This window comes from Leptidea sinapis, chromosome 45, assembly GCF_905404315.1.
Source record: "Leptidea sinapis chromosome 45, ilLepSina1.1, whole genome shotgun sequence".
Classification (NCBI taxonomy): domain Eukaryota; kingdom Metazoa; phylum Arthropoda; class Insecta; order Lepidoptera; family Pieridae; genus Leptidea; species Leptidea sinapis.
Genome location: NC_066309.1, coordinates 6,240,630 through 6,304,127, shown reverse-complemented (window position 1 = coordinate 6,304,127; position 63,498 = coordinate 6,240,630). Strand labels below are relative to the sequence as shown.

The 63,498-nt window shown below is 35.0% G+C and overlaps 2 protein-coding genes and 1 pseudogene across 2 annotated transcripts; 2 read left to right on the top strand and 1 right to left on the bottom strand.

Annotated features, from left to right (window-relative positions):
- Positions 1-3,055: 3,055 nt before the first annotated feature.
- On the bottom strand, positions 3,056-33,402 carry LOC126977361 (UDP-glycosyltransferase UGT5-like). The gene is made up of 4 exons (XM_050826127.1): positions 33,381-33,402; positions 7,584-8,182; positions 5,188-5,410; positions 3,056-4,112 (listed from the first exon to the last, which is right to left on the bottom strand). The coding sequence occupies exons 1-4, from the start codon at positions 33,400-33,402 to the stop codon at positions 3,604-3,606; spliced, it is 1,353 nt and encodes a 450-aa protein (XP_050682084.1). The 3' UTR covers positions 3,056-3,603.
- Positions 33,403-43,871: 10,469 nt separating this feature from the next.
- On the top strand, positions 43,872-44,214 carry LOC126977360 (histone H2B-like; annotated as a pseudogene).
- A 2,992-nt stretch (positions 44,215-47,206) lies between these two features.
- Positions 47,207-48,468, top strand: LOC126977420 (N-terminal Xaa-Pro-Lys N-methyltransferase 1-like). The gene has a single exon (XM_050826221.1). The coding sequence runs from the start codon at positions 47,270-47,272 to the stop codon at positions 47,930-47,932; it is 663 nt and encodes a 220-aa protein (XP_050682178.1). The 5' UTR covers positions 47,207-47,269; the 3' UTR covers positions 47,933-48,468.
- The last annotated feature ends 15,030 nt before the right edge of the window (positions 48,469-63,498 follow it).

Sequence of the window (63,498 nt, the reverse complement as noted above, 5' to 3'; positions counted from 1 at the left end):
CCTAGTTTGTTTCAACCTTTCTTGCTTGCTCCTGCTATCAACTTAAGTTAATATTACACCACTTCTTCATCTCGTATACTTCTAACCGTAAACATAACATAACTTGTCCAAGTTTAATTTTATTGGTAAGTAAAAACTTCAATAGATCAGTAAAATGCAAGAATAATAAGCTGTATATGTCTACATAAAATTAGTTCAAGTACCTTTCTGAGGCTATATATATTACCCATGGCATTCATTGACCTAATGGAAAGTTACCACGCTTATGAATTCTCGGATTTGTAATGAATGTAAATATATATGTATTATGTATTTTAAAGAACGTAATGGAATAGCTAATATAACTAAAGGAGGCAAAATGCCTGTCTGTTGGTAATGGCAGTTATATGTACAATAGACCTATAGGTAAGTAAATTAATATTACCTTTGATAGTAGGTACATAATATATTATTAGAATAAGTAGAGGCATTTAAAGTCAATTTATGAATAGTATAAAATATAGCCTATCCGAAAACATTAATTAGTCTTAAAATCTCCAGTGGGAGGCATCTTTGCACCGGATGCCGGCTAGATTATGGGTACCGCAACGGCGCCTATTTCTGCCGTGAAGCAGTAATGGGTAATGTGTAAGCATTACTGTGTTTCGGTCTGAAGGGCGCCGTAGCTAGTGAAATTACTGGGCAAATGAGACTTAACCTCTTATGTCTCAAGGTAACGAGCGCAATTGTAGTGCCGCTCAGAATATTTGGGTTTATCAATCCCGTATATTACTAGTCCCGTATTTTCATTAAAAAAAAAAACAATACGGAAAATTTAGGCGTAATCATCAGAGATTCTGATGATATCACCAATGCCGAACGGTGATTTAGATAGTCAAGTTTGATAGTTTTTCAGCACCAGCTGAAGTGGTATCATAGACGAGTTTCTTGGTTCAAATGTTTCTGTACTTGACTTTTGCTTTGGGCTGTCTTAGCTTAAGTTATACATGGAGTCCATTTTACTGCGTGCTACGCAGAGGAGCTTGAATTGTCGGGGACCCAGTGCTCTGTGAACGGCTGCATCACAGGGCGTTGCTTAAAGACGTCGCTTCATGGTATGTCTTCTACCGCATTTATCACGGGGAGTGTTCCAAAGAGCTCTTTCACCTGATTCCTGCCTCCAAATTCCACCTTCACGCCACGCCACAAATTAGTATATTATCTCCACCATGTGGATGTGTGGCGGTCCTCCACAGTGCGGTTTTCAAGGAGCTTTCTTTTTCACAAAGCTGTGGAATGAAGTGTTTCCGGGACGATATGACATGGGTAGCTTCAAAAAAGCGCGTACACCTTCCTTGTGGGCCGGCAACGCTCCAGTGATTCCTCTGTTGTTGAAAGAAAATGTGGGCGACGGTGATCACTTAACACCAGGTGATCACTTAACACAAGGTCTCGCATAATTTAAGATGTCAATTGACCATAAAATCGTAATCGAAGATAACTTTAACATGAGTAAAGTCTGAGCAAAGTGTAAATACGCTCTTTAGATCTAGGCCTAAGACTCTAGGAAAGTGAATCATAGTCCTTATTTCTTATTAATGACTAGAAACACTGACGTAGAAGTCAGTGTATTTATACCCCTGGACTGGTGGCTGTCAAAGTGCTTTTGTGCCTGTTTGATATTCGCCATTTTGGCGTTGTTGGCCATGTAGCGAGAGTCTGCGGTACTAAAACTAGTGATGACAACCTTAGCAAACATCGATAAATGGTGGGAAACTATTTACAAAAAAAAAATTGTAAATAGTAAATAATAATCTAATAATACGGAAAACGAACGAAAATAATTCAAAAAAATTCTGTCAATCATAAGGAACAGCCTGTACAGTGGTATTTCTACAGGTCAGTGGACTAGAAATGTAAAATGTACCCAAAGTATGAGTTTCTTCTGTATCTACGAATGCGGTAAATATGAATCCACTAAAATAAGAGATACAAACACAGTAATGCATCTAAAACTGAACAATCGTTGCAAAAAAAAACATACAAAGTTAGTTAATTGAAAGTCGCAGGCGTACGCTTGTATAGCCTCTAATACAGTTGCAACTTATTAAGACACAAATGGCATGAGTACATTGTGCAATTAAATAAACGTTTGTTGAATATGACAGAAGATTAATATGTTTCTGGATTGAGTATACCTACTAACAGTGTACAAACTGCTCATGTCGTCTATGTGAGTAGGAAATATCAATGTCGCCTACATTCAGGGGCGTGCATTGATTTTCTAACAAGGTAGGCACTGTGGATCTAAGTAGTCGTGGTTGAGTTTTGGAATATGAAAACATTACTTACCGTAAGCATCTATAATCAAGGCGAAATTTTATTAGTATATGTTTAAAAGAAGTTCGGTTATAACATAACCGAACCAAATGAAACCATTTACCAGTGGGAGGCTCCTATTTCTGCCGTGAAGCAGTAATGTGTAAACATTACTGTGTTTCGGTCTGAAGGGCGCATTAGCTAGTAAAATTACTGAGACTTAACATCTTATGTCTTAAGGTGACGAGCGCAGTTGTAGTGCCGCTCAGCCTTAGGGGTTTTTCAAGAATCCTGAGCGGCACTGCATTGTAATGGGTAGGGCGTATCAATTACCATCTGAGCTGAACGTCCTGCTCGTATCGTTCCTTATTTTCATAAAAAAAAAAAAACAATTTAACACTAGTGGTATATTTATTTCGGTGTGTAACGAGGTAGTCACTGCTTAATTGCCTATATACGCTCCTGCCTACATTTAATTAAACATTCCCACATTTGGAGTCCTTTTTTATAATTTGATCGAATGGGGTGTTAATTACATATGTTTCGAAGGTTATAACCGTAGATATTTATTTACATAATTGTCATTAAATTATGAATAAAAAAACATTATTATGTTAAAGATTATTATATTTACTATTTTGTACAGACTAATTATTAAATCAATTATATTATTGCAATTATTAAATTTTACTGAATACAGAATCCACCTTAGAACGCGATCGAGCCGCGTTATAGGAATACGTATTACCCCCTGTAAAATCATTATAAATTTTACACTATCGAAATATGTATGCGGGAAATTATGGCGTTATATGGTATGCCCGCGTTATAAGAGTTGCAATTGCGTAATATGAACACGCTTCATAAGGATACCACGTTAATAGAGTGGATTACTGTAATTACATATGGTACATAGGGAGTCATCTGTCGTTAAATCTCTTGGCATAAATTTACAATATAATTTTTATAGCTTGTACCTTCCGCCACTAAACTTTCGTCTCATATGAAAACTCTAAAATAATATTATTATAAGAATCGACATCCTAACGTCATAACGAAACAAAATATACAATATAAATTGTATCATTTTAAGTGATTTGACCTTTTCCATCTTATTTAGGCGAATCTATTTATAAATGAATAATTATATTCAAGATCACCCGTTCACTGAATGTGTATCTCGTTTTGTTTGTCTTTTGAAACAAGTTTTGCGCTCCAAAAAAGTTGTTTCTACTAAATATACTTACATACCATAAAATATATTGACAAATTTTAACTTTTTAATGTTAGTAATAGAATGCCAGGTTAAGATATTTTTTGTTTTGTATTACATCTTTTTTTGTTTAACTCTTTATAAAACAATAACTTAAAGCCTTTTATCAATATCCATAGTATAACAGACATCATGACAAAAGTTAATATATAAATGTCTATCATGTAATATGCCAGCCATGACATTCTCAATCCTGGGCTTTTCATAAATTCTGCTCCATTATTTCTTAGAACATATTCAATCCAATATATTGCTAAATTTAGAGGAGTCATTGGCCTATCCTTGAATCTATATGAAACCTCTATTGCTCGCTGTTTATAGCTTTCGTTTCTCAATACTTCATTAATTACTCTATCCACGTTTTTGTCATTTAGCTGTTCATACTGAAGTACACGTCCAAATCCTGCCTGTTCTGCCAGCAAAATATTGTTAAACTGGTCAGCAAATATAGGAACGCCAACCAAAGGTACTCCGTGGTAAATTGCCTCTTGAGTACTCATTAAGCCTCCATGCGTAATAAATAATTTTACATTGGGATGAGCTGAAATTTTGCACACTATAAATAACCAAATTACTTCATGAACTATTGTTTTACAGTTTTATATTTTCGTTATTCGAGTTTTATTTAAAAAAATATTAATAAAAAGCAACATAACCTTCACAAAATAACCTTAATATCAGTATAAAAAAAAATAAAGATTATACTTTACATATTCATAAGATAAAACAAACAAAATAGCGTGGAGCACTGGCACAAATGACCATCACGCGACATGCAACACACAGACGAAAAATTTTGAGACGATGTAATAAAAGTTTCACTTTAATAAGTTTCAACCATCGATCTTATAGCCAGTGAAAGCTATCAGATCCAACATTAGAACTCATCACCGGCTTAACTTACCTTATTATTGCCGACCTTTTAGAAAGGTTTACGTGCTCTTTTTTAAGGTACCCATGTGGTATATACCACAGTGGAAACCCTAAGATGTTGTCTCTGGATAAATGTTAAAGTGTTATTAAAAAACCCTTGCAGTAAATCGTATTACTCAATTACAGTTTATCCCAACGATTGGCATTCTGAGACTAGATTATAATTGTTCTTAACAATAACTTATATATTATAATTATTGTGAGAGTATTAAAAGAGCGAATTTGAAGAAAACTGTGAGGGTCTTTTGCACTAACACGACACTATGATAGTGATTTAAGTAATTGACATCAAATATAATTGTCATTTTATAAAATATTTAAAATTAAATGGAAACTTGTTAGCTAACGCGACTATGGAACATTGGCTAGAATTGTTAATAAAATAATAATAAGAAATAAAATGAAAATAATAAACATGTTTTACCACACACAAATTGTCAATTTCCTAATATGCGAATATGGGGGTTGAGTAGGCTATCAACTGTAAAGTAGATCCTGTAGATGAAGCCACAACCTGAGAGTTGAACAAAGCATACAAGATTTATCAACAATACGTCACTAAACGGTTGGCTTATTTGGAAGAGCCCTTTCACGGAACACGAGAATAAATTTTGTTTTCAAATAGATTAAAATAGTAATACTACGACTAAAAAACAATAAGTAATAAAATTATTTGACATTACCCAATACAGCGCTTTGTGGAAACCATTTTCTAATAATAACATTATTTGGTTTATCTTCCATGTAATCCTCCTCCCATTTCCACAGAACGGTATGTTGAAGTTTGTTAAATGTATTAAGAAGAGCTCTTTTCTTATCTCCTGGCAGTTCCGAGCTCTTCACATTGGAGCCAAAATTTACATAAATAACTCCATGCTTTGATTCACTTAGTATGCGTTTAAGATCCTAAATAGAGAATAAATTATATAATTAGTATCTATTAACTTATTTCAGATATTTTTATTACAGCTACTAGGTACGGCTGTATTGCCTTGTATAGTGTCCAGTCGTTCACTCTTGGCTTGTCCTCAGTGATGGCTGCTCCTATAATTATGTTTTACATAGTATTAAGATTTTATTGTTATTACTTGGCCATACGTGTCTGTGGCATGGTGTTTACAATCATTTTTTATGTCAATCACCAACCGAAGGGGATGATCTTTTCTTTTCTCTTACAAATCTAGTACTTTTTATGTTACTAACAAATAAATTAATTTCAATATTGTCACTATTATACAAAATATTGTCTAAATTAGAATTTCTAAAGAAAAATCTATTTGGTCGATACTGCGTTTGGTGGTATAGTCCAGTCATTATAGTAAGTTCACCATGGAATTCGAGATACCCAGCTGTAAGTCTGTAAATACTTGTATATTTTATTTTTATTATTTACACCTTAAAAGTTGTCTCAAAACCTCCATATGGTAGGGTGTACGCAACTATTAAATTTCAAGGTCAAAGGTCACAAAAATCGGTTTTTAGGGTATATACAAGTATTTACAGACTTACAGCTGGGTATCTCGGCATTCCGAGATTCTTACCTAATTTAAGCTTAAATGACTGGACTAGTAAGGGATATTATGAAACAGAGGCGGTTTCCTAGACGTGCGGAGTGGGACTTTAACGTGAATTTTCGGGAGACTATCCTTGACTAGACTACCACCTAGCAAATTTTTACTAGAACTTCAAGTCATGGGCATTTTAAGGCTCTATTAGAATGGTTGTTAGGTCCCTCCTCTCAAATTACACTGTATTGCAGATGAAAAGGATCATCGTTTTCATTTGGATGCGTATCATGGAAAAGCTACTGATTAAATTTAAGTAAGGTCTTCTAAGTTTTATTCCTCAGACACTTGGCCCTTATATAAAAGAATATTTCGATATCTTCATTAAATATAAAGTTATTAAAGTTTTAAGAAACATCGATTTTTATACGCACTACGTGCTGAGTCATGTGTGTACGCAGATGAAGTTGAAGTTATCAGCTAGTAATAAATAATATAATATCAACATTCATAAATTGGCGTGATATCGCAGAGGACCGAAATAAGTGGAAGACTCTCGTGTCGGAGGCAAAGTCCCACTTTGCGCCGCAGGAGTAAGTAAGAACAAGTAAACATTCATACATCCAAGAAATATTAAATATGTGAAAATTAAATAATGCAAACAAGGTTCAAGATGAAGGTATTGATGTCATTCGTCTAATTAATATATATATTAATAATAATTCATCACAGATATTTAAACCACAAAGGTGAATTAATAAACACTTGGCAATTAAAATGTTTTGAAGACGAAACAATTTGTAAATAAACCAACCATACATTTGATAGATTTTCCAAACTGCGACAGAATGGTGTCGGCTGCAATGGATGTCCCTCATGAAATAGTTTTTTTTTGTCAATTACAAATTTGCAATTGAACTAGTGACCTTTTTTCGTGTCATAAATTCACATATGCTATTTAATCTTCTTGATGGTGGACGCTATAGTGCCTATTTAATCTCAATTGTTTTTAGACTCTATTTAGGTTTAATTAATGTATTAGAATCGTTTGCTGATAAATAGATTACTTTTTAATTAAATAAAAATTAAAAAAAGATTATTAGTAACTAAATAAATAATTGAAATAAACGAGGAATAAAGCATTAATGTACAGAAAGTATCATTTGCTGAAATGATGACCACAGAATATGGCCACTGAACATTTAACTTTTGTAAGCAATGAACTTTTAAATTTTAAATAACTATAGCATAGTAAATACTATGCTACTTTTTTTTATATAAATGATATCTTGTTGCTATCCATAAATATGGATAGCAACGAGTTTCAGACAAAAAACCGGAAGAATTCCACTGCTGGCCACAGGCCTCCCCCGAAGGTCTCCACGAAGATCAGTCCTGCGCTGCCACATCTCACACTGCCACTGATCACATCGTCGGTCGAAAATCGAAACCAATATATTTAATATTAAAGTTATAATTAGATTTATTCAATTTTAATCAGACACTTTCTAATATAGTTGTTAATAGTTAATAACTATTAACAATTATATATAAAGTGAACATTAATCATTTACCTGTGGTAAAACATCGTCGGAGTGTGCAACATGCAGTCCTCCAACTTCAATAATATTTGGCTGATATGCAACAGGAACATCAAAACTAAAGTGGCTATTTATGAGAAACAAAGATGCATTTTTCTGTATATCATACAAACTTGGAACTGGCTGTGGTAAATTTTTAATATACTTCTTTACCAATTGTTCTTGTTTATCTAGGTATCTGTACCGCCAGAATATAAACTCGTACGCAGATACGTATAGATTCTTTAGTCGTCCTGCAAATGATGTAGGATCTTCTATGGCTACAAATTCGTAAAGAACAGTGGACAACTGAAGTGGGTTGCCCACCATAAACAATTGTTTCATAGAGTTTCCATATGGTGTAACGACTATTAATGGCGCTTGGTACTTATGTGATAACATATAAAAGGCTTCTTGAATAAAATCTTCACATATAACTAGATCAAAATTGTAATCATTTTCCAAAAATTTTTTCATTGTAGTTGAATTTAGAAGGTGTTCTGTAAAAGCCAAACCACCCTTCCATAAGACTTCTTCAATGAATGTTATTTCGGACATTGAATTTGTTGTGAATATGTTAGGTCTTGGTTTTCCTGAAACAAGTTAATAAGAATGAGAAAATAAATGCAATCACCAGTTCACCAGTGGGAGGCTCCTTTGCATAGGAAGCCGGCTAGGTTATGGTTACCACAACGGCGCCTATTGTAATGGGTAGGGCGTATAAATTACCATCAGCTGAACGTCCTGCTCGTCTCGTCCATTATTTTCATAAAAAAAATCAAAATACGACTGTGCTGGTAACGGCTATGAGTCGTGATTTGCTTGATATCCTTTTCATCATCATCATCATCAGCCGGAAAACATCCACTGCTGGACAAAGGCCTCCCACAAAAATTTCCACGACGATCGGTCCTGCGCTGCCCTCATCCAACGTATTCCGGCGATCTTGACCAGATCGTCGGTCCATCTTGTGGGGGGCCTTGGCAACACTGCGTCTTCCGGTACGTGGTCGCCATTCGAGGACTTTACTGCCCCAACGGCCATCTGTCCGTCGAACTATGTGCCCTACCCACTGCCACTTCAGTTTCGCAATCGTTTGGACTATGTCGGTTACTTTGGTTCTCCTACGGATCTCCTCATTTCTGATTCGATCTCGCAGGGAAACTCCGAGCACAGCCCTCTCCATTGCCCTCTGAGCGACCATGAGCTTTCTCATTAGGCCCATAGATAGTGACCACGTCGATATCCTTTTACTAGTTGTAAAATGATATTAAAATGGTTTATATTAAAATGACATTGTTCTAAGAATTTTTAGTTTATAATACCTGTTATTTCCCAGAAGTCTTTCTTTTCAAATAGTACTTCATTGTAATTATGTGGAACAGAGTCTTCCTTGTGTGAAGTTAGCACAGTTACATTGTGCCCTCTACGAGCCAACTCCAGCCCAATAGGTCTAAGAAATATGTTGTGCGATTTTGATATGAAGGGTATTGAATATAGTATATTGGCTCCTTCACAATTCAGAAGATATATTGACCATAGAACTATAAAGGGTAAATTCTGAAATGTATTAATAGAACTTGTCAGTAATAACTATTACATTAATATGTATGGTTCATTGTTTGTGTTTTACAAAACATATAGTTTTTATATGTATTAAGTATGTAATATGTTTTCAATAAAAAAAACACATATAATAATCTAGTAGATTTTAGATAGTATGAATAAGTAAATATTTTTCTTGATCAGTATTTATCTACCAGTAGGAGGTGCACACGATGCCGGCTAGATAATGGGTACCACAACGGGGCCTATTTGTGCCGTGAAGCAGTAATGTGTAAGCATTATTGTGTTTCGATCTGAAGGGCGCCGTAGCTAGTGAAATTACTGGGCAAATGAGACTTAATATCTTATGTTTCAAGGCGACGAGCGCAATTATAGTGCCGCTCAGAATTTTTGGGTTTTTCAAGAATCCTGAGCGGTACGGTATTGTAATGGGCAGGGCGTATCAATTACCATCAGCGTAACGTTCTGCTAATCTCGTCCCTTACTGTCATCTTAATATATATAAATCTCGTGTCACAATGTTTGTCCTCAATGGACTCCTAAACTAATGAACGGATTTCAATGGGGATTACTTCATGGAGTGCAGTTTAGTCCAACTTAAGAGATAGGATAGTTTTTATTTCGATTTGGGACCCATAATTATTTTTATTTCCAATATTTGTTTTGTTTGGACATATTTTCTGTGAGAGTATTTTTGACGCGCGGTTTGACAGTTCTGCTGTGAAACAATTTCATTATAACAACAAGGAGCATATTATTATGTTACAATGAAAAATTATTGACAAATTCATCAAAAACGGTATTTTATTTATTATGTGAAGAACAACGTCTGTCTGGTCAGCTATTATAAAAATAAAAATAGCTTTTTACAGTATATAAAATATTTCCAGCTCTAGCCCAGCTGCATTAAAAACATTTGCTGCAACAAAATTGTATAGCTTGGCAAGTCTGGGTGGTATTGTTGATCCCGGACCTTATTAATTAACGCCTGTTTTACATTCGTGTTGGTGATTAAAATATATTTTATAACTCCAATCATTTCAATTTTTTAGATATAAATATATTAATTTAATATTACAATATATTTCTTAATATAATTTGTAAAAATTTTGATTTAAGAAGCGCATATATATTCGGAGAGATTCTAATATTTGAAAATCACATCCGTTAATCTCACGGTTATTCCGAGCGAATATTAATTGTTTGTTGTTATAAACTAACTTGTACATAACATGAATTACAGCATTAATGCAAGCGTTTTAAGCATCCGCATCGTCTGGATATTTAAATACTTTAAGTAACTTTTTCACCTCTCCAGCACGAAAAGGGCGCTATTGCTACGTGAAAACTCGCAGCAAAAAGCGTGAGGCAAAGTGATTTAAATTTCGAACCCCACGTGAACATACATCCGGGAATTACTCCGCGTTAAAAAAAATTAACAATGCGATCCGGTGCGTTCCGAAACTCATTTTAGCCTAGCGTATTATCTCATTGTCACAAAAATTTATATGTTTCTTATCGAAATTTTGATTTATAAATTTTACTATTGCCTTTTTGAAGACTTAATATTAAAAATAAATACTAGTAATGATGTTTATAATAAATATTGTTAAATATTAAATTAATTGTTTCTCTTACTATAACCTATAAAACTTTTCTCGCTAGTCGAGGTGAAAAGTTGTAGGTTTCACACGAGAGCAAATTTTTTTTTGTCTTGTGCCTTTAAATCATTCCCTACCTCAGTAGTCTATATTAGAATCACTCGCTATTCTCGTGATTCAATTCTAGACTACTTCGCCATTTCGTGATTTAAAGTCAGCACTTGCAGAAAAAAGTAACTTTGCTCACTGGTTGAACAAATAACTATTTAACGATTAATAAGATGTAAAATATACGAGATCGAAACGTGTCGACCTTTCGCTCATCGATGACTAACAAGGGAAATTCGTCTTTGGTTGTAAACGATATGGTCGAATATTGTTTCATACTAATTATGCCTATGTTGTTTACGTTTTACTTGTTTATGACGGCGGATTTTAGTAAATTTTCTTGATGTATTGCAACAGTTTACTGAATATAATTGAATGTACAATAATGAAATGGTACATCTTGGAGTTTTTCGCAACCTGGTACTTATGTTCTATTCTATGTATGTATTCTATGTTAAGGACGCAGCTAAAATACTTAATCAAGTTAGTTGCAAAAATATAGAATGTAAGAAAACAAAGTCAATTAGTAAATCTAATCAATGTCAGCAGTTATTGGGTACAGTAAATACCAAACTCACACACATTAAGATATGATGCGAACATTTTATTAATATGTGAAGAAGTATTGAGAAATACATAACTTCAAAAGATTTTTGGACAAGTTTCTGTTTGATAAAAGCATTGAACTTGTTGCGAGACAAAGTAGCGAGTTAAAATCACTATGTTTAATAAAATGGCTTACCATATTAATGAAACAAGTTTCTTCTGCAACAATATCAGAATGCACGCGTGAACTGCACTTGTTCACTTCCTGTTATTGCCGAAGTTGACTGCAAGTTGATATAGAATTTATTAATTAACCTTGCTATTAATAGCCGCGAATCAACGTAAAGTGCAATATATATTAAGAAACAATAAATTACTCTCATTAATATATGTCCAGTACATTAAGTACTTAATTAAGCACAATCTTTGTAGTTAAAATTATATGTTTAAAAAGAAGGCATATGACTTTGATATGTTAATATATATATATATAAATCCAGTGTCCTGATGTTTGTTTCCAGTGAACTCCTAAACTTATGAACGGATTTTAATGGGGATTACTTCATGGAGTGCAGTTTAGTCCAACTTGAGAGATTTCCTTTCCGATTTGTGACCCATAATTATTTTTATTTCCCACTAGCTGACCTGTCAAACGTTGTTTTGCCATATAAATTATATATGTAAACCTTCCTTGAGATTCAACGAATCTATTACAACAGATTTCATTGAGATCGGTCGAATAGTTTAGGAGTTATTAGGGAACATACAAACATACATTCTCTTTTATATATATACAAGCTGTCCTGACAGACGTTGTTCTGTAGATAAAAAAATACTGTTTTACAGGAATTTGACAATAATATTTCAAAACATCAAGAATTATTTCGTAAAAAATGCTCCCTATCGTTATAATGAAATTGTTTCACAGCGGAACTGTCAAACCGTACGTCACTAAATTCTCTCATAGACAAAATGTCCATACTAAACAAATATTTGGAATAAAAATAATTATGAGTCCCTAATTGAAACAAAATCCATCCTATCTCTCAAGTTGGACTAAACTGCACTCCATGAAGTATTCCCCATTACAATCCGTTTAGGAGTCCATCGCGGAGAAACAACGTGTCAATTTACATATATTAAGATATTTGTTTGTAGAAAATATGTATTTTCTATGAGAGAATTTATTGACGCACGGTTTGACAGTTCTGCTGTGAAACAATTTCATTATAAAAGCAGGGAGCATATTTTACGAAATAATTCTTGATCTTATGAAATATTTTTGACAAATTCATAAAAAACAGTATTTTATTTATTATGTACAGAACAACGTATGTAGGGTCAGCTAGTATAATATATACTATGGATCTTTTCTGATTTGTTTGCTACGAACTTAATTGAACGAAAACTAATCATATAGTTTTTTAAGTTCGGATATGCTGTTGATTTGAACAATTTTTCACTAAACACTTTGTCAAAACACAACGAAAGAACTGCTGTTATGCGGAAAAGCAGTGTTTTCACAAATTATTTAAATGTTCTTTTCTCTTTTTTCACTACAGATATGATGATGATAACTGACTACACATATTATACTACATTATTATATCATGTTTATTAATGATATTTTATATCGTTTGTATTACATTGGTATGCATGAAATTTTTCAACCCTTTATAATAATTTAATAGTATGTCTCGTAATCCTTTCCAGTATCTTCAGGATTACCGATCTATACTTTATTCGATTACCGGTAGTGTCTTTATGTCAAGACCAAAAGGCATGCTAAGACATGCATTATTATTATTGTTTTTTTTTATGGAATAGGAGGACAAATGAGCGTACCTGGTGTTAAGTGATCACCGCCACCCACATTCTCTTGCAACACCAGAGAAATCACAAGAGCGTTGCCGGCCTTTAAGAAAGGTGTACGCGCTTTTTAATTGTAAGACTTGCTTCGTAAAAATGAAAATGTCTCTACGTTAATCAATATCTGACGATAATATTTATAACTAGCGGACTCGACAGACTCCTCGTACTGTCAAAAAGATAATGTGGCAGTTTTTTGTTCCTACCTATTTTATAGTCGGGGCAAAAAAATTTCTCCTGAACAGAACCGTCGCCCTGGTGATAGGTATAAAAATAATTAAATAAAACATAAGTAAGCATGTAAAAGTAAGTAATACCTTTATTGTTAAGCATGTTAATCATAATTATTAACATAGCTTTATACAATAGCAATAAAGCTCAAATTTACTCTACGTTTTAGTTAGAAAACGTTTGTATGGGAAAGAAAAAGGCTGTTTTTAGGATTTTTCCGGCAATTATTCGAATTTTTCTCGCCATAAAAACCATCCTTGAACTTCAACGCACATTTAAAAAAAACAATTGGCCAAATTGGTCCAGGCGTTGTTGAGTTATGCCAACACATTTTGCGTTTCATTTTTATATTATAGATATTGACATCATGCACTCACGCTATTGTAACCGACTTCAAAAAAGGAGGAGTTTTTTTATGTTTGTTACCTCAGAACATTTTGATAATTCTTTTTTTGTTTGAAAGCTGGTGCTTCCCGTGTGGTTGGTCAGCCAAGGTAGGTTTATAACAGCATACATATTATTTATGTATTATACGACATAGGTGATATGTGCTTGAGTAGTACGCGCAACGTGGAGAGGCGAGAGACAAGAGCGGCGCCTCGGCGGGAGGACACCGTTTCCAAAAATAACAATAATCGTATCTAGAATTAGATTAATAAATTAGATTGTATAAAAAAACGCAATTACTTTTATACTTGTTAGTGCATATTATATCTATAGTTTCGGAATCGTGTTTTTGAAGTCGTTTGTTTTTTGTTAAAAGTTTGTTTACAATAAAATACATTAATTTAAATCGCAATATTCTTAATTGAAACTTTATTTTATACTTTTTAGGTTTCTTTTCTTCTGCATTTTAACTATTAATTAATTTTATATCGATTTCAATTGACTTTCTTCTTTTTTTGATGGCAGAAGTACTTATTTATTATGGTTCGGATGATTATTTTACAATTACACCTAGATTAACACTTTGTTAATTATTTCTTATTCATTTATTTAAATTGTATGCAATTTAATCCACCACTATCCATTAAAATTCATCCTACATCTCGTACAGTCAAGCTAAATGTGTGCTCTCCAGACTATCAATGAACCCCTTCAATAATGTTCCCTCTAATACATACCTGCTTTGACTGCGTTATATTTTACAACTCCTAATTAGCCCTTTAATAATCAATGGACAACCACTAGAACCTGTTGAGAAATACATATACTTGGGAAAATTACTAAGTTTTGCCGAAAACAGCGACTAGAATATTAGAAATAGAAAGAAGGGTTCAATCAACATGGAATAAATATTGGAACATTAAAGAAATTTTCTAAAATAATATGTCTTCTGACATCAAAACAAGAGTACGAACTCGAGTCTCTTACTATGCCTGACTTATGGGTGCCAGACTTGTAAGCTCTATAATAATAAAATTAGGACCTGTCAAAGGGGGCTAGAGAGAAGTACGCTCAACATAAGGAATATTGATATAGTAAGACATACTAAGAAAAGAAAAATAACCAATGCGACCGACGCTCTAACATATGCATCAAAACTAAAATGTAAATGGGCTGGCCATGTCACGAGATGTACAGACCAGAGAAGGTTTGCGAGAGTAACATCGTGGAACGGCCCAGCGGGCAAGAGAAGCCGAGGAAGACAACTAACCAGATGTGAAGACGACCTCAGAGGTACAGCTGGCCCTAAATGGATAGACGTAGCACAGGATAGAAACGCGTGGGCATATTTGGAGTACAATATTTAAGAAACTTATTAAGCAAAAAACTGTGGCACTACAATATCGACATTAAATGAACACGGGTAGAGCCATTCTACCGTAATCATAAAAAAAATACATAATTCGCCTTAATAAATCAGTTTTGTATAATATTATAATTTCGGAGCAACCCGTAAGTAGAGACACCTACTTGTTCGTGATTAGCGATTCGGTTCTTTTTATCACCCCACTCCATTTTAAATTCGCAAAATATTGTACAATGTATTGGCGCCAAAATGAGAAAACTCAATGAACAATCATATAAAAAGACAGATTCCAAATTCAAATTTAATATTTCGTTTATTTTTAATTGTAAAAGTATTTATGGCCAGACTAAGTATGTTATATAATAAATCTTTTTATTTAATAAATCTTACAAAAACGTTCATATCTTCTTCAATATTAACACACGTCATGATTATTTTTATAGTAATAAGACCTTGCTACCACAATCTGAAGTACTCTACATGCTATTTTTACGTGCTCAGTCAGAAGATTCTTAATTCAAGCGATTGTTTTCACGGACGAGTAAAAAAAGAAGGACTCCTTGCCGTGATAATAGCAAGTGAAAAACCGTTATGCTAGTATGTGTGCGGTTACGGGGGATACTAGTTACACATTTTTTTCTCCCTTAAATAATCATATATGGCGACAAATACTTATGTAGTATCGTTTTTCACTTTTTCACAACGCACGACGGCATTATTAAAATATTTTATTGAGACGCAAACTGATCTGTCACAGACGATGACAATTCTCATAACGGCTGCCTATCGGCCTATAGTAGTTTAAGTGTGTGCGTGGGGCTATGTATTTACATGTTAATCGGCTTGTTGCACTGTTGTGTAAGGTAACACGGAGTCCTTATTTTTTTACTAATCCGTCAATTGATTTGCTGTTTTTTTGTTTGTTTGATGTTCCTTTCAATATAAGTCGAAATCCCCACACGTTCCAAACGACGACTGATTCTCGCTACATTTCTTAATAATGTAATTATTACTATAAAGTTGTTTATACAATAGTAAAATTCATTTATCTACTTTAGTCAAAGTAGCGGTATAACTTATAACTTACCTCTAATTCTTGGTAGTAGTGTCAAGTCAAAGTAACAAGTCTTTCCATAGTTGACGTATAAAAAAGTGTAATAACCTCAATACTTCTTCTCAATAACTGTCATCATCATTCATTGTTTTACAAATTATCTCAATTACAATCTAAATACAGTGATGCAACAAAAATACTCAAAAGACATGGCTTACTTCGAGTAAGTTAATAAAATGTAAATTAAATAAAAAAACCACAAGGGTTTTTGAGTACCTACAGCAGATGAAGCCACACACATTCTCAGTATAAAGTTGTACAGTTAATTAACTTTCATCCAAACATTACCGAATAAAAATAAAAATATATTTATTACCTAAATCCAACACTAGAATGAACAAAATAACTGTTTTTTTTTTCATTCATTTAAGATATTTTTTCCTCTATGATAGCCAAGACTAATCCAACACCTTTTGAGTTGAAAGAATATTACTATAATAATAGGTTTTATACTGAAAAGTTAAGTTTATTGGTTTAATATTGAATATAGAAGAACGGTTTGCCTACAAAAGTCGTCTGGTTCTCAAGGTATCTTCATCTCTCTACAGACTAGTAAACCTCGGAAAGAAAATTTTGAGGAAGACATGATATGGGTTTCTTAGTATGTTGAAATAATGTTCCCGTTTTCTTCTGGTTTTTCAAGATAACCTGGACCGCGGAGACTTCTTATCACTTCCGACGTTGTCTCGATGGTATTGTACTCCTTAAAAAAAACTTTACATTACAACAATGTAAGGGACACTATATTCTGCTAATAACATTTGAAAGATTGCGCCTCAAATCACATTTGAGCAAACATTGAAGTGCGTACTATTGCTCCATATAACATACATATTGTATTAACGTACAAAAACACCATCATTTCTCAATAAGATATAATATAATAATAATAAAGATATATAAGATAAGATAGAAAAACAAACATAAGGTAGTATTGTTTATGGATGACACTTCACTGATATTGAAAGTAAAAAGAAATCACGATATCGTGTACTGGCTTAGCGCTAATAACCTAATTTTAAATAACAAGAAAACGAAATATATAAAACTTACCGTAACAAATGTCAGAAATGTAAATGCGAGTGTTTTGTTAAACGGAGAGGTGATAAAACCGGTGGAATCTGCTATATTTCTTGGCATTATTCTGGATCACTATGGGGCCCCCATATTGAAGGATTGGCTAATAGACTTAGTTCTGCAGCACACGTGGTCAAAAAGATTAGACAATTATCCGACGTAGATACAGCGCGACTAGTTTACTTTAGTAATTTTCATAGTATTATGTCCCATGGTATATTGCCATGGGGCAATGCTACCGATATCATGATAAAAGATAGTAATCTTTGTACTGCAGAAGAGGGATAAGCGCTATTTATAACCTCCTCTAATGTTGTAGGAGAAACTTGGTGGCTGTGATCACTCAGAAGTCTGTATCAAGAAGTTTTTTTTTTATGAAAAAAGCGACGAGACGAGCATGACGTTCAGCTGATGGAAATTGATACGCCCTGCCCATTACAATGTTGTGCCGCTCAGGATTCATGGAAAACCCAAAAATTCTGAGCTGCACAACAATTGCGCTCGTCACCTTGAGATATAAGATGTTAAGTCTCATTTGCCCAGTAATTTCACTAGCTACGGCACCTTTCAGACCGAAACACAGTAATGTTTACACATTACTGCTTCACGGCAGAAATAGGCGTCGTTGTGGTACCCATAACCTAGCCAGCATCCTGTGCCTCCGACTGGTCTCGAAGAAGTTTCGGGAAAGACATAAAATAAATTAAAAACATTGATGTTCATGCGTGGTGCGAGTGAAATACTTTTAAGAACTTAATGTTACCTACTTTTATAAAATTACACACAACGAAAAACATATCAGTAATATAAATCTAATATATTTACATATAATATATTTATATATACATTTTTGTAATGTTGAGTCAGCCAAATATTTTCTGAAATTACTTTCTTTCATCTCCTAAAAAAACATGTAGCACTCACTAGTCCTAGTGAATCCTAGTAACACCGCGTCCAGAATTGAACTATTGTGTTCGTCACTCTTACATATGAGCTATAGTCGTCAAGCCCTGCCTTTATGAACCGCAGGATCTTCTTAACGCGAGTATTACTGATATCACCTGGGAGCAGGGTGTAGTCGCTAAGGATGGTGTTCAGCTAATGCATTAGTGAGCCGCAATCGAAGAAGAATGAAGAGGCGTTACATCGGCCTCAAGACAAAATCTGCAAGGTTTTTCGTTTTTGATTCCAACCACACTGAGGTGCCTGTTTAGGCGACAGTGCCCGGTTAGCATCCTGGTTAGTTTGCATAGGTTTTTCCTGCTCAGTGGTAGGGTTTCATTCGCTATATATATAGTTTCTATTGTTGAATATCTTTATCAGGGCTTTGGAATGGTTAAATCCAGCTGTTGCGTTGCTCCAGCGTTAAGTGCTTCTTGTTGATATTGGTTCCTCAGGGTGTAATGAATGGCGCTCTTAGGCAGTCCACAAATAGGTACCGGAATATATAGGACTGGACCAGCTCTTGCGAACTCATCGGCCATTTCATTGCCTATGAATTCGGTATGCCCTGGTATCTGAGAATCGCTCTATTTTCATGCCTACTGTGTTTAGGCAGTCTATGCAGTTTTTGACTAATTTTCATGCCGTCAAGTCTGCGTCTAAAGCCAACAATGATGCCTGTCTGTCAGAATGAATATATATGTTTTGGTTGAAGTTACTTTTTTGGATATTGGTTTCCGCGTATTCTATAATAATGGCGCATACCTCTGCTTCAAATATGGAGGCAAAACTCCCCAGGTTTGTACTTGATTAAACCAATATTCTCCATAGACCCCAATGCCATCTTCATTCCCATTTTGGACCTATCGGTGAACCATAAGAGGCTCCCGTCCTTCCACGAGACTTTGTTGTTCATGCAGTCGTCCCTAGAAAGTAGTTCCACAATATATTGTTTGACAGTGATTAATTGTGGAGTCATTTGAACAAGTATCATGCCTTATATGTGGTCTTGCAAAACTGAGACTTCTAAAGTCCATAGAGTTTGTAACATCCAGTTATATCACCCCCTCAGAGCGATTGCCCTCAGCAAGCCGGCTTTTCACCATTTGCTGTAATAACATTGGAAGAGGCGGTAGGCTTAGCATCGTCTCAATGGCCTCCGCACCTGGAGTGGAGGTCATGGCCCCGGCTACCAACATATAAGCAAGTCACTGCAGGCTATTTAACCTGTCTGCAGTTATTTTCTGGCTGGCTTTGTTCCAACAATGATCGATAACCATAACCTTTAATTTAAAAAAAGACCGTTTCATTACGAGATAGGCATAATAATATTCATCTAATTAATGAGATAAAAAGTCTTAGTTATCAAAAACTGGCTCAACTTCTTTTTATATAATCCCCCATAGTTATAAAGACCGCAAGTTTGCGTTTACCACAAAAACTACCCATTTGTCGTACGACAACACCTCCCTTAAAGCTTTGCCTAGTATCAGAATACTGGGTCTCGTAATCTCGAGCGATTTCCAATTCCATGGCCATCTGGAGGGCAAAGCCAAATTGGTTTCGAAGAGCTCCGTTTCTCGTATCGCCGCTCTTCGACAACACCTACCTCCCTTATAGCTTCGCCTACTATTGGAATACTGGGTCTGAAAATCTCAAGCGATTGCCAACTCCGCGGTCATCGAGAACGCAAAGCCAAATTGGTTTCGAAGAAGCTGGACGTCATAAATACAGAACGACAATACTTCAAGCCGGCCCACATTCTAGCGTTCTACAAAGTGAAAATCCGGCCACACATGGAGTATTGCTGTCATCTGTGGTCTGGCATACCTCAGTATCAGCTCAAATCATTTGATCGCGTACAACGCAGAGCTGCTCGAATTCTCGGGACCGGCAAGATCACTTTACGTTGCGTAGAGACATCGTTTCATTGTGTGTCTTCTACCGCATTTATGACGGGGAGTGTTCATAATTCTACCTTCGCACGACACGCCTCAAATTACAATATCATCCCCACCATACACTGTGCAGCTTTCCTCCACAGTATGGGTACCTTCAAAAAAAGCGCCATTCCAAAAGGCCGGTATCACTCCTGTGATTCCTCTGGTATTGCACGAGAATGTGAGCGGCGGTGATCATTTAACATCAGGTGTACGCTCGTTTTGATTTTCATTAATAATATTGATATTTTTGAATTACGTTATACAATTTTAGAGTGTTCCACGTTACAGTTTGACTAAAACTATCGAATCAAATCACGATATCTCTGGAACCATCCTTATGGCGTAGTGGCTTGGTAGGAATAGTCCTTTCACCGAGTAGAGGTAGGCTGCAGATAAGAATTGATTTTACGAAATTCCATGTGCAAGAGATTTTTTTTAACAGAACAACGTCTGTCGGGTCCGCTAGTTTTCTATATTATAAATGTTCATAGATAGATGTCATACATTCATTTTAATTTACTGTTCAATTTCAAGTCTAATTTTAGTGTTCTCTTTGCAATGTAATAAGCATCTAAGGAAAGGATTTGGGTCTTATATATATCACTATGATGATTTATCATATAAGTTGATGATTATTTATGTGAAAAAAGTTAACAAGATCAATTTGTATATTTTAGTTATCATATTACCCTAACAAGGAAGACTTACCTTATTTTATTACCTTTGAAGCCTAATTGATAATTAACAGCACTTAACAATGTTCCTTAATAGTACATAATAAAATCCTAATACTGTGTTATCTATATAAAAGGAGATAAATAATATATATATACGTTCAATTTGTGTTTATTTTTAAATTGAGTTTCATTCACTAAAATATTTAAGTTACTTCCAGGGCAAGTCTATTTTCATTTTGCATAATTTTTTCACTTAATATTTTATTTCTTATTTTGGAATATTTTAAATATTTGTTGAGTGTCATGCGAATATCGTAAGCCATAAATAAAAAAGAAAATAAGAGAGTCGTTAGTGTACATTAACACATTTTATTATAAGATTACATTCTTACATTTATTTTTTTATGTATTTAATTAAATTAAAATACAATCAAAATAAGTCGTTTATTATTTTGGACTATTTTTCTAATCTATAAACAAGTCAATATAATTAACTAATTAATTGTGGACGGATTAGTTCAAGTCAGAATTTGGTCCAAATCATGATTTATACATATTTAAAATAAAGCATTTTTAGTTGCATCTAACAGATATCTATAAGTTAAAAACAATTAAATTAATTATGCACCATTATTCTTTTTATATTGCAACTGCCTAGTCGAAAAATCATATAATAATATGTAATATTATTTTTACATTAGTAAAGCTATACGACTTTTTACAAAAAGCAACTGACTGTTAATTATTAACAAAATTCGTTAATTCCAACACATTATGTGTTACGGTCATAAAACCAACACATGGAATTGATGAGCCTAAAATCAATATTATGGCAAAATGGATCAAAGAAATACACAAATTATTACTTGTTAGTAATCTCTCACTTTTTCGGTGACTTTATAATTACTCCTTCTTCGTTCAGTATACAAAGGCGATACTCCGTTTTTCGTCTCGTACTTGAAAGGTCTAGCTTCGTGTTCAAAGTATTTTATAGTAGTCAGAGGCTCTGCTTTATAGCCTCTACTTTTGGTCACTGAATTGACTTCTCTTGACTCTATGATCTCTTTTGACCGACCATCTCTAGACGGGACTACCTTTTTACTTACAGTCTCGACTGTATCTGTCACACTAGGTCTCTCCGGATCACCGGACCTTGTGGTGTATCTATATGTCTCAGAAAAGTTGTCACTACTGTTACTTTCTCGCCTATTCACCGGCGACTTCATCCTAGCATCTAAGCGGGACGTATATGGACTGCCAGTGTCTCTGTTTATAATAGAGTCCGTTTTATAAATTGGAATTTTACGTTCTTCAGATATACGATCTTTGTAGGGTGATGGGGTGCCGTAACGAGATGATAGCCTGCTTCCGTCTGATTCGTCATCAGCATGTAATGTTTGATAAAGGTCCGGAGCTCGTTCACGTAGTCCTTTAAGGAATATTTTCTTCTTATCTGTTTCATCATGCGACTTGCTGAAACCATTTGTATGACCATTAGTTGCTGGTGTTGTTTTTCCATATCTAGCACCAAATAATCCATCACGCCTTCTTTCAGTCTCACGCGAAACAGCATCAGCGAGATCACGTTGGCTTCGATTTATAATTGAGACAATTCCTGGACTTTTAAGTTGTTCAGGAGTTTCATCAAGCCGACTCAGATGAGGATTCGATTTGTACATAGTTGAGTAATTTCTGCTCATTCCTGTCACGTATCTAGGATGTGTTTCCGGTTCAGGTACGCCCATAGCAAAACTCTTACTCCTGTTGAGACCTTTGTAGGTCCTCGCTGGTTTCACTGGACCGGGCGGGTAGCCGTTTGTCTTACCGTCCGGCGAATTGTTATTGATATTAATGGCACTAGTTGATCTTTTGTTCGAAGTAAGCCGATGCCAGTATTTATTTGAGCTCGGTTTCTCAGTTTTTTCTTTACGTTCGTGTAGTTTCCTTGGCAGAGTCTGGGCACTGCGGGAGTGGTCTTCGCTTTCAGTGTTCGGATTCAAACGACTTGTCGAGTGACTGAACCGTCCGAGAGTACTCGAGAATTGGCCCCTGGAACATAAAAACTGAATGTAAAAACACGTGGAATAAAAACAACAACCCACACACGCTTATTTGTTATCTGATTAGTATCATAAAAACGTAATCGTGTGTTTGGGAACGTAATTGGTTTCAATGGGGAATCTCCGCCTACATAAGTATCAACTATGCTTTGTTCAAATGTTTTCAACTACCTTAATATTATAACAATTCTAAGAATATATTAAGCACCAAACATCGTACATTACATAATATATTGTTCTTCATAATATAAGCTTTGTTACAAGTAATGCTGATATAAATCCTTATTAAACTGGTTTATGTATTGTATATTTTTATTGAAAAGAGCGCAAAAAAAAGAATGCTGGGAGAGTTTCTTGCGCCGCTTCTTCTCTCTCAGAGCGCCATTTGTTTCCGAAGCGGTAGTAGTAGTAGTATCTAGTAGTTATTAGAAATGACACACAAAAAGAATTCTAAAGGAATCAATTTTGAGAAAATAAATGCCTTTTATGCCTTTTATGACATTTAGATGTATACGATGTATATACTTTTACAACAAGATCCCAGAAAATGTTCAAAACAAAAGTATAACGTTATTCAAAAGAATTGTTAAAAAACGTATGTGTGGTAAAGGTTACTTTAACATAAATGACTTTCTTTATGATAGCACAGATTGGGAATGGAGCGACCGCCCTCAGGCTATTAAATAATAATTTTAATGGTACTATATTACTTTGTAAACATATTTTTTCGATGAAAAAAAAAGCGGTGGAGTTAGTTGCGCACATTCTTCTCAGGCTTTCGTTTTGGAAAGGGTGGTACTTTTTGACTTTCAATAAGTGACGTCACATCGTATTTTGAATAGAAATATTTGAATTTGAATTTATTATCATTTAGGCCAGAATATTGATATTTTTATCTTCTGTTTATAGTATAAATTAAAATTATCTCTATTCCATTAAACTAATAGTCAGTATATAATTAATAGAATAATAATTATCAATACAGTTTATTTTTCTGTATTTTGTAATAATTTTTTTGTTATAATAATATTTGGCTGGTATGATAATTTGGGTACATGTATAAGTGAATTATAAATGAATACTATCATAGATACTAGTAAAGATTGACCGTGTCACATTAAAGAAGATGTGAGTATTGAAATGTAATGAGAACAAATGTTTGTTAGGAGAATATGTGACGAGACGTGCAATACTTGCACGTGATAGTAAGTGATACGCCCTGCACAATGTATTGCAGTAGCCGCCCAGGATTCTTGGTTTAGCCCGAAAACTGAGCGACATCGCAATTGTGCTGGTAAATGTGGATCATGTTAAGTCATGCTAAGTCTAATAAGTCCAGTTATTTCACCAGCTCAAACCGAAACACAATAATGCTTGCACATTACTGCTTCACGGCAAAAAAAGTTAGTTTGTATGCAGGCAGGGCGGATAAGATTTGACTATCGAAATAAAGATTTTTCTTGAGTGTTAATTCCGCCAATATTCGTTTTCATACAATTGGAAACGTATTTCTCCTCTACACGAGGCATCCTCAGGAGATGTTGACTCGCCAATCTCCTGAGGATGCCTCGTGTAGAGGCGTAACACATGTCGAATTGTTTGAAGATGAATATTAGCGGAATTAACACTTAAGAAAACTCAAAACATTTCGATACTTATGGATTTCCGCAAAATAACGCCTACTTCAATAAATTTTCTAAGATAAGACTAGCCAATGTAGATTGTTCCATGATGAAACTGAATTAAGAATAATAATTAAAAAGTAGAGTATGAAAATTAAGAGATCCTGAATAAAAGGGTTGTGGCATGTCAAGTTTCATACCCCTCTGAAAGACAGGCGTGATCAAGTGTCGGCAAGTATTTTTATGACAGTAAGGGACGAGACGAGCGGGACGTTCAGCTGATGGTAATTTATACGCCCTGCTATTACAATGCAATGCCGCTCAGGATTCATGAAAAACCCAATAATTCTAAACGGCCCAACAATTGCGTTCGTCACCTTGAGATATAAGATGTTAAGTCTCATTCGCCCAGTAATTTCACTAGCTACGGCGCCCTTCAGACCCAAACACAATAATGCTTACACATTACTGTTTCATGGCAGAAATAGGCGCCGTTGTGGTACCCATAATCTCGGCGGCATCATTTGCGAAGGAGCCTCCCACTGTTAAAAAGATGCAGAAATGTGCAGAAACGGCTAGTAAATGCTTCATCTGGTAAAGTCGGCTCTAGTCGGATAAGGGAACGTCATATTATATATTAATATCTGGACGACCGAGCCTTGCTCGGATTTTTAAGAATGTACAAAACTTGAACAAAAAAAAAACTAATAGGACATCTGGATTCGAACCGGGGTCTTCTGCTTTCCGGATCACCTAATGTCCCAGCTCAGAAGCTATAATAGTCTTGTATATAGTGGCGAAATTTACCTTTGTATTCTAATGTTATTTTAGCTGTTTCTCATTCAAACATGGATAAAACCATTTTTTTAAATTTAAACCTAGCTAGATCGATTTATCACCCCCGAAATCCCCTCCATACTTAATTTTATGAAAATCGTTGGAGCCGTTTCCGAGATTCAGATTATATATATATATATATATATACAAGAATTGCTCGTTTAAAGATATAAAATATCTAATGTGGTTGTAGTTGAAAATATTGTTATATCGTTATTGTTTTTCTATATAACACATTTTTCATATAATTATTTTATATTATTAACAGCAGTAATAATTGTTATATACAGTAAAGTAAAATACAACAAAAATACTATAAAACTAGCTAAATCTATTCAAGGGAATACTTAATTAAAATTAAATAGAATTTCTTACTCTTAACTACTAAATAACATAAATAATTAAGGACATGAACATAAAATCTTATATCTTATATATATATACATATATAATCTGAATCTCGGAAACGGCTCCAACGATTTTCATAAAATTAAGTATGCAGGGGATTTCGGGGGTGATAAATCGATCTAGCTAGGTTTAAATTTAAAAAAAATGGTTTTATCCATGTTTGAATGAGGAACAGCTACAATAACATTAGAATACAAAGGTAAATTTCGCCACTATATACAAGACTATTATGGCTCAGATGGGACATTGAGTGATCCGGAAAGCAGAAGACCCCGGTTTGAATCCAGATGTCCTATTAGTTTTTTTTTTTGTTCAAGTTTTGTACATTCTTAAAAATCCGAGCAAGGCTCGGTCGTCCGGATATTAATATTAATAGTCAGAAGATTGGGTCCAAATTATATTTAATTCAAACTTACATTAAATTTATTACATTTTAATTTACAAAACCAATTTATATTATTATCAGATAAAGTACTAATTTAACTAATTATTCTTGCATACAAATAATCTAATATATAAAATTCTCGTGTCATGGTGTTAAACATTGAACTCCTCCGAAACGGCTTGACCGATTCTCATGAAATTTTGAGTGCATATTGGGTAGGTCTGAGAAACTATTTTTCATCCCCCTAAATGTTAAGGGTGGTCCACACGATTATTTTTTTTTAATTTGTTTGATTATGAGTCAGCATTAAAAATACATACAACTTCAAATTTTCACCCATCTACGATCAACAGTTACTTTTGTATCGCGATTTTAATATCGGCAATACAACGTTTGCTGGGTCAGATAGTAATTTATAATATTTTTTCGCGCGTTCATTAGCGATGTAATTAGACTATAGTTATATGATTAATTACCACGAAAAGAACCAGGAAACGTCGAGTCATACTTTATTCAACTAACATCAAACGCCTATACCTACACCTGTCGCGACATTCTGAGATAATGACTCATGCGTCATTAGCATTGCTACATGGCTCTTTAAATTACCCGACGAACAACACTGACTCAACGTTTGTGGGCTAAATAAGGGCTGTTTTACCGTGAAACCACTAATTTACCCTTACTAGGCAACACTCACGGACAACCGCAGATGAAAATGGCAACCGATGCCGGAACGCACTGGAGTTCTTGATTGAAGTTTGCGAGACTATAATTATTATGACTATTGTTTTACTTTAATTAATATCAATTCTATCTTAGTGTTAGTGACAAATTAACTATATTTACACTTATATAAAACGTAATAGAGTGTCTACCAATAGTACGATTAAACACAATATTAATTGCGTCTTTTTTAATTAATATTTTAATAAAACAGTTTTATAAGACATGGCCTGCTCTCTGCTCTAAGCGACACGCCGACATAGAGTCGCTGAAAATTGAAGAACAATCAGTAACTTAGTTTCCCATGAGAAAAGGGTGAAACTCCATAGATTGATGGCCAGACAGACAAAACGCCTGCATTAAAGATAGCGGTAGTCGTTTTGAATAGAATGCAAAAAATTGCTAATGAAATTACTAGGCAAATGAGACTTAACATTTTATGTATCAATAGTCGTTATCCCAAAATATCTAATAGTGTTGATATAGAACAGATGTTGGCTGTACATTATGTTTGATGATCAAAATGTGTGATCAAACAAAATACTCTTATTGCCTATATAGTTGAGTTAGATTAAGATACATGTATTTTTACGCATACGTAAAAGCAATTGAAAATGTTGTCCACTTTATCAACCGTCGAGTTTTAAACACAAACAATACATCAAGAAATAAATAAAGGATACAATCACACAATCTGTTCCATCTCAAAAGCTCTTTTTCGGCTAAAACTTTCTATTTCAAAAGTTTGGGCAGATAGTAAGTTGTTTTTCCTTATACGACTTAAGAAAACGGATAAAGAACAAATTACTATGCTAATACCACCATTCGCCAGCGTAGGTTCGTTGTGGAGTATTTTGAAAGCGTACAAAATTGCTTTATTACAACACTATTTTGTTACAACAGACCTATGGGACCTATGGTGGCTTATGGGTTCAACTACATACTCGTAGTTCAACACATAATGATAATAACATAATAACATGAGTTCGCTAGCATTAGATTTTGCTTCAACTTTTGAGATTCGGTTTTTTTTATGGAATAGGAGGACAAACGAGCGTACGGGTCACCTGGTGTTAAGTGATCACCGCTGCCCACATTCGCTTGCAACACCAGAGGAATCACAAGAGCCGGCCTTTAAGGAAGGTGTACGCACTTTTTTTGAAGGTACCCATGTCTTATCGTCCTTCCGGGACGATAAGACATACAAGCACAAGCACACCGCACAAGAAAGCTCATTCCACAGCTTAGTAGTACGAGGAAGAAAGCTCCTTGAAAACCGCACTGTGGAGGACCGCCACACATCCAGATGGTGGGGATGATATCCTAATTTGTGGCGTGTCGTGCGAAGGTGGTTTTACAAGACATCACTATATATTATAAAACAAATCCTCCGCTGTCTGTTCGCGATTAACTCAAAAACTACTGCACCGATTTTCATGCCGATTTCACAGATTAATGGACGACCTATATAGCCCAGTGGTTAGTGACCCTGCCTACTGCGCTAGAGGTCTCGGGTTCCGGTAAAATATGGATGTTTGTTTCGGAGTCATGGGTGTTTATTTGTATTTATGTATGTTTATGTAAGTATATTGTGTTAAATATATCGTTGTCTTGTAACCTATAGTACAGGCTATGCCTAGTTTGGGGCAAGATACTTTGTGTCAAAGTGTGTCAATATTATATTATATTATATTACCAATGGATAGGGTGGTGCTCGAAGAAGGTTTTAGTATATAATTCAGATATATTAATATGCCTTGCCTTTATTCAATAAAAATTAAGATAATTTAAGAAACTTCAAAATTTCGAGACTTTCTGAAACTTTTCTGACAGATTCGTTCTCCCAAATTTTACATTAGGCAATAATGTAATTTAGCTGATAAAGATACAATTAGCTTTAGTAATAATAATTGTTATAAGAGTTGAGTTATATTAATAATGTACCGTCGCTAGCCACGTAATAATATGCGAGTACGTTAAGTAATTGAGACTGCAAAGGAATGCGACCACAAGGAAAATAAACCACCTGATCGCAATTATTCCAATGGTTGCGCTTTACATGCGCCGCGTACTTTATCAAGTCGTACATTGTCATAAATATTCGTTTTACATTTAATGTTCAATGTTATATTAAACATTACAATTTTACACAAGTTTACAATAACATTATGTATGGGAATTATTGGCACCAGTTGACTGTATAGCATAGGCGTCTCCCAAACCTTTCCATTTTAATATGGAGACGTTAATCTTGTCTTCGCTAGATTTCTCCATATTCAGTTATGGTGCGGAGACCTTGACACTGAAAAAGGCCGACAGACACTGAATAGACGCCTTTGCAATGTGGTGCTGGAGAAGAACGCTACAGATTCCATGGACCGCCTTTCGCGCCAACGTGTCTATTCTGAGAGAGCTTAATGTCAAAAATAGACTTTCCACTATATGCCTTTGTAGTGTGCTTGAATTCTTCGGACATATTGCTCGTAAAGAGGGTCACAATCTAGAACAGCTGATGGTGACGGGCAACGTCGCAGAGGACGCAGTGCCACGAGATAGTCGGACCAAATACGGTCTTCTCTGAACATGATGCAGCGGGGGAGTCACGACCCTCAGTAATGAGGAAAACGACGCGAGGAGGAAGAGGAATCTTGATATATAATTTAAAGTTAACTATACAAAAAAAAATGTTTGTTTGGTACGCTTTCCCGCCTTAACTACACAACAACACCCAAACGTACAAATCTAAAAACAGTGTCTGTCTAAGATCACTCAAAACTCATCAATTCAAAGCTAATAAAACAAAATAATTATATATTTACCATCATCAGCCGGAAGACGTCCACAGCTGGACGAAGGCTTTTATATTAATAATGTAACACAAAAAGGTGTGTGTGTACTTATGTATGCATGCAATAAGTTATACTTCTTTAGCGTAACAAAGCAAGAATTCTTAAAATTATTTATACCTCCTGCTATTCAACGTTTGTAGAAAGAACAATATTGTAAAAATCTTGCAAAGATGACTTTGACAATTAATTATTAAATAACGAATACGGCTGTATTGGCTTGAACCCTTTGCCTGTCGCAAACGTCAGAAAATTTTAGGAACTAAACCAACTTCACCTTGTTACTTTTGTGTTACAGTATTCCGCGGTCATCTTAAAATTTCACTCTTATCATTTTTTCATAACGCGCCTAAGTAAGTACAACTTCAAAAACAAAACTGTTAACGGCTATATGGCAACGTACAAATTGCTAAGCATTTCAATTGTCTTCATTTTCTATAATATATTAGTTACTTTAAAATGCAAAATTTCTTTGAAATGTGCTTTCAATATTAAATCTCTATCGCCTTACAAATAAACTTGGTATAAAGTTATAACTGATGACAAACAAAGAAAATGCAAAATGTTTACAATATCGTTGACTGTCAATACAATGATAATTCTGAAGTATTCCGAATGACAAGCTGCTTTGCAGATAAACGCGGGAAACGTTATACGTCTGAACAAACCATTCGTAAGCAAAATGTCTATTTGTAAACATTTTACATATTCTTGGTTTATGCCTAGTTATGACTTGCCAATTTTATTTGTAAGGCCGTATAAGTATAAATATCTATATAACGCTCTTTGAAACAAAGCTACAAAACAACTCGAATGAAGAATCTCATTATTATGACAATAACAAGAATATTAATACCAATAAGTATAGTTTGAGAACACGGACTTTAAAACACAAAAAACATCCTATTTCTACCACTCGACAATCGACTGTCGGTACATCACTAGGTACCTATAAGATTTCTCAAATTCGCAATTCCGAAACCGGCTGTAAGAAATGGTTGAACATCATACAACGTTGGCAATTGAATGAGACATTTGTGATGCGTAATAAAAAAAAAAACAAAACAATCTTATTGATATCTTTAGATTGAAATCTCATCAATTCCTTTTATTGAATGAGATAATCGGTAGTGTCGCCAAGTTTACTGCGCATTATTGGTTACCTCTGAGCAATAATCATTAATTAATCTTTATGTCGATATCTACCGTGTAGGAGGCAGACATTATAATAATATAAATCTTTAGTTAACAGTCTATTTAAGGCATGGAAACAGGTGGGCCATATTAATTTAATTTCACGCTTTTTATGACGCTTCGAGGAAAAAATACCTATCGATTGTTATTTTTTTTTACAAAGATGCAATGTTTTCGTGTTTAAGTCTTAATGTCTGACTATGGCAACAATTTGACATTAATTATTGCAGTACTAACATTTTGATTGACCGCGTAATACCCTTCGTTATCTCTGATGACTGTATAATGTGAAATTTTTGTTTATTCTCTCACAGATGGCACATTTGCTTCCGAAGCGGTTCAGATGCTAGCGTTTTAACGAATTCTTATAGATTTAATTTTACAAATAATTATAACATTTATCGCATGATGCGTGTTAATGAGTATATAATTACATAAACTTAAAGCATGTCTTACCTGTCTCGGTGATCGCGGCCATCACCTGCTGCGCCCTGTCTCGCACTGCCCTCGTACTTATGTTCTCGGCCGTAGATGCTGGGCGCGAAGGGGTCCTCCCCGAGGTAGTAGCGGTGCGGGGGGGCGGACGGCGGCGCCAACTCTCCACCGTATTGTTTATAAGTTCGTGACGACTGCTCGGGCGACGGAGTACGTGAGGTACGATGGCGAGGCTTACGCTCAGCAGAAGCCGAACGTATCTTCCCAACTAACTTTCTGATAGAGTTCCCTATTGCTGATCCAACTGACTTCCGAACAGGCGATGCTCGTTTCCCACTGTCTGCAAACCTTGTCTTTTGATTTAGCCTCCGTTCTTCTCTGTCGCGGCGACGCGGCGGTGTCCTGTCTCGATCGTAACTGCCTCGGCGTTCTCTGGGAGGGGAATAGTCTGGAGGCGGTTCTATAGCGCTGTCTTCCCGACTGTCACGTGACCGGCCTGAATTCCCATTTCGCGACGAACTTCTGTAGCCACTGTCGTAACGGTGGTCTTCGGATGACTTTTGTTTTGATAGACGCTTGCGTTCTGGAACAATTGGGGGACGATAGTCTTCTTCAACAGATGGCTCGCGGAATGAACGGTCTGTTTCAAGAGGATGGAATGGGGAACCTCTGGGTGGACTGTGCATTGTGGATGAAGATACGTAGGCGGAATCGTCACGGGAAGGTGGGTGATGTCGACCAATCGGCGAAGTCCTTCCCTGGGGTGAATCCCGTTTTCCATAGACATGCCGTGGAGATCCATTTATTCGGTCATCACTTGTATACGGTATTCTTGTTGCTGGAGGGGAAGGTGAAGAACTACGTGGCTCGGGCATCCTGGGCTTTGACGCCCGTCTCTGGGACCAATCAGCCACTCCCTTAAAATATCCGCCTGTTCTGTTTTCTTGTACAACAGGTCGTTCGTCTGATGGTGTTGATGACTTAGTTTTTCTTAGAAGTCTGTCGGGATACACGGGAGCAGGCACCGAAGATGTTTTACCGTAATATCCTTCGTCTTCAATTTTTTTCGGGAAGTAGATCTTCTCCGGGCGGCGTGCGAGTTCTTCGGCGATCGAGTCGTGTGATGAACGGGACTCACTACCAAAATGACTTTCGAGCCATTTAGACGTCTCCTTTTTGCGAGTTTCCTCCTCGACGTCAAAGTTGAGAGGTCGTTTCGCAAAGTCTTTCTCGAGATCTGCAAAACAGATATAGTGTAAGTATGTTACGAGGAGGACGTGCGCGCGCGCCGGCGACGACCGCGATATGCCGCACCTCGTCGACGAAGCTCGCCCAACACATGTTATGGCGTAATCGTAGAGTCAATAAGTTTGGCAAAACGTTGAAGGTCAATGCAAGATGCAAACAACCAAGGCATTTTTCTTGAGTCTCAGCGCGTCCAATTATTGACTGAATATTAATTTGTAGGTCGACAAGGCTTTTGTAATTATGTAACTGAACTGCCATTACGAGTAACACGCCGGTCTCGAGCATCAAGTTACGAGTATTTAAACTCATGATTTGGCTGTTGCTAAACAGTTTATGTTATTTGATGTGTTTATAAATCACGTTAATAAACCTGATAATGGTTAGGAAATTGTCTCCGAGTTTTACACATAAGTTTTATTTCATAATTTTTATGTTTCCTGTCTTTTGCAATACCTTAGTATTAGAAATTATGTAATGACATTCGGGACAGAATGTAGATTATAATTTTTCTAAATATTAAATGTGTGTTTATCCTTTTATTTTTAATTAATTTGTTAAAAATTCTAACTTATTACGAAAATAAAATTTGTTAATATGAGTAACTTTTGTAGCTCATTTGCTCCATTTCCTCGCCTCCTTTCGGTTGTATTAAGTTTTTATTATATAAACGATTTGATTACTTGTAATTTAGACCGATTTTATAATTAGTGTGAGCATTAATCAAATAGCAATATGTAAAGTTATAAATTAACATATAGAATAATAGATCTGTTCAGTATATTACAGTCCTTCGCACAGGATACCGGCTAGATTATGGGTACCATCTTATTTCTGCCGTGAAGAAGTAATGTGTAATTGTGTTTTGTCTGAAGGGTTTCATCTTCAGTCTCGTGCCAGATTTTGGCGAGACAAAACGTCCTGAAGATGCCTCGTGTAGAGCCGAAGCACGTGTCGAATTGTTTAAAGACCAAATATTGGCGGAATAAACAATAAAGAAAAACTCAAATCATTTGGATAATAAGTAATTAAAAACAAAACGTTTACTGTTTTTTTAAATTTCCGAAAAGACAATGAATCCTACGATATTCAGGCCATATTTGGAATATGATATAAATTGGCATTCAACAAACTAAACATAATTGTAACAGGAACCATGGCGTTTTTATGGATGCGTACATAATCTATTATTTACGGATCGATCGTCTGGATGCGTTATACATAAATTATAATTTGTGGATCGTACAAATTCCACTGTTATTTTTTCGTTATTTTTTGTTAAGTATGTATTTTTTTAAGTTTTATCTGTTTCACGTCAATTGCGTCAAACGAAAAAGTTTCAAATGTTCTTTGAATCATTAATTTGATGAAGAATTGTACAATTTCTCACACTTAGAAAAATAATCTAATATATAAAATTCTCATGTCGCGGTGTTTGTAGTTAAACTCCTTCGAAATGGCTTGACCGATAGGTCATTAGGATCAGGCTTGGTAGGTCTGACAATCGGACAACATCTATTTTCATCCCCCTAAATGTTAAGGGTGGTCCACGCCAAATTTTTATTTTATGTTTTTTGACATTTTTTTTTTAATTTATTTGATTATGAATCAGCATTAAAAAATACATACAACATCAAATTTTCACCCATCTACGGACTACGATCAACAGTTACTTTTGTATCGCGATTTTAATATCGGCAATACAACGTTTGCTGGGTCAGCTAGTATACATATAAAGATGTATTAAAATAAAGCAGGTTAATGAGTAGCGCTCAATGTATGCGTAAATATGCATGCAATGTAACTCAAAAATTTACTGGTTTGTTCCCTATTTCTTTAACATATGTAGCGTGGGACAGGAAGCAACATTCAACAGTGACAAACATAAAACAGCGCACGTTTAACGATTCCATGCCCGAAGGGTCACTAAGTACTCAGAAAAGAAAGCTATTACCTATATAGACTTTGCTACTCGTCCGTACCTCTTTCTGTCAGTCTTTGTCCTTATAGTTACACAATTGACATTTTGACTGAGTGTAGGTATAAGTTAGTCACCAGTAATGACACTTTTTGTGAAAAAAAAACGGATAAGTTAAAATATGACTAAGTATAAAGTTTGCTTAGAACATTCCATTTATTTTTATATAACTAGAAACTGTTTTTTTTTATGAAAATAAGGGACGAGACGAGCAGGAGGTTGAGTTTGTGGTAATTTATACGCCCTGCCCATTACAATGCAGTACCGCTCAGGATTAATAAAAAACCCAAAAATTCTGTGCGGCACTTCAATCGCGCTCATCACCTTGAGACATAAGATTTTAAGTCTCATTTACCCAATAATTTCATTAGCTACGGCTCCCATCAGACAGAAACACAATAATGCTTACACATTACTGCTTCACGGCTGAAATAGGCGCCGTTGTGGTACCCATAATCTAGCCGGCATCCTGTGCAAAGGAGCCCACTGGTTGTTGCCGCTAAGCCAACAAATATTAAAAATTGCCGCTAAATTAAAAAAAATACTTTAAAGTCTAAAAAATTAAACAATGTAATATCTTATGCGAAGGTACTGAACCCTTTCTGCAAGTATGATTCACGACTATATTTTGTAGTAAGAAATGCGAAGTGTTTAGCTTTGAATACACATAGACCTACTCATGTGTAACCTCACTTGTTGCGTAGGCCTAATGATTGTCCAAACATGGCATCAGATGGACATATGACGTAAAAATACCAGTTTATATGATGTGTACCGCAGAACTAGGTCTCAGATACGATTAACATAGATAGTCGTACGTGGAAAATGCCTCGTCTACTCTAAATATGGCGTTGTTAAATAAAAGCTTTTTACAATAATGCTTGGATTTTAAAACGTAGGACGAGACTAGCTTATGGTCAAGAACATGTAAAACTATCTAAGATTTAGCTTTAACTTTCTACAACTTTCTTTCTTGCCCGTCACCCATCAGACTTGTGACAGAATGGCTCCTATCATATACAGAAACATACACAGAAACTGAAGATCTCCTCAAGATATGTAACATATAAAACAAATAATAAAATATTTCATAAGATACATAATAGCTTTAAGGGTAAATGTATACACTTCTATAATAAAGTCCCAGCCACTGTTCAGGCATTATCTATAAATAAATTTAAATGTTTCATAAAAAAATGGCTCTGTCGTAAATCCTATTACTCCACTGCTGAATATCTAAATGATCGGACAGCCTGGGACTAGATTGTGATTATTTTAAAGCGATAGAAATGACTGTACAATATTGAAAAGGGCGCAAAAAAAAGAATGCTGGGAGAGTTTCTTGCGCCGCTTCTTCTCTCTCAGAGTGTCATTTGTTTCCGAAGCCTGAATGACATCAAAAAAAATTCTAAAGGAATTAATTTTGAGAAAATAAATGCCTTTTATGCCTTTATATAAAAGTAAAAAATACAAACGAGCACATACTGTTTACAACATAGGAATATTCTACATATATTATGAACTATTGTATAATGTTGTTAAATTAACTTAGATGGATGCGTGCTCCTTCATTTTTAATGTTATTATAAACCAATATAAATTGATTTACGCGAAAATGGTTACCATAACACAAGTTAGATCTTATCATGGGTATCCGAGTTTCAATTCAACACTGCATTGAAGAAGTGAAAAAAAAATTGTAAGGGACGATGTAAGGGACGAGACGAGCAGGACGTTCAGCTGATGGTAGTTGATACGCCCTCGCCATTACAATGCAGTGCCGCTCAGGATTGTTGAAAAACCCAAAAATTCTGAATGGCACTAGGTACTATTATCTTGAGACATAAGATGTGAAGTCTCATTTGCCCAGTAATTTCACTAGCTACGGCGCCCTTCAGATCGAAACATAATAACGTAACTGCTTCACGGCAGAAATAGGCGCCGTTGTGGTACCCATAATCTAGCCGCATCCTGTGCAAAGGAGCCTCGCACTGGAAAATAAATAAATAATTCATTTATTAAACTATGCCTAGTTATCATACCTAAGTAAAACAAACGGCCGGTTAAATGTATTCAACAATAACAATAATTTGTTTTAGCGTCAAGGTAACGAGTATATAAATGAAGGTGTTTTGTTATTACAATAGACCTATATAAATTATTTGACGTATTCAATTAACAAAGTATCAATATTATTTTACTAAAGTACAGATTGAGATTTTTTTTATGAGAATGGAGGACAAACGAGCGTACGGGTCACCTGTTGTTAAGGGATCACAGCCGCCCACAATCTCTTGCAACACCAGAGGAATCACAGGAGCGTTGCCGGCCTTTATGGAAGGTTTACGCGCTTTTTTTGAGATAATATTGATATTGGTTCGTGTTGGAAGTAATAGAAGTCACATACAAGCGCTGCTCTTATTGAAATGTTAAACCCTTCTAATATTTTAAATGCGAAAGTTTGTGAGTGTGTGTATGTTTGTTACGTCTTCACGCAAAAACTACTGAATGGATTTCAATGAAACCTTACAATAATACTGGGTGGCCGAGAAGTTGACGTCCAAAGCTAAAATTTTAATTTGGATCATTTTATTGGCCAATGTTCTGGGAAGTTTTTAAAAATAGAAGCCATAGGCTCCTTTTATTTTATTTTTGATACCTTGAACATTTTCATGAGTTTAGCTGGAGCAGTTATCTTGAACTTACGACTCAATTCTAAACTAGTTCCGGATTGTCTAAACTATTCATAGTTTCTTATGTGGTTATTGCAACTGTAGTTAATAATTATCAACAATAAAATTAACTAAAAGTGTTCAAAAAAATTAGAAAAAATTCCTAAACCACAATTAGGTGAAAAAAGCGGATAAAAGGGGAATAAAATTATTATCTCCTAAACTACGTAAAATCGTAGAACATACATAGGGGTGATTCGGATACTCATCACCATGAGGCTTTCAAATTTTAGCTTTGGACGTCAACCTCTCGGCCACCCTGTATAGCTTACACATCAGAATAGCACATAGGCTGTAATTTATAAAGCTACAGTGTGAACTATCCAAAATATAACTATAAGTGTCAAGAAGTAGGAAAAAAAACCTGCAATCTGTGAGCTATTTATATGTGCGGCGCAAAGCCAGTAGGAGTTACAAAAATAAAATATTTTCTAATAATGATAATCTCTGGATTTACTGAACCGATTTTAAAATTTCTGTTACCTAACAATAGAAAGCCACAATTTTCCTGAGTGTTATAGGCTATATTCGTCGGCCTTAAAAAATCGCAGGAAAAACGATCGAACACTAAAAATAAATAATATGGCAAAACAACGTTTGCCGGGTCAGCTAGTATCCGAAATAAAAATATAGGATATTAATTGCTTTTTGTAAAAAACTGGTAATATTTTTAAAGGAGTAAGTATTTGGAGTTGTTAGTCATCGAAACAAATATATTTTTGAGGCCAGAAGTTTCGCTTAGCACTTATTTGGCGCTACCTTATCTGCACGCGCCAAGTCGAGCAGAAACAAGCAGTACGGCCGTACCATCCTTTCTCGAAGCAGTTCAGGGAATTTTCGTGTTAGTGTGGATAAAACTAAAAGCCTGTATTTTCAGTAACCAAGTAGGCATTGTATAAAAACGTTACTTTTCAAATTTCATCCAGTTTGAACCATTAGTTTAAGCAAAATTTATTGAATTAATTAAATAATCACAGAAGATCAGCGTTGCAACACACTTGTGTTGGAATACATGCTGAGTGGCCCCTTTTTAAAACAAAACACGTTTTTATATTTTTAAGTTGATTCATTTTGTTATTTGTGTGTGTTGAAATAAATGTTTTTCTTCCATTCTTTCTAAGTAGTGCGGAAATCCATAATCCTGCATTTTTTTAAATTATCTTGAGTGTAAATTCCGCTTGTATTTGTCTTCAATAAATTTGACACGTGTTTCACCTCAACACGAGGCATCCTAAGGAGATGATGATACTCTGAGACGATAACACAAACACATATGCACCAGTAGTTTAAGATTTATAACTGGTAGTAGTAGACTGACTGACCGATCATCAAAACTATAAGGCACTAGCAGACTTAGAAGCTTCAAATTTAGACCACAATTACTGCTTAATGTATAAATCAAGTAAAAACCAAAATATTGTGCAATTTCGGTCCAGTTTTCTAGATACATCAACGGTGATGGTGTTAATGAGAACTTACATCTAATTAATGTCGAATTTGGAAGTTTTGAAGGGCGGGAATTCTCAATTTATGAGTGCAGTAGACTAAAAAGCAGGGCTCAGGCAGCGCTCGCTAAAGGGTAGTGACAGGGGACAGTGGGATTTAAGAAAATCCGTTGTTGGTATTCAAGAAGGACCTACGGGAAATGAAAAAAGTAGGACTTATCTCATAAAAGAAGTGAGATCCCATCAAAAACATAACTTGTAAAAAACCAAGTCTCGCAACTCAATTCTGCTAACGTATTAAGGTGTGTGATCCATGTAATACCAAGTCGGTCAATTTATTCAGTCCTTCTTAAGTGTCCTTCTGTCTTAAGTTATTACGTAATTAACTAACCTAACAACATAGTAATTATAACATAATAATTAACTCACTATATATATTTTATTAATTTGATAATTGATATTTCGATCCAATTGTATGGATCGTGGTCTCGGCGGAACTGCGGAGGCGGCGAGAAACTCTTGACACATTGACACTTGACACTAATAGTACATCAATCATATCAAATCAAATCATTTATTTGCTGAACAAGGTATTTCATCGTTGGTTAATATATATAATATAACTAGCTGACCCGGCAAACGTTGTTTTGCCATATAAAGTATAATTCACGCGATAGTTTTATAAGTAACAAAATATTGCCCATATTATAGCCTGTACATCATTTTGTTCTATTGTCAATAGTTTTCGCAGCGCACGCAAAAATAGGTTTTCGATTTTACACCTTGTGTTACAAAATAGCAATTTTATTACGGATCCCTAATTCTGAAAAAAAACAACATAGCCTATAGACTTCCTCGATAAATGGACTACCCAACACTGAAAGAATCATTCAAATCGGACCAGTAGTACCAGAGATTAGCGCGTTCAAACAAACAAACAAACAAACAAACACTGCAGCTTTATAAAATTAGTATAGATAATAATAGTTCCTCTTATTCAAACCCAAAGGGGTATGCAAATTGTGTAAATTTATTTATTAATTGTGTAGAATTATTTAAATTAATTATAGGTTTTTACAAATGTCAAACAAATATTAAATATTACATGATTTTCTTAATTAAAATTTTCGTTCATACTATAGTACAATGATGTCGTATATCGTGAGTACCCGTCATAATAATTAGTATGTTAAAGTTCCGCGATCATAAAAGTTTAAAAACATAATATTATGTATACTAACAACATCTTATAGTGCACCTATCAATATTAAAAATCTTTTTTTAAAATAAATAGATTGAATTGGCCATCGCACAAAGCAATCTTATTTAATATAATAATATGTATTACTTGTGAATTACAAAGTATTTTAGTTAAAAGAAAGATACATTGTGTTTTCAGGAGTTTTCGATGTTTTCTTTTTTTTTTTGATGGCATAAGTAAATATCTGTCTCTACTCTGTTGCACTGCGAAGCCCTTAACTGTGTTAAAAAATATTCGATTTGATACGATAAGTATTTTTAGCAACTTGACATACAAAGAAACAACATATTGTACGAAAATATATAAGCAATTCTAAGTAATTGTAGTCGTAAGTTATCTTCTGCAAGTACATATTTCTTTACACTTATAATACGATTGTTTAACCTGATTTTATAGGTTATAGGTTTATTACCCAATAAATTATATTTCATTCAAATCCGGCTAAAGTACTAAAAAAGTTGTGACAAAGTTTTATTTTAGTGACATCTACAAAAATATAATGGAACTAAGAAACTTTACTGACATCACCGCCATCTAGTGTCGAGTAGCTAGTGTGTTGAAATAATACTAGATGGCAGATCTATCGAATTTCTTACCAACAATTTGTACCAATCTAGCTAAATTATTCAACTAGATAAGTAAATAATAAAATAGATTCTGTAGCTATTCCCAGTTAACCAAAACAGACGTTTAAAAGTATTGACTTTACCATTTTGGCGGAGGCGGCGTTGTCGTCTCATTCTTATCGAAAGACTGTCCCAATCATCTTCCATATTTGGTTTACCTTCCCTCTCAGCTGCAAAAAAGAAATCCTATAATTTCACTTCAGCACATTTAATTGTATTAAAGTTTATCATATAGTAAGAATTCGAATACAATTAAATAAAAGTTTGACAATGTGTCTTAATAAATATTGTAGTTGTTTTACTTTCGGTTTAGAATAACTTGTTGAAATTTCAAAGTATAAAATATACATTATACTAGATGATTATGAAAGTACCCATACCGTGCATATTCATTGAATAAATACTTGGATATTCAATACTTGTTCTAAGGCTGGATACAAACAAGCGCAGCCGGTTGAACTAACCGTTCTCTCGCTGTCGCACAATAGACACTTAATGGGGCAGCCCTACACAATTACACACTGACGCTGAGATATAAAACGAGGACTTTACTTTTGAATTTGGCTGTCTTAGTTTAAGCTCAGCATAATTTCAGCTGTTAAATGACTAAAAACGAAACCAAAGATTACTAAGCCAAGTTAATTTATACGTCTAGAGTCTCTTGCTATTAGCTACGTCTTACACTCGCGATTTGTATGACACCGTGTGTTAGTTTTTTTATTTTTATGGAATGGGAGGACAAACGAGCGTACGGGTCACCTGGTGTTAAGTGATCATCGCCGCCCACATTCTCTTGCAACACCAGAGGAATCACAAGAGCGTTGCCGGCCGTTAGTGTGCGTGAATTTCTCAAACTAGAGGTTTGTTCTAAAGTCTATGTTTTTTCGACGTTTGTATCTATTTCAGCTATCATAGTCTATCTAGAGTCTAGACCAATGACCTTCTTTTATATAGAACGTCATTGATCTAGACGTATAAATCTAAGACGCTAGGCTTACACTCAGATAAGTTTTATGTAAGTAAATTGTGAGGAAAGTCAAATTTCGCTCTATATATTTACCAGTGGGAGGCTCCTTTGCACAGGATGCCGGCTAGATTATGGGTACGGCGCAACGGCGCCTATTTCGGCCGTGAAGCAGTTATGTGTAAGCATTATTGTGCAGCAAGCCGTAGCAAGTGAAATTACTGGGCTAATGAGACTTAACGTCATATATCTCAAGGTGACGAGCACAATACTAGTGCCGCTCAGAATTATTAGTTTTTTCAAGAATCCCGAGCGGCACTGCATTGTAATGGGCAGGGCGAATCAATTACCATCAGCTGAAGGTCCCTTACTGTCATTAAAAAAAATTAAATAGATTTCAGGCTTTGTGCCATGGAACTGGACTGCCTCTAAACGCGGTATTCAATAAAATGTAAGCGAACCTTCTTCAGTCTTGATCCTAGAGTGCAAGTGCGTGGCGATGCGCACTCCTCCCGCCATCAGATCTGTCGAACGCTCCACCTCCTCTCTCTTTCTGCGCTCCTTGCCGCTTGACTCATGGACCAGGCTCTGGTCGCTTGCGATCGACTTTGCCTGAGCAAAAAATATAAACATTAATGATATATCTCACCCTGTTTGAGAATTTCATATTCAGTAGTTGAAATTTGTAAAACATTTATGGACCTCGATAACAGCGCTACCTACTGAATCAACTATGGTTTAAACTAAAGAACTAAAGAACCAGCGAAGTAGTTATTTAACAAGAGTTGCCCGCAATTACCGCAAAGTGAGTCCCGCGCTTATGTTGCTGGCGTGCCACAAATCACAATGTAAGGTGTAAGCAGGCAGTAGGTCAACTTAATTTAATTTTATAATTTGTTTAAAAAATTAAACACGAAATTTGACTACTTATAAGTTTGTAGTTGATTCGTAGTAATCGCAAAAACCAAAGGCATTCAATATATATGAAAAGAGGGAGACCCCATAAGTAACTTTAACATAAACTATTAAAATTATATGATAATAGTAGTAGGGATATTAAATTTCAGGGCTGAAGACCCGATCAAAACTAAGATACCTACAAACTTTTAGAAAATCTCAATAAATAACGAAAAATTGTGCACACCTGGTAGAAGTGAAACCTTCAAAAAGTTTGGCTTCAATATGGTCAACACTTGTTTAATAATTTTAAAATATGCGTTGTGCCTGAACCTCTAAACTGCATATGAAATCCTGGTACATGTTGCTAGGATGACACATGCTTTCAATCGCTATGAAAGACATTACTATCACCGCTACCATATTTATGTTCTCCTGGTGTCGATGTAGTAGTACGTCGTGCGCGTGACGTCAGAATATATTAAGGTATACTCGCGTCATAGATAAGACAATCTCTTCTTTAACTATGATCGCCTGGTACCAAAAACACTGTTTAATTCACTGTTAAGTTCAATTATTAATGTATGCATCTTTAAGTATTCGTTTTTGCATCAGCATCAACTAAGCTTCCACTGACCCCGCTCACCTATCGGGATCTTACTTTATTGCTAACAACAAAAGGACAACAGCATTCAAAGAGAGTAGAGGTATTTAGTTACAATACTAGACTACCTAAGTAAAAATTGAAAATTAGTTTAGTATGAAACGTGCAGTGATTATTACCTCGTCTTTGGGAAGTTCTTCGTCAAAAACTCTTTCCTGCTGCTGCGTGTGCCTCCTCTCCGTCACAATGGTCCCATCCGGACGCTGAGCTCGTAACTCTTTCTAGAACACAATAAAAATTACTAGATTTAATATTATTAATTTATACTTGAAGTTAATTATATATTAGCAGTGGGCCTCCTTTGCACGGGATGCCGGCTAGATTATGGGTACCACAACGGCGCCTATTTCTACCGTGAAGCAGTAATGTATAAGCATTACCGTGTTTCGTTCTGAAGGGCACCGTAGCTAGTAAAATGACTAGGCAAATGAGACTTAACATCTTATGTTTCAAGGTGACGAGCGCAATTGAATACAATGACACACACTTCTGACTCTAGTCTAGTAATACTACTAATTCTAGATCGTATCATGGCACCGTAGACGAGCAGTAAGGCAGCAAAGAAGTCCGGCAAGGCGCAGAAGAACATATCCAAGACTGATAAGAAAAAAAGAAGTACAAGAGGAAGAAAAGTTACGCAATCAACATTTACAAAGTGCTCAAGCAGGTGCACCCGGACACCGGTATCTCGTCGAAGGCCATGTCGATCATAAACTCTTTCGTGAACGACATCTTCGAACGTATCGCGGCCGAGGCGTCACGTCTTGCGCACTACAACGTGAGGTGCAAACCTCCGTGAGACTCCTGCTGCCCGGTGAGCTGGGCAAGCACGCGGTGAGCGAGGGCACCAAGGCGGTCACCAAATATAATTAATTAATTATGTAGTATATATTATTACAAATTTTTTGTAAAAATACCATCAACTGAACGTCCTGTTCGTCTTGTCTCTTAATTTCACAAAAAATATATTTAGTACTACTTTATATAGCTGTAAATTTATGATTATTAGAGAGAAATACGGGGACGTGGCTCGCTTGGTTGTAATGAAACCCATGAACCCGCAAGGTTCAATACATGTTTCAAAATTTCCTAGAAGAGACAGGTTTAAGCGTTCACTACTTAAAAGTGTTCCACTAACATATGTCGTAGCTTTGAGAATAATCGCCTAACTGACACAGCATGTAATACCAAAGGTACTTGAAACATGCAGATATACTCCATCGCTCCATAGAAGAAAAACAATAACTTTAATTTTATTACGAAATTCGATATACATTATTTAGTTTTCGCTTTAATGTCCGGTGTTGGAAATTATAACAAAAGCATTCCAATATCTTCAAATAAAGGATAATTCAATATTATGGCTCAAACAAAATTAAACAAGTTATATTGTTATTTTGAAAATAATGCTAATATTTGCGGAATTTCTCCAAGTTCTAGGAATAACTTTACCACAAAAATCTAAACAGATCTGCCGTTAGTTCATTGGACATCTGTACCAGATCCACGCATTCAATTTCAAACAAGAGCATTAGCCTTAATAGTACCGTATTATAGAATTTCACGGCGATTCAATATCAGTAGTCCAAGATACCGACGCGGACAAGGCGATCGGAAGATAGTTGTTTTCCGCATTATTTTGAATGTTTCAATCATTTCGATGAAAAGGTGAATAAATTTAATTATCATTAAAATTATTTCTTGAAAGTTCAGAGTATCTTGCTTGTTTTAGGATTGAGAACAATTATTCGAATAACCATTATTATACAAGTACTAGTTGCTACCCGTCACTTCACGCGTGTATAATATACTTCGTCAACGTATGAGGCCTATAAATGTATATTGTTGTCTTGCTAATATTCATGCTTTATTTGAATTGAGTTTACATACAGACAAACCAACAAATATTCTATATATGTATGAGCTACTTTATTGCCTTCGGTACTTTGGAGTATAACCAGCCACTATGCTTGGTTGGACTAATAGAAAGCCTTTGATGCGATTGAGACCTGGGCGGTGCTCTCTCCTGAGGTGCCACGATTATCGATGTATCGAGGCGTTGAAGTATCTGTATGGAAATGATGCGATGTGAGTCCGTCTCCAGGATCAGTTCTCGAAGCCTATCCGACTGCAGTGGAGAGTCAGACAAGGCGATGTCATATCGCTGAAGCTGTTCACTGCTGTGTTGAACTGTGCCTCAAGATCAACGGCGAATACATCACTCACCTTATATTCGCAGACGATATCGTAAACATGGCTGAGACCAACAGCTTCAAGCAAGCCTTGGGCTATATTGGTGACTTTGGAAATGGAGAGGGCTATGCTAGTAATTTCCCTGCGAGATTAAATCATAAATGAGGATATCCGAAGGAGAACCGAAGTTACCGACATAGCCCAAAATGGCAAACTGAAGTGGCATTGGGCAGGGCACATAGTTCGACAGACAAGTGGCCATTGGGGCAGTTAAGTCCTCGAATGGCGACCACGTACCGGAAGACGCAGTAATGGTAGGCCCCCCACAAGATTGAGGGCAGCGATCGTCATGGAATTCTTTGGGGGAGGCCTTTGTGGAGCAGTGGACGTCTTCCAGCTGATGATGCCGTGACACTGGTTCTGTTCAAACTCCGAGGATAGCCCTCTGCATTGCCCTCTGAGCGACCATGAGCTTTCTGATCGGGCCTATAGTTAGCGACTACGTCTGCATACCGTAAGTCATCACTGGCAACACACACTGGTTGAAAACCTTCGTCTTCAGATACTGTGGTATTTGGGACGAGAAGATTTTACGGAGCTTCCCGAACACTGCCCATCTGACAATAACTTACGAGTCTTGGAATCCAAAAGTACTCACAGTGTCATCAGTGGTGATTGTGGTGTTGTAAGCGACGGTGTCTTTGACAAGCCTCGGCCCTCGCGGCACGAGGGCCAGCTGCTGCTCTGTCTCACTCCTCAAAGCGTGTCTGATGTCTTCCTCTTGCGTCTCATTGACGGCTGCTATGAGTGCCTGAAACAAAATAAAGATTCTTACTTTAATATGTATTTCATGCTTCATAACTACCCAAATACTAAGTATAATATCTGTGGTTATGATAGATGCGGTATGTTATTCCAGCATTTTCCGTCGAATATTTAACTAATGAGTTACAATTTGGCAAAAAGCACAGTTTATGGGGTCGTCAAGTGCGTTGATTCTAAAATTTCCCCTTGTACTCGATATTAAATGAAACCCAAAAAAGGATATAATATTATATGATCTCTGTGATAAATCACCTAAATTAGGTTAGCACATGCACGTCCGTAGCGGGTTAATATAATAATTTCTAGACTGTCCTTTTACAGTTCCAGGAGAAACAATGTTTAATGTATTTGTCGTTAGTAAACTTTTTTAGGATACTCTCATCATTCAACATTATGTTTGTCAACAGATTTTCTTTGAATTAGACGTGAGGGTAACCTGATTAAAATGATCACCACCTACATCCTCCTACATAATAGACGATTCACAAAAGCGTTGCTGGCTTAAGATTAATTTACCTGAAGTTTTCCCGTGTCCACCATTTAAGTGGCCATTTTCATTTCATCATCCTTATCCGGTGCCTTTTAAATAATAAGAACGATTTGGGAAACTATTATTCAATATATCAATAGTCTAAAATATCACCTTATATTATGATTTGTAGCTATGGTAGGTCTCAACCAAATTAATTATTTACGTATTACGTAAGTACATAGCTATATCACTGCTTATCACAGAAATAGGATAAAAACTATTTCTTCATTCATCCTATATAAACTCCTTATATTTAAATTACAAACAGTTTAAACTCTAAAAATAAATATATTGATTAATCATCTTAAATGTCAAACAAAAAATTTAATATGCTACAAACCAATACTACAAAAAACTAAATCAACCTTTTATTTAAATATGGGAGACAAATTCTACACAGATGCAGCATTTTACTGGGCGAATGTACCGTCGACTATTGATGGTGTACTCGGTGGCTATGGTCATATTACGGAAACCGATATTCAAGGATCAAAAAAATTTCTAAGTGAACTGTTATCTTCAGAAAATCCACCAGCTAGAAAACGTGCATTAGACTGTGGAGCTGGTATCGGCAGAATAGCAAAGAACCTTCTCATACCTATATTCAAAAAAGTCGATTTAGTCGAACAAGACGAGAAGTTCATTAACACGGCAAAACAATGGATTGGTGAAGGTAATGCGAAATTAGGCAGAGTTTATCAAATTGGACTGCAAAATTTCGTACCGCAAAAACAATACGATGTTATCTGGTGCCAGTGGGTACTTGGGCATCTCAATGACTACGATTTTGTAGAATTTTTGGAACGATGTTGCGAAGCTCTTAATGAAAACGGTGTTATTGTTATAAAAGAAAATGTAGCCACCTCAGACTGTATAGAATATGATGACGTGGATTCATCTGTTACCCGACCATATAAATTATTTCAAAAAATATTTGAAGCAGCTAATGTTGACGTAATACGAAGTGAAGAGCAATCCAATTTCCCTGACGACATATATCCTGTTTACATGATTGCAATTAAACCGATTCAAACCAGTTGAATAAAATATACTTAAAGCAATTTAATTAAAATGTAAATTAACTATGAGAATACTGTCTGTGGTATTTATATAAATTCGTTGATTACCAAAACTTTAAGACATCAACAAAGTTGTGCACATCAAATTTATAGTGAGAGGGTCTTATCTCTGATGAAGTGGTAAATCGTGGAGCTAGTTCGTGATTATAATACCTATTTAGTTTAAAACTAGGATCTAAAACGTACTGTGATGTTGTAATTTATTTGCTAATACATTCACCACTAGTTACAAAATACTTGCTTCTTAGATGGATTAGATATTAGATTTCAAAATGGACAAATGATGAGATGAGAATTTTGATTGCCCATATACATAATATAATAAACTATTATTTTGGAATTTCATTCAAAAAAGCAATTAATCTTCAAAAATCTGATTTAAAAATACCTCCTCATATTTATATATAAAGCGTACTTTAGAACCTGAATCAAAATTGAAAAAGTTCTAATGAAGATAAGTTAGATATAAAAATATTACTGGCAATAAATAAACATTACTGTTTTCTTTAAGACATTTTGTTTTAAGCTTTCTGATATTTCAGCTCATGTTGTATCTGGTATACTATACAATATACTCGGTACAACATGATAAGTATACTATTATAATATTTAAGAACAGAGTTTGTTTTCTAGTCATTTTATGGTTGAGTGGTTACAGTTGAACAATCTTACAATTGCAGAACTACCATTCACAGCAAATATCACTAATTCGCATTACTTATGATTTCGCTAGCATTGTAAGCTTTAGAAAGCGCTTAGTTCATGGGGCCACGTGAAATTTTATATCTTATATTGTTTAACCACGGTTAAGGCATTCCTCAAGTGGCGATTGTTTCTGCCGTGTTATTTTGTAACGTGCCGCTAAAACAGCGCTTTTCTTGATCATTATCATGTGTACGTGGGGTAATAAATTATTTACGAAGGTTTTTTTTTAAATTCAATCAATATTTTGGCTTTTTAAGGCGTGGTTGCATCGCTATAGTTAAAGTTTAAGTCAAATTTTACGTTAACAGTAACGATGAGTTAAAATAAAAATAAAAATAAGTTAAATATTAAGTCAATATTGAATATTTATTTGAAACTATTGACAGGTCGCTATTTAGCTATTTATCATTAACAATGTCTTAAACCGGCGAAGATTGGACGGTTACAGTTAACAGTTAAAGTTATGACGTAATCTAAAAATTGTCAATTGGTGCAACAAATTATTTTCTTAACTGGTACTTTAACATGTTTGTTATTGCTAAAGTTAGTTGGTACAACCCACCCTAAATGTGTATTTTGGTATGTGATCATTCCAGCCCCACGTTTAATTTTTTTTAAGAAGAAATGTTTCACTAATCAGTTTAATATTGTCTGCTCAAATTGCTAACCGTTATTGAGAATAAAGACAGAAATAGTAGCGTTTCACTCATTGGGTATCGAACTTCAAATAATTACAACACACGAATAATCACTTGATCATAATACGGGTTACTCGTTTCGTTGCAGATGCATAAACTTTGTATATTAGCGAAATAGGCAATCTCTGTCTTTATTACGGCGAGACTAGTTTTACAGATGTGTGAGTGAGTTAGTGAAGTATGTAGTATTTTGCTTATGTTCAATTCCTTTGACAAATTTAGATTTCGGCGTCATATTCACTTATACAATATTTTATTATCTAACACATTTTTTTTTAATTAATATGATCTATAGAAAATAGTGTAATGCGCATTTAAAATGTAATTGCAAATTTTTTTGTAAATATGTTCTACGAAAATAAACATCACGAAAGTAGTACTGAAGAATCAGCATTTACCTGTGAAATGTTTCTTTATTTGGATTGCTGCTGTATATTACAACACAATCTAATACAGAACACGACACCATTATATTTTTTAATTAATATCCGTTAAAACACTTAAATTAAAACGCGGTCCAATTTGACAGGAGACTAATGGACACTAAATTGTTTAAAATTAGTTTCATGGTTTATATATTCCGTCTCTTTCTCACACTTAGATTTTTGTGTAAGGATAGTTATCTCACTCTCACACAGCGTTCGTCTATTACGCTAGTATACTAAGTTTATGGTGTAGTTGTTCCTATGCCTTAATATTTCTATGACAATAGTTTTGAGACAACACAAACATAAACTTAATTTACACAAATAAAACTGAAAACAAAATTTAATGAACGATGCGGGACTAGAACCCGTGACCTCTCGCGTTCCGTGCGAGCGCTCTTTCCAACTGAGCCAAGCGTTCAAGTGCGTATGATAAAATCTTGTATGCTTTGTTCAACTCTCAGGTTGTGGCTGCATCTTCAAGATCTATTTTACAGTTGTTAACCTGCTCAACCCCAATATGTGCATATTAGGAAATGGACTTGAGATGTCGCTCTTGCAAATCTGAACAATTTGTTAAGTTTTTAAAGTAGTGGGTTATATAACAAATTGTATAAATTTTATTTGACGGATTCATTCATATTGCCCAAGCAATCTCCCATTTTTCACCACCCTCAAGGATTAGTACGTATATTTGAAATGATGTTATTAGATGTTTTATTTACAACAGGATAACTCGATAATTGACGCACTAGAAATGTGGTGTTGGAGACGAATGCTACGAGTGTCTTGGACACAACTTCGTACAAACGTCTCGATACTTAAAGAACTCAAGATGAAAGAAAGGCTTTCATCTATAGTCAAAGCCCGTATCCTCAGATACTTTGGACATATCACGCGACGTGGAGAGCATGCCATAGACAGACTTGTTGTTCAACGGCAGTAGGTCAAGAGGACGCTCCCCTATGCGCTGGACAGACCAGATCAAAGCCCTAACCAATACTCCCCTCAACACACGTGCAAGAGAAGCAACAGCCAGGGATAACTGGCGTAGAATCGTTCGTCGTTCGACGTGACCACGACTGCTCTGTCAAGAGTAATCCGACGAAGAAGAAACACGATAATGCACTTAGTATGCCTTCTGTGACACGTTGGCTGATTTCAAGAAAGAAGCGTGCGAACTTCATCAAGATACCGTTCGTTGGTAACTGTTGATCTTTGTGGCGTTCGGTTAATTAACGCGCATAAATTATGCAATCAGCGTTTTTCTCATATATGCATTTAAAAAATAAAATAATAAGTGTTTTCTTGGAATAGTTACAAGTTTATTTTGATCTCAAGCATCTGGAATTTTGATAGAAAATCCCACGGACGAGTAAAAAAAGTAGGACTCTGTGCCGGGATATTAGCAAGTGAAGCACCTTTATGCTAGTGTGTGTGCGGTTACGGGGGATAACAAACATTATATATAATACCTTTATAGTATCGTTTTTACATTTCTTCACAGCGCACGACGGAATTTTTAAAATATTTTATTGCGTCGCAAACTGATCTGTCAGACAATGGCATATCTTATAATAGCGGCCGATCGGTTTGTATTCGTGTAAGTGTGTGCGTGGGGCTGTGTATTTACTCGTTTACCGGCTTGTTTTGGTGCTTCACTGTTATGTAAGGTGACACGGAGTCCTTCTCTCTTTACTCGTCCGTGGAAAATCCACTCTAGCTTTTAAGCTATATTTTTGGCAAGCCCATTGACGAGTGGTGCAGGCACCTTAGGCCTACCAAGCAACTCATTGAATGTTTTTGCCTTGAGAATATTGCACATAGAATATGTGGATGTATTTGTATTCAATACATTCCGCCCTTATTGGCAGTTCTAAGTCTCCCTAGTAAGTTATATTTGAGGGGACAACTGTGTAAAGGGCTCTACTGATTTAAAAAGATTAACTAAACATTCAAGGACCACAGCACCACCAAAAGGTCAAGAGAAGCATTGCCAGCCTATGATGTGCCAAAAAAATGTTGGTGAAATTTCGCATTTTGAAATTTGGTTGAAATGAAAACTAACAGTGGCGCCTAATTGATCATTTGGTAATGGGGATCAGCCTAGCCAAACTAAGAAAAAAGCGATTCACTCGATTGTATAAAACATGCAGTCATTGATAGATGACAGATGACGGCTATAATCTTGTAAAAAACGGAAATAGCCGGAATCCACTACGTTTCAAGCAACTGTTTGCTTTCAAATTTAGCCGGATTATGCGTCGTCGCCAATCGCTATACTGTAATTACTTCTAATTCAATCACTCCACGTTTCAAAATTAACAATTTTTTTTTGTTTTTTCAATTGTCTTGGGCAATCCCGCCTTTTATTACGCAGTATTTACATCCTCTTTTTATTGCAATGAGTGGCCGCTGAGTTTCTTGTATGTTCTTGTCACGTGCTCTATTTTCACCGAACATATGGTAGATTCAGTAATTTAATAGAAATATTTATAGTGACGATTCAAAAGCACTTGTACTACTTGAATAAAGATTATTTGACTTTGACTTTAATTCTTATGGGATCTGTAAGATAATATATGCAGTTCAAAATCGCATAAGAGAGAAAGTAAAGGTCACGGCGAAGTCAAAATCTAGAACATGTATAACTTACGTCGAAATTCACTGGCCCGTTCATTGATTACTTAAAAATACCAATATGTTCATACAAACCGAGACAAAATCTAGATAACCTTATACTTTGAAAGTTGTTTAAAATGTAACTCAAAAGATAAAATATCAGCGCGTTGCTATATTTTGTTACAAACGGCAATTAGATATCTGAGTTGCAGCGACTAGCGAGCCACATTTACCGAGATTCAATTAATGATTGAGTCTTGTATTGCGAAATTAGCTCTAATAAATGCCTTCTATTCCCTGGCATTGTAAGGAAATAGGATATGAATGGTGAATACCATTTATCTAGCGATACAGCCTACGCACGACGAACCCTAAACTCAATTTCAAAGATTGCCAGAGTTGCGAAGCATTAGTAATCTATTTAATCGTAAGGTCTTACGTTTCTCACATTAATTTTGAGTTGCATTTGATTTATTGTGATAAATTCAGATTTGTTAAATACAATTTGTAATATGTAATTTGAGTGACTTATTTCTTGGAACTGTAATATATATTTATTTACAATTAAAATTTACACAGTTCAACTAAATATATCAATATTTATTTTAACTTTGTTACCAATTTAAATGAAGTTTCAAATATTTAAACTCAATATCTATATTATAAAGACATCTAGCGAAAAACTTGTGTTCGTCAAAACTGGTACGTATTACTATCGGAAAGCATTTGGATGATTTTACTGTTACAGATTGGACTGTTCACTATTCAGCCGATAATCAAAAAGATTATTATTATTATTATTAGAAAGCCACAAACATCACAATTTAAGGAAGTCGTGTTTAAAGTTTAATAAACATTAGTGTATTCCATACATGTGGGTTGGGCTACTAAGTCATGATGTCATTTAAAGAGTGGCAGTAGGGCTGCCATTTTTTGTCAGTCCGTTAATATGAATCACGTGACCAGTTTTGTGTTCTTAACTTAATTTCGACATGATCGTGGTTTGGAACGTTTTTCGGGAATTACGTCCAATTATGGAAGTTATGACGTTCTGACATAAAACACGTTTGAGGAATAATATAAGAATAGAGATTTACGTACTTTCAGTTACGCGTGATTTTAATTTTTTACATAGGTATGTATTTGATATAGATTTTCAGATTGTTTGGTTGATGTATTTTTAGGGTTTCAATAAACTATTTCACTGCCCTAAGGTCACATATTGTCAATAGATAGCCTTGTCATTAATTTTTATCAAGTTTGTACAATAATTAATGTACATAACGTTGACTAGCAATACTGAGAAATCACGCCCTTGATTGCAAGAAAGCTATAGCCATAAAGATAATATTAATTAAATAGTTAACACTGAAAGCGGCATAACTTAAAGTCTAGATGACTTAATACATGATACGCTCTTATCGAACCGGATGATCAATAAATAAAGTTAGAAAGACAAATGTATGCATACTTATTGCACTCTCCCTTCTTATAAATAGTCGGGGCTAATTTTCAATTAATGGCTGTCTTGCGACGCTTGGCTTATCCGGTGAATCAGTGTCGCAGGCTTTCTAGTGACATCTGCAAGCTTCAGATTGTGCGATAATTCTACTGAGAATTTCTCAAACGTTTGCTCTAGCAACTATGTGAATAAATATTTCAATGGGTATATCAGATAATGGATATATACCTAGTCGTATGTGTTGTATAATCTATATCAGTGCTAGAGGGTTAAAAAGGTATAAAAGGCATTTATTTTCTCAAAATAATTGATTCCTTTAGAATTCTTTTTGATGTCATTTCTAATATACTAGATACTACTACCGCTTCGGAAACAAATAGCGCTCTGAGAGAGATAAGCGGCGCAAGAAACTCTCCCAGCATTCTTTTTTTTTCGCTCTGTAAGATTCCCCATTGCTAACTGATTCTATTTTAAATGAAGCTATTAATAAAAGACAAACTTATTAAGCCAAAGAGGATGTAAATACTGCGTAATAAGAGGCGCGAGTGCCTAAGAAAAATTTAAATTTAGTTTAGTATGAAACGTACAGTGATTTGACATAAGTTTAAAATAGTAGTAATTATGACGATTGAGGAGAAGTATAAATTCAAATTCAAATATTTTTATTCAAAATAGGATGTGACATCACTTATTGAAAGTCAAAAAAACTACCCATTCCAAAATGAATGCCTCAGACCTGAGAAGAATGGGCGCAACAAACTCAGCAGGCTTTATTTTTTCATCGAATAAATATGTTTACAAAGTAATATTGTACAATTAAACTTATTATTTAATAGCCTGAGGGCGGTCACTCAATTCCCAATCTGTGGTATAATTAGGAAAGTCATTTATGTTAGTAACCTTTACCACACAAACGTTTTTTAACAATTCTTTTGAATAACGTTATACTTTTGTTTTGAACATTTTCTGGGATCTTGTTGTAAAAGCATATACATCGCCCCACAAAAGACTTACTAACTCGACCCAACCGAGTAGTAGGCATCATAAGTTTATGTCTGTTCCTGGTGTTAACATTATGGTTATGACAGTTTCTGGCAAATTCACTTATGTGCCTATGAACATACATTACATTATCAAGAATATATTGAGCAGCAACAGTCCAGATGTTAATTTCTTTGAATTTTGCTCTCAATGATTCTTTAGGACCTAGGTTATAAATAGCGCGAACAGCCCTGGCTGGCTATAATCTGGCTAAGTTTGAAAGCGATCAGTTGCTTAAAACGTAGTGGATTTCGGCTATCTCCGTTTTTTTACAAGATTATAGCAGTCATCTATCAATCTATCAATGACTGCAAGTTTCATACAATCATATGAATCGCTTTTTTCTTTGAGAGTTACGCTAGGTTATATTAAACAATAATTGAGCGTCAGTTGCTGGTAGATTCAATCGATACATATTCACATTAATAAGTTAACTTGTGTTAAGGGCTCCTCCTTACATATGTCTTGGTAATTTTACAATAAAATACCAGACAGTATAATATAGGACTCACATATTTAAGTAAGTTTTAGTAAGTAATTCAGTAGTTTTTAGCTTTAAAGTATCTCATCTAAACTACTGTCCATTTTCAAAAGGATTTAATTGACATTGAAGTTATTCAGGATCAAAATAATTAGAGATGTGCCGACGAGTCGGCGACTAGTCGGTAAAGCCGACTATCCGGCAACTATCGTAGTCAGCGACTAATTGTCGATTATTCGGCAGAAAACGCCGACTATCCTATAATTTGTATGTACACAATGAGTAAGAACCTTATTTTTAAATATACATATAATTATTTCTTCATATAATTAAATAAAAGTGGAGGATTGTGTACATGTACATGATGTCCAGTAAAAAAGAATATATAAAAAAATTCTAAACATTTACGGCTTCATAAAAACAAAATATACAGTAACGTACTTAGATGATTTAACCATACCTAATGAAATCCAATATTGACAATCAAATATTTGTATACCGATACATTGGCGAATTGTGTTGTACCTATCAATTGTTAACAACTATGTTACCACGATTCATACAAATAAATCATTTCATTTCATAAGTAACAACCAAAAATCTCATCATAATAAACTAGTCGGCATTTTTACAACCGACTAATCGACTAGTCGGCCAAAGTCATAATCGGCATATCTCTAAAAATTATAAATGACAATGATAATTATATTCATTAATTTAAGTTATAAATATAAGGCTTTTTAATGGAAGAGAGGAGATATTAAGTGATCACCGCCACCCACATTCTCTTGTAACACCAGAGGAATCACAAGAATTTTACACATAAGATTTATTGTATCAAAATGCAAACACGATGATCTATTAAATCAACAAAAATTATGTTAATTATTTAAATATTAATTTCAACATAATTCACTCAGTGTTTCCTCACTTTCAAACTTGTTAATCTGTATTTAATATTCTCTTGGCTTTCCTTACTTTGTTGATGACAACGACTCATAAATTATGCTTGGTTACTTAGCGTCCGCATCTCATCATAATATTTCCGCAATAAAAACTCGTTCAAGAATTTAAGACCGCTTGACACTATCATAAGAAAGGTATACATGTTGAGAATACATTATGAAAAGCAAGAATACGAAAAACTTTCGTGTTTGTGAAAAAGTAGACACTCTAAAAATTTGGGTATTTTAACGGACGAGTAAAAAAAGAAGGACTCCGCGCCGTGATATTAGCAAGTGAAGTACTGTTATGCTAGTGTGTGTGCGGTTACGGGGGATACTAGTTACACAATTTTTTCTCCCTTAAATAATCATATATGGCCACAAATACTTATATAGTATCGTTTTTACACTTTTTCACAACGCACGACGGCATTTTTAAAATATTTAATTGAGACGAAAACTGATCTGTCACAGACGATGACAATTCTCCTAATGGCCACATATCGGCCTGCAGTAGTGTAAGTGTGTGCTTGGGGCTATGTATTTACATGTTAATTGGCTTGCTTTTGTGCTACACTGTTATGTAAGGTGACACGGAGACCTTATTTTTTTACTAGTCCGTGGGTATTTTATTAATTTTTCCTCTAAAAACCACAACATTGACGAATTGATTAAATACTTTTAGACGGATGTAGATAAAACTAAAGTTGCGTTTAATTTTAATATGTAAATAACGATATACATTTTTATTCTGTTAAAAATAGAGGTACAACAAAACCGTAATTTAGAAATTAATTAATTTAATAAAATTTTAGGATTCTAGATAGTAAATTAACGATATGACGGCCAGTATGTAACCTTTAATATTGTTTTTTTTTTTATAATATTTATTTTATATTTTTTACAAATCAATACTTGAAATCCAATTATCCAAAACATAAAAAATAAAAGCTGTAACAAATACCAAAAATGGACTTTCTGTATCTTTGTCTGACAGAAGTTTCGTCAAGTAAGACGGGGCTTTCTTAAAATTTCCACTGCTGGACAAAGGCCTCCCCCAAATATTTCCACGACGATCGGTCCTGCGCTGCCCTCATCCAATATATTCCGGCGGTCTTGACCATAACGTAATTAATTAATTAATTGTACATTATAATATAAATAATAAAACATTATAATGTACTATTCGACGATAAGACTTACGTCAAACAGCCTTGGTTATGTTATACACTCACAGATATATCTATAGCTTCAATTGTATGCAATGAAGCTATAAATAATTGTTCACTTCAATTCCCGTTAAGCCTATTTATTAGCTTTAGAAGTGTCTTAAATGTTAGAAATATCATAGACACAGGATGGTATATCGCCGCATTATTGTAGTGAAGCTCTGTGACTTGTCCGAACTTCTCAAGATCCTCTATCAACTTTCAAACTCTGTGTTGCTGACAGCGCCGCCCCTTTGTCGACAATGTTATGTTATTTATTGCTTTGTTTGAGACAATTTATTTGTTGATATGGATGAAACAATTGCAGATGATAGCGAGCATAACAAGAAATGTGGTTATATAAGAAAGGAAGCTATACCTTCTATGTATGCTATGTAAATTTAAGATTTAATATTTAGGTGCAGTATGTGTTTTCTTTTCAAAATCAATTGGGTTGGATTGCTGACTAGTAATGATGGTTTTACAAATTCAATAATGCAGTTTAAGTTTTTATCAATCCTTCTTCCATGAGTTGAAGAGTTTCGCTTTGTCCTCATAATTTAGGATTTTCGATCAACCCTTACCTTTCCGGTCCGGGAAACTCTGATCGCGCGGTATGCCTTAGATCGGTGTGATATTGGCTCTCGCGCAGCATTCTGTCAATGCGTATTATTTTACGTTTAGTAATAGATTGCTCATAATTAGGATGATTTGTGTGAGAAAGCTATTGAAGCAAGCTATAAGACCATGCAAAACTACCTCATTTAAAAACAAAATAAGGGTTATAACTTGGTGAGGGAGTAGGGTGCTGTAAGGCCCACTCCGTTTTGGTGTATCTGAAAAATCTAGAGACCTGGGGCACTGCCAATTTAGGAACGATAAAAGAAATATATGTAGGTATATTGCATCAGAATGAATTTTTAATAATATTAAAATTTATTAAAAGTCATTTGTGATTGAATCCTCGATCAATGCCGAAAAAAACATTCAGTAATCTGACAGCCTCGTTATAACATAATTTTACAAAACAATTTAAAAGACTGCACATATTTAAGCTTACATTATAAGTAGTAACGGTTAAATAACTTTCCAAGATTATAGTTTAAGCCCAGCAATTTTATAAGTAACACCGATCTCAAGTCAACTGTCCCCTTTACGAGCGTATAATTTCAACATAAGTGGGAGAGAAATCAATCTTTATTGACCCACTTGTGATGTGCGGAAAAGAAAATGTTGAGGGATATCCGAATAAGTGGAAGTTACTTGTCAAGATCAAGGTAAGCTAGTGTTCTTGATGTTCAAGAATTATAGCGCGCACTACGAATAACAGACGCGGCGATAGCAACAAAGCTTTTGTCTAATTATTATTATTCCTATGGTCAACACGATGAGATAGAATTAACAAGTTTCAGCACTTATATAACTTTGCGTGGATTCCTTAACAGTTGTACAATTCTTGTTCCTTTTTGATGGGGAATCAAGATATTAAAAGATCTCGGCTTTTGATTGAAAATGGAAATAATTAATTAGATTTTTTGGATCCTGATTGCAAGAATTAAGTCAGTGAAGTTTACCGATAGAGGTGAAAACTTATAACTAAGCGTGGGGCAAGGAAAAAGGTTTGAAAATACATATATTAAAATGTCTCTTTGATAGGATATTTAGTTTAGTTGTAAAATCTCGTGGAATCTCATATAATTATGGGAGACTATCCTATCCCCAGCGGTATCCTGAGCTAAGAAGCCTCTAGTGAGAGGCAGTGGCTGAAATATTATAACGCTGGAAACGTTTTTGGTTATCTGTTGGTTTGAACACAATTATTCCTCCCAGTTAGAGTTGATTTCTTTTATTATATATTGATGATAAGCTAGCCTCTCATATCATATTTCATGAAGTAAGTCGAAAAAAACTTTTCCAATGTACTTGTGTAACGTGTAGTGCTTGGACACTAGGAGATCGTTAGTTCAAAATATAAAAACCTCAGGCACACCCAGTACTATATACATATACCTAGTTTATAGCAGCAATATTAATTGTGCAAGATTCTCTACCACATGACAAGGGTTACCACCGGTACTATTATTCCTAAGATACACAAATACGAAACATACTATATGTATATAAAATAAAACATCTTTGTATGTATTTTTGACCGACTACGGACACTAAAGGAGAGTATTTTTTATATATCGGAATCGATCTTTATCATTTACTTGATTTCACAGCTGAATAATTAAATACATTATTTAAATTAAGTTTGCTTAAAACTTAGTATAACTTTTCATATATATATAATTTAAGAAGGTGCTATGCTCTGTACAGTTGCACAGTAGGTGCGATGTACAATAATAGTATTGAGCTTAAAATTATATTAATTGCATTTTTAATTATTGATAGCAAATAACAGTAAAAGTAAAAGTTGAATGTTTTCAAGCGTTGATAAATTAGATTCCACTCACTAATGTTAATTAATTCTTTCTTTCTGTGTTATTCAAAATCAATATCAAACTATACAATATATTCACTTTTGGAGATCGTTTTTTGTACTTTTTCTGTACTACTAATAAAATGTAAATCAATTGAAAAATGTTATTACTTTAACCACAGAACAGAAGTATAAAAAGGCATAAAAGGCATTTATTTTCTCTCTTTTTGAAAATTGATTCCTTTAGAATTCTTTTTGATGTCATTTCTTATACTACTATATACTACTACCGCTTCGGAAACAAATGGCGCTCTGAGAAAGAAGAAGCGGCGCAAGAAACTCTCCCAGCATTCTTTTTTTTGCGCTCTTTTCAATAAAAATATACAATATTGTACAGTCGCTATAAAATAATCACAATCTAGTCCCAGGCTGTCCGATCATTTAGATATTCAGCAGTGGAGTAATAGGATTTACGACAGAGCCATTTTTTTTTATAAGCCCCCTTATTCATAATAGTCTGTTAACTTAAAGCATTGCTAATTCTCACTCTGTCTTCTTCTATTGACCTAAGTCAGAATGAGAAAAAACACTCCTTAGCGGCTGTTTTAAGTTAGCGGACCATTATGAATAAGGGGGTTAATCTCTTAATCTGTTCTGTGACTTTAGTAAAACAAGGAAAAGTCTATCATAATATACGAACTAATATATTATGGGATGATATGTTGATAGCCCTATCATTGATTGAACGATTTCAATTGAACACAATGGCGGTATTAATGAGGTACCTGTTCAAGTTAACAAAAAGATGTGACTCTCGTAACCTTTGTAGGGACGTAATTGTGGGCTATATAGCTTATAATCTACACTCACAATTAAAAGATTACTATCGAAAACTATTATTGTATCGGAATAAATTATTTATTGTTCCCGTATCATGGAACCCTGACAATAATTGCTCTTGAGTTAAAGAAGTTTTATTCAATTTCAAATGTATATTACTCAATGATGTTATAATTGGATGTCTATTTGGATATAGGTATGTGATGTTTTAAAATTGATTATCAATGGAAAATGATGATGGAAACACGCCACATAGACCAGTGTCGATAATTTTTGAAACCAAAAAGAAATAGTAGGATGAAACCTTTCATTTTAATGTATTTGAGAAAAAAAAATAGTTTGGAAAAAGATAAAAATAAAAAACCAAAAATTTAGTTTGAATTTTTCACAAAAATTTTGAAGTTATGTCAAAAAATTTGTAAGAACAAAAGTTGTAGATCTTTTTATTACCTGCAACTTTTAACTTTTGACTTTTTTCCATAGGACTTGCAGTTTTGCCGGAGATCGAGATAAACCGTTTTTTACCTTAAAACCCCCCATTTTCCACTTCCCGACCTCAGATCGCCCGTAATTTATTTTTCCTTTCATTTTTGTTATATTCTCTTCCGTTTCCAATGGGTTTCATCCTACTATTATTTTTTTTACTTTTTATCATTTTCCAAGGTTTCAGCACTGGAACTTCATAAGTGATTCTGTGTGCCCACGGCTAGTTTAAGCTCCAATATTTATTATAAACGTGCTTGCACTCAAAGGGCTTCTTCTCATTAAAACTCAACTATTTTGCTGGTAAATGTTAAAATACGAAACTTTGGCATTCATATGTGTCATTTTTTACCTGAGCGAAAATTGTATATTACCTAGGGAGAAAAGTAGGTCATTCTCACCCGCTGAGTATGACAATAGAGGGTGACAATGTCCTACTTATTTCACGTGGTGCGTATACGTTTTTTTCCCCACCTGGATGAAAAGCTTGCTTTTAGTCACTGATACGAATGAGGAAAGTCGTCATGCCGGGAGAGAATCGGCTCCTTTTCACCCTCGTACCAGGGACTAAAAGCGAGCTTTTCATCAAGGTGGGAAAATTTTTTTTTTAGGCTTGTGTGTTTACCATTTGTATTAATTGGAACCTCTGTTGTGCTCGCAAGTGCATGCCGTGATCTTACCACGTAGATGAACTGTGGCGATGGTAACAGATAAGTAGACAACATAAGTTTTTCTTTCTCTAGGTCTCTTTTTGCCCCCTTCCATTCCAGATTTGCCCCACGAGCCAAGTTTTCAGGCTCAGTTTTCTGGCCACTGCCATTTAACCACTCATTTGATGGCATCGGTGACCTTACTTTCCTCTCCAAGCCAGGTGTTTGTGGTCTCTTCTATGGCATTTTCGTACGCTTTCACCGCATCTACAGGGCTCGTAAAGCGAATAACCCGAATTATATCTTTAGTTCTTGGGAATAAATAAAAGTCGCAGGGCGCCAGGTCAGGACTGTATGGCGGTTGACTCATTATGTCGACACCTGCCATAGTCAAATATTCAACCGTCTGTTTTGCGGAGTGCTCTGAAGCATTGTCGTGTTGCAGGAGGATCCTGCTTCAAGGGCGCTGCTGTCGATTTTTTTCCAGCACAACAGGCAAACAGCGATTGACATACCTGTCTTCAGTAACAGTCCTTCCATCTTCTAGCACAACTGTCGCGAAATGACCTTTCCAACCAAAGAATGAGGCATCTTTTTTCCTTGACTTCCTCCTTTCTTTACCTTAGTTGGCCGATCCTCGAAAGGAAACACCCACTGAGCTGATTGTCTTTTGGTTTCGGGTTCGTAGCAATATAGCTTGATATAATAATAATATTGACACACTATTACACAAACTATCTTGCCCCAAACTAGGCATAGCCTGTACTATATATAGCCGGTACAAGACAACGATATATTTAATACGATATATTTACTTAAGCATACATAAATACATATAAACAGCAGAGAAGACTCGGAAACAGACATCCATATTCATCATATAAATGATTGCACCTACCGGGATTCAAACCCGGGACCTTTAGCTTAGTAGTCAGGGTCACTAACCATTTGGCTATATGTGTTTTAAATTTTAATTAGGCTTTTAAATTTAATTTGTGTAAACTCATGCTATCAAACACTCCATCACATCTTACACTAAGCTACCTAACACATAAAATTGTCATAGCTGTGCACGTGAGGTCCGCTTTAACTTTAAACTCAGTTTAATACTCGTCACATTGCCATCAGAATCACATTAATAGTCAGTAGGGTAGTCACGCTTCTGCGTCCAGTGTCAAACAACCGTACAACGTACATACATCCTGTAGAACATTCCTCGACGAATAAATATTTATGTTGGATATTGTTTTATATGCAGACAACATCCAAGCGATGTTGTAACATCTTAAACTTAACAGATTTCAGTTTGATTCAGTGTTTGGTAGATATTCCTCTAGACATATCCTGTAGTAATTCAATCGTTACTAGATGTGGTTCTTAGGTAGGTGTTTGATTAGAATTAATATTTTTTTTAGATTTAACCTCATATTATGAGGTTTTTCCTCTTTCCTTAATAGAAGTGAAAAAGGGCCTCTTTAATTGTTCATATAGAATTTTATTGTTTGATTGTATTTGTTTAAAAAATATATAAACAATTAGTCAAT

Bases quoted from the DNA above. Each gene is read 5' to 3' on its own strand.
- LOC126977420 (XM_050826221.1), top strand. From the start codon at position 47,270: ATGGGAGACAAATTCTACACAGATGCAGCATTTTACTGGGCGAATGTA.
- LOC126977361 (XM_050826127.1), bottom strand. From the start codon at position 33,402: ATGGAGCAAATGAGCTACAAAA. The intron at 8,183-33,380 runs GTTACTCATATT...AACTTGTTTCAG, and splicing joins GGAGCAAATGAGCTACAAAA to GAAAACCAAGACCTAACATA. The intron at 5,411-7,583 runs GTAAATGATTAA...TTCTCTATTTAG, and splicing joins CCGACGATGTTTTACCACAG to GATCTTAAACGCATACTAAG.